The 67108-nt window shown below is 62.1% G+C and overlaps 2 protein-coding genes across 2 annotated transcripts in view; both read right to left on the bottom strand.

Moving 5' to 3' along the window:
• MUC5B (mucin 5B, oligomeric mucus/gel-forming) overlaps positions 1–12761 on the bottom strand; it is a 37685-nt gene extending 24924 nt beyond the window's left edge. The window contains exons 1-21 of the mRNA XM_070488526.1: positions 11276–12761; positions 8735–8806; positions 7936–7986; positions 7319–7580; positions 7091–7205; positions 6855–6945; positions 6497–6603; positions 5192–5393; positions 4553–4678; positions 4308–4425; positions 4070–4208; positions 3652–3765; positions 3363–3432; positions 2760–2897; positions 2183–2347; positions 1722–1816; positions 1396–1522; positions 875–1130; positions 428–483; positions 190–290; positions 1–34 (exon numbers count right to left, since the gene is read on the bottom strand). The exon at positions 1–34 is cut by the window's left edge and continues 118 nt beyond it. Coding sequence (XP_070344627.1) covers positions 1–34; positions 190–290; positions 428–483; positions 875–1130; positions 1396–1522; positions 1722–1816; positions 2183–2347; positions 2760–2897; positions 3363–3432; positions 3652–3765; positions 4070–4208; positions 4308–4425; positions 4553–4678; positions 5192–5393; positions 6497–6603; positions 6855–6945; positions 7091–7205; positions 7319–7580; positions 7936–7986; positions 8735–8806; positions 11276–11726 — 2890 coding nt within the window. The 5' untranslated portion in view covers positions 11727–12761. The remainder of the gene's footprint in view (positions 35–189; positions 291–427; positions 484–874; positions 1131–1395; positions 1523–1721; positions 1817–2182; positions 2348–2759; positions 2898–3362; positions 3433–3651; positions 3766–4069; positions 4209–4307; positions 4426–4552; positions 4679–5191; positions 5394–6496; positions 6604–6854; positions 6946–7090; positions 7206–7318; positions 7581–7935; positions 7987–8734; positions 8807–11275) is intronic.
• Positions 12762–29557: 16796 nt separating this feature from the next.
• Positions 29558–65494, bottom strand: MUC5AC (mucin 5AC, oligomeric mucus/gel-forming). The gene is made up of 49 exons (XM_070488527.1): positions 65394–65494; positions 63571–63645; positions 62653–62712; positions 62158–62419; positions 61687–61801; positions 61185–61275; positions 60173–60282; positions 59822–60035; positions 59603–59728; positions 59223–59340; positions 58757–58895; positions 58400–58510; positions 57840–57909; positions 57625–57762; positions 57376–57540; positions 56902–56996; positions 56246–56372; positions 55803–56058; positions 55655–55707; positions 55207–55307; positions 54766–54917; positions 54412–54550; positions 54158–54271; positions 53805–53984; positions 52717–52956; positions 52308–52464; positions 51676–51804; positions 51106–51256; positions 50551–50594; positions 50268–50456; positions 38397–49574; positions 37900–38108; positions 37179–37353; positions 36569–36819; positions 36269–36452; positions 35568–35778; positions 34966–35144; positions 34491–34578; positions 34275–34378; positions 34065–34096; positions 33484–33652; positions 32955–33056; positions 32577–32614; positions 32043–32165; positions 31865–31963; positions 31355–31474; positions 31061–31124; positions 30840–30954; positions 29558–30249 (listed from the first exon to the last, which is right to left on the bottom strand). The coding sequence occupies exons 1-49, from the start codon at positions 65464–65466 to the stop codon at positions 29973–29975; spliced, it is 17712 nt and encodes a 5903-aa protein (XP_070344628.1). The 5' UTR covers positions 65467–65494; the 3' UTR covers positions 29558–29972.
• Between the last annotated feature and the right edge of the window lie 1614 nt (positions 65495–67108).

Raw genomic sequence — 67108 nt, 5'->3', positions numbered from 1 at the left:
GGCAGACGCAGCCGGACACGCAGTGGGTGCTGAACTGTGGGCAGGTGGGCACCGGTCAGCAGCCCGTCCCCTGCTGGGGCCCAGGGACACTGAGGGGAGGGGCGACTGCCCAACTTGGGGGTGCCCAGGCTTAGGGGAGGGTATGCCCTCAGGGCAGCGCCATGGCTGTGCCCTCCCCGGCCGACTCACGCAGTCCACGTCGAGCACATGGCAGCTCCTGAGGCACTCGGCCCCCGGCGTGCCCGCCGAGGCATTTGTGCAGTCCAGGTACAGCATGGGGGCCACGCACCCTGCAGAGGGACAGCACCTGGGAGGGGCCCTGGGGGTACAGCCGGGACCCCCACCCTGAGGCCAGCAGAAGCCCTTCCCCCGCCACCACGAGTGGGGCCCCAGGGTCCCAGGCAGAGCTCTGTTGGAGGGACGGTACCTGTACTCCTCTGTTCCTCTGCTCCCAGGCAGCTCAGCTTCCCACTCACACACGAGCTACGAGAGACGGATGACCCGGCCTGGGTCACTGCCCACTGCCCATGGACCCCACCCAGCTCTCGGCCAGCTTGGGCCCCCAGGACTCGTCTGAGGAGAGGACGGCGCCTGCTGCGGTGAGGCCACCAAGCCCATGGAGGCGCTCGAGTAAATGTACAGCACGCCAGCATGGCAGGGCAGCTTGGACACGAGGACGAGGATGCGGCCTCGGCTGGTGAAGGAGCCACAGGGAGGCGGTGGGGGGCACCCCAGGCTGGCCCCAGAGTGCAAGCCACCTGCCGTGCACACGCTGTGCCTTCCGTGGGCCCCGGGACCTCAGGACACCCTCCCAGGCCAGGGGAGGGAGTCCCTCTTTACAGAAGGGCAAAGGGCTGGCCCCACCTCCCCTTACCACACCACGCCGTCGTCATGCACAACCTCTCCTGGAGCCACCATGGAGCCACGGAAGTAGCAGGGACAGGCCTCAGCGGGCACACAGGTGCTGGTGTCATCCAGGAAGGTGCCTGAGGGGCAGGTGCAGCCATCCACGGGCACGAAAGCGATGCCGCAAGTGACGTCAGCCTGGCTCAGGCTGCGGCAGGTGGGCTGGCAGCTGTCCACCACATAGGTGTAGTTCTGGGACTTTGGGCAGCTGCTCATATACTTGGCTGCAAGGAGGGGGCGACACTGGGGTCAGTGGCTGAGTGGCCCTGTCTGGCCTCGATTTACCACATCCCAGCTGGGTTTGAAGCGGCCCAAGGCTCAGTTTCCCCCTCTGGACCCCGGGGATTGTAAGAGCACAAGGTTCTTGGCTGGACCGGAAGAGGAAGCACCAAGCTCTCCCTGAGAATGTGTCAGGGTTGCTGCCCCACTGGGGTTGCCAGCATCCCTCGCCCCTGCCTGGTGGAGCCGGGACAGCATGGGGGCACTCACTGCAGACGCCGTCCCTCCAGCCATGGAGCAGCACGCCCTTGGCGGCACAGGCCCACACATAGGAGGACAGAGCTGCACACATGCAGGCCTCGCTCTTCTCACAGTTGCATGTGTCGAACAGGCAGTTCTGGGGACGGGGACATGAGGGGGCCATCAGGGACCCCAGCCCACCAGGGTCCCGTCTCTCCCCATCCATCCTTCCCAGGACCCCCACCTGGGCTGAGAGCACCACCCCCGAGGAAAGCCCTCAGCACAGATGGACGGCGGTGGGTCCCCCTGAAGGGGCAGCCCCCCCGGCTCCAGCACCCGGCCCACCCGACTCTCACTGAGTGGAAGGGAGCAGGGTTGACGATGGAGTGGCAAGGCGAGAAGGCACCAGTAGGGTCAGTCAGCAGCGAGCACCAGTGCTGGGCGAAGTTCTCTGGGAGAGGGGAGGCAGGCGGGCTGACCATCACTGGCACAGCTCAGCAGCTGCTGGCCCACCTCGCTCCCCCTGCACCTGCCCACCCTCAACAGCCTCCGCTCCATACACATAGGCCTGTGGGGGCCCCTTGGCCCCGGGAAACTGAATTGGAATTTGAGGTTCACCCACTGTGCTGCGTGGGCGCTGCTTACGGGGCAGGAGGGCGCTCTTCTGGGAATTGGGCCTCACCCACGGTCCTTCTCACTGCATACACGCTTGGATATGGGGGTTCCCCCAGACCCACCCATCTCGGAGCCCTGCTCAGACTGGGAGCCCCCAGACTCAGACCCGGGGTAACCCGAGGGCACCCAGGGGTGGGGGTACCATTCTCCACGCTGAGGGAGCAGGGATCCTCGAAGCTGTTCTTGACATTGGGGCAGGCGGCCTGGGTCTTCCAGGTGTTGGCGAAGGCGGCGGCTGTGCCCTCCACCACGCCTCCAAGGATCCGGAAATCGTCGGCCTGGTTCTGGTTGAAGTTCCCACACAGGCCTGGGGGCCGGGGCCCCAGGTTGGGAGTGTGAGCTGGCTGTCCAGCTCGGCCGTGCTCCTCTCTACCCTGCAGTTCCCCCAGGCACCACTACAAGTCTGACTGACAGGAGCCCCAGCCTGGGGTTTTGGTTCCAGAACCATCTGCAGATAAGCCCTGGTGGGCATCAGCCCCTGGGTACACCCACCTGAGTGAGGGCTGCGTGGCTCCCTCTGTGTCCTCCTGGGCCACCTCCCTCTGGCCATGGGCCAGATATCGGGTGCCCTGGGTTGGTGCAGGGGTGTCTGGGAGCAGCTGCTTCCCCCATCCCCATCTCCTGCCAGACTGTGCCCATCCCCCTGCTCGCAGCCTGGAGTGGAATCTGGCTCCACCCTACTGCCCCCGGCCCTGTAAGCCCTGCCGGCTGAGACTCACCGCACATCTGGCCTCGGTAGGAGGGGTCCAGCCTGAGGTACACCTGCATGAGGGGCACCAGCTGCACCTGCAGCTGCAGCCCGAGGCCCGTCTGCACCAGGATGAAGAAGGATGAGGGCCTGAAGATGGTGATGTTGGCTGCAGGGCAGAGGGGTGGTCAGAGGCTGCATGGAGGCCAGGCCTGGCCAGACTGACCACTGACGTCTGAGCCCCTGTGCGCCCAGGACAGCCCGGCAGGCAGGGATAGGCCCATACAGGATGGACTGGGACGAGATAGGTGACTAGTGGACCTCGGTCACCCCCTGGGGACCTGGAGCCGGGCAAGAACTTGCGCGTGTGTGTGGGTCCTGAGTGACTGCTGACAGTCTCCAGGAGGCTGGCCACCACATGTGTTCAGCATGGGGTCCCTGAAGCAGCCTCGGTAGGACCACTGACATCCCCACTTTGCAGATGAGAAACCAACCATGGGTGTTCCGGAACTGCCCAAGGCCGCAAAGAGCTATCAAGGGCCCAGCCTGGCTCTGTGAAGGCTCTGGGAGGGGACTGTCACTCTGCAGGCACCCGCCTGGCTGCGCAGGCCCAGGTGTCCCAGGGGCCGTGTACCTGCTGACACGGGCAGCTGGGTGTAGATGGAGTTCATGAACACCCCGCCATTGGCCTGGATCTGGATGACCTGGAGAGGGGAGGCGGGGCCACAGTCAGTGTGTGGGGAGGTGGCCGGCTCACGGACTAGGGAATGCTGACCGCAGCCACCCCATCTAGAACCTTGAGCCTCCGCGTGGCTGGGAGGGGGGTGGTCCCTGGGCCCATGGGGTTTATGGAGGGAGCTGGAGCCCACCCTCCCCATCTCTGTCCCGTCGTCCCCACCCATCACCACATCCCTGCCTCTCACCGTGTCCCCACCACTGGTCATCTTGAGCGTCACCGTCTTGAGGCAGTTCTCGTTGTCTGTCAGGCCGCATTGCCGCAGCTCGGCCAGCACGGTGAAGCCGCTGTCTGCACATGTCTGATGAGGCAAAGCCCACCAGTGTGTTGGGGGACAGCTGGCCCCCAACACGGCAGAGAGGGTCTGCATGTGTGCATGTGTGTGTGTGTGTGTGTGGTGGAGGTAGACGGTGGCTCGTGGTGGCCTCTGGCACCTGCGGTGAACTCCAGGCAGCTTCCTTAGGGCCTGGGGCCCCTAAGCCCCCGTGAGTGTGAGCCCGGGGTTCCCTCTCAGGAAGGGAGGGGGCCACAGGGGCTTCACCCATTCTGGCGGCCATCATAGGGCCCTCTCCCGGGGCCTGCCGTCCACTGCCCGCGGGGCCCACCTTGGACAGGATGTAGCTGCAGTCTCCGTGCACGTTGTAGAGTTTCTCATCGTAGGTGGAAATGTGAGAGCCGCCCTGGACGTAGCAGGTGCCCGGGCACGGGAGGTCCTGGCACTGCCACACCCCACTGGAGCAGGTGCTGGTGGGGGGGACACCATGAGCAGAAGGGGCACCGTGAGGGGGAGGCGGACCCCACCCCATGCACCCCCACCCCATGCAGGGCCGGCCAGGGGCCTACCAGGAGCTGCAGCTTGTGGTGAAGGAGGCCCCCGGGGCGTAGGTGCGGCCGCTGTGGGTGCAGGAGCACTGCTCCAGGGGCAGGCAGCCCGCGTGGCTGACGTCGTCCAGCACCGTGCCTGGGAGAGTGTGAGCTGGTCAGCCGAGGCTGGGGCGGGTGTTGGGAACACAGTGACCAGAGGCAGCCATGGGGGTAGGGGCAAAGGCCCCGGGTGGAGACAGTCCCCATGGGCCCGGAGGACCTGCCTGGGGGGCAGAAGCAGCCGTCGACGCAGTGGTCCTCACAGAGCTGGGAGTGGTCGGGGTTGGAGCAGGTGTCCGTGCAGGGTGAGCCGCACTCCTGGTGCTGCAGGTCGAGAGGGCACGTCCGGGCTGCAGGGAATAGGCAGAGCTTGGCCCTCAGGAGGCCACCTAGACACCCGACAGGCGGGCAGACCACCTCTGCTTCCATCTCCCGTTTGCCACCAAGGGTCCCCAACTCCACAGCCGGGCCCAGGGAGCCCCTTGTTTTGGGAGCCAGGGCCCTGCTTGTCCTGGCCTCCAGCCGTCTTGGCGAGGCAGGAGGCGAGGGGAGCACACGGTCCTGTATCTCCTGGGACGGCCCTCTCATGCCCACCCGGGGTCTGGGGTGATCTCAGCTCACTGTGCCCAGGCCGGGTCCTCCCTCTGGGCCCCCAGACACCCCCAGGCCTTGCATATCGCCCTCTTCTCTCCAGCCCATCCTCTTGCTATGGGGCCCCCTGAGTAGCTCTGCCTGCCCTGTGTCCTCAGCCAGACCCAAGGGTCACCTCCCTCACCCCCTCCCCAGGGACCCAGCATGGGTGCGGGGCACAGGGCTCGCCCCCAGTATGGCTCCTGGCCCAGGCCCTGGTGGGGGACACTCACGGCAGAGGTCAGGGCCCCTCCAGTTCTGTGGCTGGCCCCCTGCGTGGGTACACTGGCGGGAGTACTCAGCGAAGGTGGCACATGGGCAGGTAGGGCAGCGGCACAGGTCCTGGGTGCACGCAGCCACATACACGTCGGCGTCCACCAGCCCATGGCACTGGGCAAAGGCCAGGCCCAGCAGGGTGCGGCGGCAGATGCCCTCCTGGGGAGCACAGAAGCTGAGTACCCTCTGCCCTCCATGCGAGATCCTGCAGGGACCCTGGCCCTGCAGCCCTCACCCCGGCCAGGGAGCCTCTTCTTCCTCTTGAGGTTCCTTCCATTCACCCATCCGTCCATCATCTACCCATTCACCCATCCATCTGTCCATCCCTCCATCTCTCCATTCATCCCTCCCTGCCTCCATCTATCCATCCATTCCTCCATCTATCCATCCCTCCATCCATCTATCCATTCCTCCATCTGTTCATCTACCCATCCATCCATCTATCCCTCCATCCATCTGTCCAGCCAGCCAGCCAGCCAGCGCTCCATCCATCTGTCCATCCCTCCCTCCCATCCATCCATCCATCCATCCATCCAGTCAACCACTATGGACTTGCCATGCTGGGTGCAGAACTCTGCTTGGCTCTGGGCAGTGACCTATGACCCTGGAGTGCCCCCCCACCCCAGGGTTCCAGGACACTCCTGCCCACGGTGTCAACACCCAGGAAAGGTACAGACTCCGCCCCTGGAGGCAGCTCAGAGCAGGGGGAGGCGGAGGCACTGGTCCACTCTCAGGCAGCCCCAGCAGGGTCAGTGCCAGCTGTTGGTGAACGTCCTCCCTCCCAACCCCCTGGCCAGCTGTGGGTGGGCCACAGCTCCACCTCCTGATTTCAGGCTCAAGGATTCTGCCGGTTTGGGGGGATCCTGGAGCCTCCAGGCCACTTCCAAAGGTGGGGTCCTCTCAGCTCATTGGAAGGGCTTTCCTGCCCTGGGCCCCCTGAGTGCCCACTCTTGGCGAGACTGTGTGTGTGGGCATGGATTTGCACATGCAGATGGGCACACATGCAGCACAAGGCACACACGTTCTTACAAGTGCATCGCCCACATGCTGAGAACATGTGGCAGTGGCACACACGTGGAGGTTGGTGGGCACAGGGAGCGCCTGGAGAGTGGAGGCTGGATCCTCCGCCGCCTGGGACTAGGAGGCCCTCTCTCACCTGGACAACCGAGGCTACGCCCCCAGCAGGGTGAGTCCCCCCCCTGCTGTCCCCACACCTGGGGGAGAGGGGCTGAGGGGGAGCTGGATCCCTGAGAGGCGCTCACCTCGTCTGTGCAGTTGTCGGCTGGGGAGGGCAGGGGGTCCTGGCACTGCTCCATGGGCCCGTCCAGCTTCTGCAGGTTCCCGAACTGTAGAGGGGTCAGCCTGGTGTCTGTGGAGAAGAGGCGCTCTGTGTGGGTGCTGAGGGGCTCTGGAGGCAGTGCGGGGCGTGGCTGCCAGGGGAACCCCTGCCCATGCCAGGACCCCTGAAACTTCCTGTGGGCATTGCTGGGTTGAGCATTGCATCCACTCTGACTTGCTCTCTGCCCAGGGCCCGGAAGAAGCCACCCCCCATTCTGCCCCTCCCAGCCTCCCAGGGACTGTCCAGCCCTCAGCCACACCCTGACCCCGGGCGGCACTCACTGTGGGCGTAGAACTCATTGATGGCCGGCAGCCCGTTGAAGTCCCCACATAGGCCGCACGTCTGGTTGGCATACTTGGGGTCCAGCTCCAGCTAGGGACAGGGGAGGGGTAGCTCCAGCCTCTGCCAGCCTGGCAGGACCCCGTGTCCACTGACCCCGGGGGCTGCGAGGCTCTCCCCCTGCCTGCCTGTGGGGGCTCCCCAGATAGGTGGGGAGGGGCTTGGGGGGCATCCTCACCAGGGCACTGTCCTCCCCATTCCACATGAAGGTCAGCACCAGCCGGACGTTGACTTTGACGTAGACGCTGCTCTGCTCCACCAGGAGGCCAGCACGGCTGTAGGGCAGCTCCTCCCTGGGACAGAAAGTTCTGGTCCTCCCACAGCGGGGGTGTGGGGTGGGGTCCAGTGCTGGCTGTGAACCCCGTGCCCACCCTAGTGTCCTGGCTCCTGCCAGCCCCCGACTCACTGTTGCCCATTGATGAGGATGGAGCCGTTGGAGATCTCCAGGACCAGCCCCTGGGTCTTGAGGACAAGATGGGTGATGGTGGGCTTGGAGCCGGCCAGGCCACGGCGGAGCTGGATGTTGAAGTCCTCGTAGGCCGCCCCGCAGTGTGCGGAGAAGACGTAGTTGCAGAGGCCGGGGAAGCGGAAGACATCGCCGTCGAAGGTCTTGTAGTGGAAGTCTCCCCAGGTGCTGCACACCCGCCCGTTGTGCGCTGGGTTCACAGCTGTGGGAAGTGCATTGTGGGGTCCCTGCTGGATGCCACCGCCCATGTCCAGCTGCCCATGGGCCACCTTCCTCGGGACGAGGCACCCGATTTGGGAAAGGGGAGCTCACCCATCCTCTATTGGACACACCTGCCTTGCTCCCCCTCAGCTCCTCTGATTCTCTCTGAGACCCCTGACAGCCTGCCCAGCACCCCAGAGTCAGCCAGCAGGAGAACTGTCCACAGGGAAGGCTCCTGCCTGGGCCCAAGGTTGTCCAGCTGCCTGGCTGCCCCACACTGTGCCAGCTTTAATCCAGATGTGTGACCCCACGGGAAACACCCCTGCCCCCGTCGGCAGTGGGTGGTGTCCACTTACGGCTCATGGTGGGAAAGACAGTGATGGGTGGGATGAAGATCATCTGCTGGGCTGCAGAGAAAGCCAGGTCACAGGGGACTCAGCCAGGCAGGGAGAGCCGGGGACACCCCTTCCTCGGACCCTCACCTCCTCACTGGCCACCCTGGGGCAGCAGGGAGCCCCACGCCAGGGCCTGACACAGCCTCTCCCCTGCTGGACGCTCCCTGTCTGTCGGAGACCTGCTCCTACGCTGGGCTTTTCCGTGCCCCGAGGGTGTGTGTGTGCATGTGTGTGAGGGTGAGTATGTTGGTGTGTGCACATGCATGCAAGTGTGAGTATGTGCACACATGTGTGAATGAATGTGAGAGATTTATGTGACTGTGTTCACTGTGTGTGTGTGCACATGTGTGTACCCATGTGTGTGAGTGTGACTGCACACACATTTGTGGGTATGAGAGCGTGTGTACATGCATATGAGTGTGAGCATGAGAGTGCACACACAAGTGTGTGAATGTGTGTGAGCACTTTGTGGGTGTGTGGCACATGCATGTGACCATGAACATGTGCCTACACATGTGAGTGTGAACATATGCGTGCACTCGTGTGAGTGTGGGTGAGCAGGTGAGCCTCACTGCTCTGCACCTTAGTATTTTTGCCCCCCTACCCCCGCCACCTCTGCTGTGCCTTCCCTTGGGCAGATGGGATCAGGATGGTCTGTGTGACACATGGCTGATCTGGAGAGGACTCTGTCCCCGCATCCCGCCTGGGGCCCCTTCCACTTGCTCCAGAAGCCCCGCCGCCCAGATCCTGGGCCGCGTACCAAAGGCCTCCCTCTGACCATCCATGGCAGCCTCTGCACCTGCCCAGCTCAGTTCCTCGCCGCCCTGGGTCTCTGTGGGAAGAGGGGACAGGAGTCGTGAGAAGTGGACACGTGAAGGCTCAGGCCTCCCGTCACCCAGCATGATAGAGAGCAAGGCCCCCGCTGGGATGGAAGGTTCTGGCAGAGGGCTGCAGCTGTTGAGCAGCCTTGCGCTGATGCGCAGACCACCAGCCTCCCCATCCACGAATTCAGGGTGGGGCCTCATTGCACTGTGATGGGGAAGTCGTGCAGTTGGCTCAGGGCAGGAGAGTGGAATGAGGAAAAGGTGTTGGCCCCTGACCACCACAGGGAGAGGGCTCAGCCCCATCCCATGTGTCCCTCGGAGGACAAAGACCCGCTTTGTTGGGGAGAGGGACAAACGCACCCGGGGAGGGTTCTGGGCGTGACTTAGCAGAAAACCAAGACCAGAGCCAGCTCTGCATTAGAACCATCAATCATGGCAGGTGGGAGGCCTGGGGCCCTGGTGCTGGGACAGCCGACCCAGATCACCTGTGTGTCCACCGCCTCCAGGCAGGGCCTTATCCGCCAGCCTGACCGTGGCCCGAGCCAGGCACTCCCCTCCAGTGGCCAAGCTCCCATGACCTCTCACTGCCTCGGTGGACAGGACTGAGCCCCCAGGTCCCTCTCTGCTGAGTTCGGGCTGGGGCATCCCCCGTTACGTCGCCCTGGAATTCCTTCCTCATATCTGCCAGGCGTCTCCATGCTCAACCCAAGCCTACACTTTGTGGGGAGTGGGATATGGGGCCCCCAATGTCCCGATGTCCCTGGTGGGGCCGGCGCTCGACGAGGGGTGCTGGGCCTGCTCTGCAGCCGCCAAGGCAGGCTCTGCTTCCTGTTTGACTTTCCCAGCTGGGACCCGTAACACTTGGAAACCGCAGGGACTGGCCCGGCATTTCTCTCTCCTCTCCAGCCCCGGTTGACTGCATTTTCCAGAAGCACGGCCATTCCCTCTTACCACTCCTGCCCCTGGACCCGCAACCCCTCCCGCCTGTGCCTGGCCAGGGCTGTCCGCTGCCAGCTGCTGGCCCCACACCACCATCAAGAAACCAGAGGGTTTCACATGGATGCAGGGCGCACGGCACCCACTCCTCTCCATCCCGGGCCCAGTCTCCATGAGAACTGACTCAATACAGGGCCCTCCTTGGGCCAGGCGACCGGCCCAGTGAACCTGGGTCTCCATCAGTCGCCCAGAGAAATGCCCGGCGCCGACCATGTCATCACACTGCGGTCTGGTGCACAACCTCCCCTGAAATGAAATCCCTCGTCTCGGGGCCCACTCTCACCCATCCCTGAGCGGGGCTCCGGGCCTGGGGACACCCGCCTGCCATGGTGCACATGTCTTGTTGTGACAAGATGCACCTTCACAGAAGGATTTGTCCCCAACAAGAGGGAAGGGAGTGCAGGATGAGGTGGGCTCACAGGCAGACCCACCGCTCAAATGCATGGAGCCGAGGACAGCCCGGCCCAGAAGTGCCCAGAGGAGCCCGGCTGAGCGGGCACACGGCTGTGCAAACCGGCAAACCAGCATTCCAAACTGCTCAGCAGGTGGGGAGGTCACTGCGCCAGGTGGCGTCCCACGATGTGCCCACCCCCCCCGCCCCAGCCCCGGGAAGTGCTGTAGGAAAGCCCCCCTCACCTTCCAGCCCACTCGGCCCCCAAGCAAGGGGACTGGGCGGAGGGTCTGGGAGACAATCTCTCCCCTCCACTGCCTCCTGTTCACAGATGGAGAGAGCCTCTGGGGCGCCTGCCCACCCAGACCCCCAATCCCCGGTGAGGCCCCAGTGGGGGCGCCTTGCGGGAGCAGAGCGTGGGCCAGGGAAGGGTGGGGCAGGCTCTCGTGGCCAGGTCCCCTGGCCGGCTCTGCCAAATGCCACCAAGGCAGCCCCTGGGGCCGCATCTTTCATGTTGACAGTAAGTATTAGGGCTCCTGGCGCTTCCCTGCGATGCTAACTGCCTCGGGGCCTGAGGGATGACAGACAAGATGGACAGGTGGAGGCTGCGGAGAAAGGCCGGGCCGCAAGCATGGCATGATGAGCACTGGTGGGCTCAATGTGGCTCCCTGCTGCCAGGCAGGGTGCACACCTGTTCGCCCCGTGCAGCCCTATTTCCAGGAGGTATTTCCGAGCCGCCGACGGGGCTTTCCTGTCACTCCAGGCCAGCCATGGAGGACAGGATGGAGAAGGCTCAGCCCCCATCTGGGCAGGGACCTGTGCTGGGGGCTGTCCCTGCCTCTGATATGGGGACCTCATGGCCACCTCACCCAGCGCCCACCCCATCCCATCTCCGAGGCCAAGTCCCTCTTGGTGGTTTCCCCAGGGGGTCACGCCTTCTCCAACAAAGGCTGAGAGCCCCGGCACCGGGCGTCCCGGGGTGTGCAGGGCCCATCAGGACACACTGTCCATTCTCAACAGGAGAAACCCCTAGGCGTGTGGCCTGCAGAGACCGTCCCCACCTCGACGATGGAACCGGGGTCGGCCTTACCTGCCTTCTGCACCAAGAGCAGGGCCGCCAGGGCCCACGCCAGCACCCGGCACCCTCTGGGGACACCCATCCCGGGGGCTGGCATGGTGGGCGGGAGGTGAGGAGGGAGTGGGGCGAGGTGCTGGCTCCCCTGGGGGCCCTGGGGCTTAAGTAGCAGGAAGCCTTGGCCCTGTGCCTGGCTCCTGGGCCATGCAGGGCGCTGTCCTCTCCCCGGCGCCAGCCACGTGTGTTTACTCTCGGGGAGGGGCCATGGCAGGAAAGAGCCCTGAGGAGGAAGGATTTGTGGCTCTGGGCCCCAGAGATGCAGGACCCCTTCCCCCCAGCAGCTTCTGAGAATCAGAAGGGAGGAGGTACAGGCCCTTCTGCCTGAGCCAGGAGGGTGGTGCTGGCGGCCCATTCTAGATGGCAAAGCCCCTACAAAGCAGGGCAGCCTCGGACCACCTGGGGTCATGCCTCGCTGCAGCCCTCTCGCTGAAGAGGGAGGGTGGTCAGCAAACCGCCTCACTCTTGGCCCCTGTGTCCAGCTCCTCCTGGGAGCCCGATTGAGGCTGAGAGGTGGGATCGAAGAGGGGAGCCGACCGTGGCTCTGGGGGAGCTGGCCAGAGGTGCTCAGCACCCGTCCCGAGGAGTGGGGAGGGGGCCATGAGGCTGCGAGGTCATTGCTGGGCCTGGCAAGCAGGGGCCCGTATGGCCATGTGTAGTGCGGGGTGCTGGTCTACAGGGCATGTGAGGGTCTGGCGAGGAGGTTCCGTGCCCGGAGACCCCAGCTGTGCAGAGAAGTGCCCCTGCAGGTCTCTGGGCTCCTCTCTGTCACCAAGTTCAAGGGGAAACCAAGGCCCTGAGGCTGCCGTCAGCCTATCTTCTTTTCCCTCCATCACTCGCTGGGTTGCTGGCGTCCTTACTCAAAACCGGAGCATGACTGAGAACAACCTGCAGGACGCCCGGGGGGATGTGCGGGGTCGCATGGCTGTAACCAGCTCCCGTGGGCACGGGCAGTTTCCGGGGATAAACAGCAGGGAGCCCCTGGGACTCTTCTGCCTCTGTGTTTCGGAGGATGAATTTGTAGATGCAGAATTTCTGAGGCAAAAGGAAAACCCGTCTTAAAAGCTTTGGCACATTTTGCTGACTGTCACCCCTCAGCGTGGCCAGTGGCCCCACAGGCCACATGTGTCCAGAGACCCGCAGGGGCCCGGACCTGCTTTCTATCTTGGATCCTGGTGTCTTAGGAGCAGGATGGCCCTGCATGGTGCTGGTGCATGTTCCCCGGCATGGAGATTCCTGCTGCGTCTGCGGCCCTGCAAACCTTGGCCCTGGGCTGGGGGCAGGAGACATGGAGGTCTCAGCCGGCGGAACCACTCCCTGTGCACTTCCGGGACCCCAGGGGTGGGTGCTAAGGCCACCTGCCAGCTCCCCCCTGTCCTCGCTGTCATTTCCAAGGTTGAAGGTTCCTGAGGTTGGGTCATCGGGGTCCCCAAAGTTCTCTTTCATATCCAGCCTCCTCATCCGCAGTGCAGAAGGGGGCAGCTGGAGGGCCTCTGAAGGGGGGCTGGGCTGGGGGACCGCAAAGGATGGGCCTGGAGGGTGGGCTGGAGCCCCTGAATGGCCCTCCTGTGCTCTTGAGCTGTGACTGTGCCTGGGCCCGACAGCCCCTGCCCTTCTTGGCCTTCCTGCCATTGCTCCAGGCACAGGCTGGGCAGACAGCTGGAGCTCAAGAATGCCTTGGCACCTCGTCCTCCTGTGGGTGGGGAGTGCACGCTGCCTGGACCAGCAGCTCCTCCACCAGGAGGAAGGAAGTGGGGGCATCTTTGGATCCTCCACCTGAGGCCTCTGGGGTGGCCAGACATGGGCAGCACCCTGAAGCCCTCAGAGGGCCCTGCCAGCCCCATTCGGGGCAGCCCTCACCCCTTGCACACACGAGCAGTCCTGGGCACTGAGGTCTCAGGGCTCAAATGTACATTATCTCTTCAGGGCATCATCCACCCCTGCCCCCCATCCCCACCTTGAAGGAGACTCCCTGTGTGCAGGGGCTTTGCCCATCTGTGCACAGCTGCACGCGGCAGGCACTCAGTCAATGCAGAGTGAGTGAGGCGTGAACCCACAGCACCATGGCTCAGAGGCTGCCCGAGTCCTTCCCCTGAGCACATCCTCGGGCAGTGACGGCAGTGGGGCCGTCAGGGTCCCAGCGATTGGGACATCCCGGATGTGGCCTGGGCCCAGCCTGTTTGCTCAGCACGTTTACCTCTTCACAGATGAGGGAGCCGAGGGAAGCACTGCCGGGAAGGAGGGCTGGGCCAGCGGCCTCCTGGGGCTCGGGGAGGGCTCCACCAAGGATGGTGCCAGGAGCCTGCCCCGCAGGGACACGCCCTGTCCCTCATTCAGCCCATGGAGCCCAGAGGGCAGCCGGGACAGGGACAGCACTGGCCCACTGAAAGCCCAGAGTGGGATGTGATCCCACCTGTGGACAGAGACCCCTGACTACACGGAGCCCAGAAGCCGACTGCCCCAGCTCTTCCCCTCATCCTGGTGGACACCACTCACAGGCTTGGAGAGTGCCGGGGGTCATCTAGCAAGACCAGGGAGCCCTTCTCAGCTCACGCCCCTTGTCTCCCACCACAGCAGTGGAGATTTGAGGATGAGGGTCCCGGGATGCATCAAACCCCAGGCGTTTACTGGGCGCTGGCTGTTTGCCCCGCTCCACCTCGGGCACCAGGGAGGGTCCAGGAGGATCAGGGCATGGCCCTGGGCTGGCCGGATGGTGGGACCTTCTACCCTGCTGCCTCCTGCCCCAGAGGGCTGTGTCGCCCTGGCAGGTGGGAAACCATGGGGGTCCTGGCAGCCCAGGTCTGTGTCCCGAGGGGCTCAGACTCTCTGTGAGCTGAGGGGCCCAGTGGTGTGCCAAGTGGGCTGTGAGCCGGACAGGCCCAGGCCTGGGTGGTCCAGGTTGGGATGGTTGTCCAGGCAGGGAAGCACTCAGGCCCCACGTGTGGGTGACAAGCCCTCTGTCCTGGGCTTTGAGATGGCTGGGCCTCATTCCTGCCCCACACACTCAGGGCTTTTCCAGTGAGACTCAGGGGACCAGCCTGGTCCAAAAGAAGCAAGTGGAGGACACATAGGGTCATCATGGTCCCCCAGTCCCCCAGCTTGTCTGACAAACATGACCAAGCTCTCCACCCCATGTTGGACATGTGGGGTGCAGAGAGGTGGCTGTGGCAGCCCCTCTGGGGAGGAGCGAAGCTGTGGGGGGACAGGCAGGCCATGCTCCACTTGGGCACCCGGTCCCCGGAGCTGTGCCCACTGTGAGGAGGGCGGTGCCCATTCCCCCAACCCTGCTCCCAGGTTCAAAAATGTGGAAACCCTCCCCCAGGATGCCTGGCCCCATGTGAGGACCCCTGCAATGTCTCCTACTTTTTCCTCGTCTTCACACAGGTCCCTTGCCTTCCCTGTTTCCTCTCCCTCCCTCCTTCTCTCCCTCCATCCTCCTTCCCTCCTTCCTTTCTTCCTTCTAGCAAATTCTGATGAGCCCTGAGTAGTACTTCCCTGGGCAGTGGGGGTCACCATGGACAAGGAGGACAAAGTTCCTCCTCCTCCAGAGCTTACAATGCACATGCCCAGTTGGGGCAGCATCGAGAGCCGTGAAGGAGCCAAAGAGAGGATGGCTCTGTGTGGGGCGGGGGCGACAGCTGAGAGGAAGGAAGGGCCAGCCACAGCCTTCTGCAAACTAGGGGAACAGCTTCATCAGAGAGGGGACAGCACGTGCAAAGACCCTGGGGCAGGGATGGACATGGCCCGTTGGAGGGTCCCTGATGTGACTGGGACTGGGGCACAGGGAGAAGGGGCTGGGGGGACAAGGTGAGATTAGGGGAGGGGCTTGGGTTTACTCTCAATTTGGGGGCATGGGGGGTGTTGGAGCATTTAAAGCAGAGAAACCATAGGGGATGACTTTTTTTTTTAAATAGTGAAATGTACATAACATAAAATTTACCATTTTAATCATTTTTTAGTGTACGTCAAGTGGCATTAAGTACGTTCATGGTGTTGTGCAACCGTCGCCACCATGCATCTCTGTGACTTTTTTATCATTTCAGAGACTCTGTCCCCATTAAACCCTAACTCCCCACACCCCTCCCCCAGCTCCCGTCTATGAATTGGACTATTCTAGGGATCTCATATGAATGGGATCTTATGTGTTTATCCATCTGTGTGTGGCTTTTTCACTGAGCACTGTCCTCATGAAAATCCATGTGGTAGCATGTGTCAGGATTTCCTTCCTTTTCAAGGCTGAATAACACTCCATTGTGTGGATGAACCACAACTTGTTTATCCAGTCATCCGTTGACAGACATTTGGGCTGTTTTCACCTCCTGGCTGTCGTGAATAGTTCTGCTGTGGACACGGGTGGACAAATACCTGTTTGAGTCCCCGCTTTCACTTCCTTTGGGTGTATACCTAGGAGCCGAATGACTGGATCATATCGTAGTTCTATGTTCAACTTTTTGAGGAGCCACCAAACCATTTCCCACAATTACTGCAGCATTTTACCTTCCCACCAACAGTGCACGAAGGTGGGCTTCCGGGGAAGACCCTCGTCTGGGTTGCAGTCTGCGACTTCCTGCAAAGTTGGCAGTGCGCGGGATCTCTCAGGAGCCTTTTCTGTAAGGGGCTCATCCCATTCTCGAGGGATCCACTCTCATCACATAAGCACCTCCCAAAGGCCCCACCTCCTAATACCGTCACCTGTGGGGGTTAGGGTTTTAACATATGGATTTGGAGGGACATATTCAGATCATATCAAGCCTAAACAGTTTTTTGGTGGAATTTTTAGAGTTTTCTACATACACGATCACGTCATTTGTGACCAGGGACAGTTTTCCTTCTTTTCCAATCTGAATGCTTTTTATATCTTTTTCCTTTCTAACTGCCCTGGCTAGAACTTCCAGGACTGTGTGGAAGACAAGTGGTGAACGAGGGCATCGTTGCCTTGTTCCCGATCATAGAGGAAAAGCTTTCATCTCCCACCGGTGAGTATGATGTTAGCTGTGGGCTTGTCGAATATGGCCTCTATTAGGTTGAGATAGTTTCCTTCTACTCCTAGTTTGTTGAGTGTTTTTTTTTTTTTTTTATCACGAAAGGGTGTCGAATTTTGGCAAGTTCTTTTTCTGCATCAACTGAGATCATCATGTAGGTATTCCTCCCTTCCTGGGGTGAGTGGTTGATTTTTCTATGTTGAGCCATCCTTGCATTCCAGGAATAAATCCCACTCGGTCATGGTGTATGATCCTTTTACTATGCTTCTGAATTGGTTTGTTAGTATTTTGTTGAGGACTTTTGCATCAATATTCATAATGGATACTGGTCTGTAGTCTTCTTGTAGAGACTTTGTCTGGCTTTGGTGTCAGGTAATGATGGCCTCGTGGAATGAGTTAGTAAGTGTTCCCTTCTCTACAGTTTTTTGGGAGAGTTTGAGAAATACTGGTATTATTTCTTCTTTAAATGTTTGGTAGAACTCACCAGTGATGCCCTCTGGTCCTGGGCTTTTCTTTGTTGAGAGGGTTTTGATTACTGTTTCAATCTCCTTACTAGTTATCAGTCTATTCAGTTTGTCTATTTCTTCCTGAGTCAGTTTTGTTCGATTGTGTATTTGCAGGAATTTGTCCATTTCTTGTAGGTTATCAAATTTGATGGCATAAAATTGCTCTTAGTACTCTCTTATAATCATATTTATTTCTATAAAATCGATAGTAATATTCCTTTCATTTCTGGTTTTAGTAATTTGAGTCTTCTCTCTTTTTTTCTTAGTTCTTCTAGCTAAATGTTTGTCAATTTTGTTGATTTTTATAGTAACAGCTTTATTATGAACTTGACTTCCCATACAAAGTTAGAATGTCAATTATACTTAAAATTAATCCATTTAAAGGTTTAAGTATCATATCATAGATATGCACTATCTGAAATTCCAGAAGGTATTTAAAAAGGTAACAGATCTTTGGACAGATGGAAGAACCAACTTTTGGTTTGCTTGGTTTTCTCTATTGTTTTTCATTCTCTATTTTATTTATCTCTGCTCTATACTTTATTATTTCCTTCCTTTTGCTAGCTTTGGGTTTAGTTTTCTCTTCTTTTTCTAGTTCCTTAAAATGTATAGTTAGGTTAGTGACTTGACGTCTTTCTTCTTTTTAAATGTAGGTATTTACAGTTATAAATTTTCCTCTTAGCACTCCCTTTGCTGAATCTCATAAATGTTGGTACTTTATGTTTGTGTTTTCATTTATCTCTAAGTATTTCTTAATTTTTTCTTTGACCTATTGGTTGTGTAAAAGCATGTTATTTAATTTCCACATATTTGTGAATTTTATTGTTTTCCTTCTATTATTGATTTGAAGCTTCATTCCTTTGCAGTTGAAAAAGACACTTCGTATGAATTTAACCTTTTAAAATTTATGAAACTTGTTTGGGAGCATAGAATAGCCTGGAGACTATTCCATCTGCCCTTGAGAAAAATGTACATTCTGCTGTTGTTATGTGGAGGGTTCTGTCTCTGTGTGTTAGGTCTAGTTGGTTTATAGTGTTGCTCAAGTCTTCGATTTCCTTATTGATCTTCTGACTGGTTGGTCTATCCATTATTGAAAGTGGGGCATCGAAGTCTCCAACTATTATTGGAGAACTCTCTCACTCTTCAATTCTGTCAACGTTTGCTTTACATATTTTGGGCTATGTTGTTTGGTGCATATATGTTTACAATTGCTATATTTTCTTGTTGAATTGACTCTTTTATCAATAAATAATATCCTTCTTTAATAATCAATAAATAATATCCTATCTTCTAAAATCCATTTTGTCTGGTATTAGTGTAGCCACTTTAGTTCTCTTTTGGTTGCTATTTGCTTGGACTATCTTTTTCCAGCCTTTCACTTTCAACCCATATATGTCTTTAGTTCTAAAGTGAGTCTCTTGTAGACAGCATATAGTTGGATTTTTTTATCCATTCTGCCCATCTCTGTCTTTTGAATAAAGAGTTTAAATCCATTTACATTTAAAGTAATTACTGACAGGGATGGACTTACCTCTGCCATTTTGCTATTTGCTTTCTGTGTGTCTTCTAGATTTTTTGCTCCTCATTTCTCCCATTACTGCCTTCTTTTGTGTTTAGTCGATTGCTTGTAGTGACAAATTTTGATTCCCTTCTCATTTCCTTTTGTGTATATTCTATAGATACTTTCTTTGTGCTTACCATGGGATAGCATATAATACCCCAATGTTATAACAGTCTAATTAAATTGATACCAACTTAACTTCAGTTGCAAGCAAATAGTCTACTCTGTATTTATATATTTATAACATATATAAATATTAGATCTTTATACCTTTTGTGCCCAGTAACATAGAATGTGGTTATTTTATGCATTTTTCTTTTAAATCCTGTAGAAAATAAAAAGTGGAGTTACAACCAAAAATTACAATAATACTGGCTTTTATATTTGCCCATGTATTTAGGTTTACAGGAGATCTTTATTTCTTCATACAGCTTTGATTTACTGTCTTGTGTTCTTTCATTTCTGCCTGAAGGACTTCTTTTGGCATTTGCTGTAGAGCAGGTCTAGTGGTAACAAACTCCCTCAGCTTTTGTTTATCTGGAAATGTCTTAATTTCTCCATTTTTGAGGGACAGTTTTGACAGATATAGAATTCTTCGTTGACTTTTTTTTCTTTCAGCACTTCAAATATATCACCCACTGGCTTTCTGTCTTCCAAGATCTCTGATGATAAATCAGCTATGATCTTGTTAACGATGGCTTGCATGTGATGAGTCGATTCTCTCTTGGTGCTTTCAAGATTCTTTGTCTTTGTCTTTCAACAGTGTGATTACAATGTATATCAGAGTCAATATCTTTGAGTTTATCCTACTTGGAATTTGTTGAGCTTCTTGGAAATTTTCAACCACTATTTCTTCAAATAACATTTCTGCCCCTTTCTCTTCTCTCCTGGGACTCTCATCATGCATATGTTTGCCTGGTTGATGGTGTCCCACAAGTCCCTTAGGCTCTATTCACTTTTCTTCATTATTTTTTTTTAGTGCTCCTAAAACTTGATCATTTCAATGGTCCTGTCTTCAAGTTCACTGAATCTTTCTTCTGCTTGGTCAAATATGCTGTTGAACCCCTCTGGTGAATTTTTCATTTCAATTATTTTACTTTTCTGCTCCAGAATTTCTGTTTTTTAAAAATAATTTCCATCTCTTTATTAAAATCCTCATTTTGTGCATGCATCACTTTCCTGATTTCCTTTGGTTCTTTGTCCATGTTTTTGCTTTAGCTCTTTGAGCATACTTAAGACAGTTGTTTTAAGGTCTTTGTTTAGTTAGCTTGATATCTGGACCTCCTCAGGTATGATTTCTGTCAATTTATGTTGTTCTTTTCAATGGGCCGTGTTTTCTTGTAAGTCTTGTAATTTTTTGCTGGAAATTGGGGATTTTACTATTGTAATGTGGTAGCCCTTGAAATCAGATTCTCCTCTTCTCCAGTGTTTGAGGTTCTTTTCCTTCCTTCCTTCCATCCTTCCTTCCTTCCTTTTTCTTTCTTCCATCCTTCCTTTCTTTCTTGCTTGCTTCCTTCATTTCTTCCTTCCTTCCTTCCTTTGTTCCTTCCTTTCTTCCTTCCTCCTTCCTTCCTTCCTTCTTCTCTTTCTTCCTTCCTCCTTCCTTGCTTGCTTTCTTTCTTTCTGTCTTTCTTTCTTCCTTCCTTCCTTCCTTCCTTCTTTTCTTCCTTCCTTCCTTTCTTCTTTCCTTCCTTGCTTCCTTCCTTTCTTCCTTCCTTCCTTGCTTCCTTCTTTTCTTTCTTTCTTTCTTTCTTTCTCTCTTTCTCTCTTTATTTCTTTCTGTTGTTGAAGGCTGTAGTGGTTCTTTCATTCTGAGACTTTGCCAAACAATTTTTACAGATTATTCCCTGTCTTCTGTGATCACTGAATTCTCTGTTCCTTTGGCTTGCGTTCAGCTAATGTTTGGGCAGAGTTTCCCTGAATATCAGGAACTTTCCCAGTCTTTACATCCTGGCTCTGTGCTGAGGCTGTTCTTTAACACTTAGGTAGACTTTCTTTGAGCCTTGGGATCAGCCCAGGCTGAAATTTTGCCTGGGCATGAGTGTAGCTTTCTAAATTCCGCATATACATGGCTGCTTTTGAAAGTCCTAATTTCCCAGAGTCCTACTTCAACTTCTCCAGGCCTTAGACAGACTGTGGTGTGTCTCCACCTGTAGTCTCTTGCCCCAGGAGTCTGTGGGTCTGTAGTCACCTAGCAGCATTTATGAGGAATGCCTGCTGCTTTTGCCACCTGAGCTCCAAGTTAAGCAAAACAGAGACGAGTACCTTGCATCAGTGCTTCAGATATTCCCAAGACAGGTTAGAACAGATGCACACACCAATTTGAAAAATACAATATTCTCTGCTCCTTCTGAGGTGGTCGTTTTTTTTTTTTTTTTTTTTTTTTTGAGCAGGGGATAGGAACTGGGCTGACAATTCAAGACCCAACTGCCACCGCACTGGGGGTGGTGCAACAGTGATAAAATTACTGCAAAACTTTCCCACCATTTTGAAGATGACTTTTTCTTGATGGGACGTTAGCTTGGTTGCTGTAAACCTTTGACTGTCTTCTAGAGCTCTGACCATGTTGGTTCTGTTTCTCTTGTTTTCTCAATGTTTCTGTGGGGAATGAGAACTCAGAGCTTCCCAGTCCACCATTTTCCTGGTTGATTTTATTTTTTAAAAGATTCATTCTGAAAACAAAAGTTCATAGACTATACTGATGTAAATGAATAAGTAAAAAATAAATAAATGAAAGAGAAGAGGAAGCTCTTCTTACAGCAGAATGCCAACTAAGAAGAGTGGAAATGATTAGAAAAGTGTTGCCAGATGCTGACACTGCTGGTGACAGGCTGAGGAAGAGTGGGACACTCACACAGTCCCCAAACACCTCCCACAAGACCCTTATTACTTCCAAGGGGGAAATGGTTACTTTCCAGTGGAGAAACCTGGCAGACACACCTGAGCCAAGTGATAGAGGTGGCCATCCCAGTGATGGGTCCAATTCACATCATGTGCCTCCAGATATGATGCACCGAGAAGGACACAGCTTCACTCTGTGTTGTTCATCCTAAAGTGCATACTCCGACCTGAGCATGAGGAACTGCAGATGGACCCAGGTTTGGAGGTGCTGTGCACCATAACTAGGCTGCACCCCTCATAAAGGTCACGGTCAAGAAATGCAGAGAAAGGCTGAAGACAGATTCCAGATTAAAAGAAACTAAAGAGACAGCGCTCCTGTGACATGTGGTCCTGGATCAAGGTCTGGATGGGGAAAATGAGGAGCCGTGATGGACACGATCAGAACAGCTGAGGGGTTTGGATGGCTGAGGGCTGTGGTTTAGAGGGTGATGTTGCATCACTTTTAACTCAGCTGAGTGTGACCCCTGCCCTGTTTCTAGGAGACACGCGCCCACTATTTAGGGGTGAAGAGTCGCGCTTCTTAAACCCAAGTCATTCAGAAAAATCACGTAGCTAAGAGAGAAGGCAGGGACGATGTACACACACGTGTGAGAGCAAAGGGCAAAGCAAATGGAGCAAAATGCGGACGCTCCCGAGTCCGTGTGACAGGCAGATGGGCTCTTTCACGATTTCTAACTTATCCGTGAACTTGAACTCACATCAAGATTAAAAGTCCTCTGAAAGCTCCATGCTGCCTGTGATTGGAGAATGGACCAGAGGGAGGCCAGTGAGGGCCTGCTGCAGGAGCCCCAGCTGGACGTGGATGTGGACACGGCAGTGAGTAGTGAGGGAGGACAAAGGGGAAAGAGACAGGGTAGGGGGAATGGGGGAGGGACAGCGGCTCTGTCCTCTGGGCAGGGCCAGCCTGAGTGGTAGCAGATGTGCGAGAGACCCAGGGGCTCCATGACATGGCAGGTCCTAAGGCAGGTGCAAGCAGTGCCCCCTCCCCTCCCACTCCTCCTCCTCCTCCCTCCCAACTCTGGTGAGTCTCCTGCAGAAGCAGCACCCCCATACAGGGCCAAGGTTTGGGGTTCCCAGAGGGTCCCCCCATGGGTGACAGGGTCAGGCATGGCCTAGCATGGCCCCAGTGTGAGCAGGGCAGGTGTGGACAGAGGAAAAAGTCAGAGGCAGGCCCCAGGCCCACGTTTGCTCAGGATTAAGACGGCATGAGGGAGAACAAACAGAGGGGGGTAGTGATGTCCTGGTCACCGGCAGAGATTACTAACTGTCAGCGGGCAAACAGGCCCTCCCTTCCCTCCAGGAACCCCGGTGTTGACTCAGCACCCACAGGGTTGGCAGAGGGGCCAGTGAGGAGAGAAGTGTCTAGTACTGCACCCTCCCCTCCAGCCCACCCCACCAGCCTTGTCGCCCAGGGACCAGGGTGACCAGTGACCGGGAGAGGGAGGCCAGGGGACACACCACCGTCCTGGGCCATGCCACCCTTGTCCTGGTTCAGGCCCCGGGGTGGGGGGAGGCTGAGCGGAAGGGTACTGCCACCCCACCACAGGCTATCCCCCATGGGGGACCTGGGCCCAGGCGTGACCTCTGGCAGCCCCTGACCTTACTCTGTTGCGTTTTTGGGGTTCCCTCACATCTGGTTGCCTTCTTGTTTGTGTTCTGTCGGGCCCTGCTGCACCCCCACGTCTGGGGTGTGGCCGATGCTCAGTAAGTGGGTGTGTGGTGAACGAACCGGGGGGGACACAAGCTTACACTCCACTACCTGGGCCATGAAACCGTAGCCCGGGGTTACAGTGGCCTGAGGTCAACAGTTGGTGAACTTGAACTCCGAACTATAACCTGGCTCGCAGGAGGGGGCGGCACACGGCAGGGTCTGGGTGGTCGGGAAAGGCTCTGAGGGGCCTGTGCAGAGAGCCAGATGTGCGTGTGTGTGTGTCAGTGGTGGTGGTGGGGATCAGAGCCAGGCCCTCTGCCCAGGGGAGGTTGACGGAGTCTCTGGAGGAGGGAGGGGCTTCTGTTGCGTTGAGCAGCCCCTGACTCATTCCCAGGGCTCTGAGATCCCCACCCCCGGGTCCACGTCTGCACATCAGGCCTGGGACCGGGGTAAGTGATGTGCACACCAGGAGCAAACAAGTGAGCCACTGCCCTTGTCTTTCCAGGAATAGTTTGCAAACGTGGCCCAGCTGTCGCTGGAGAGACTCAGTTTCCCCAACGCCCAGAGTCACAGGCAAGGACCACCAGGGACCACTGTTTGGCCTCCCTGGGAGCTGCAGATGGCCTCACGGCCCGCTGTGGGGGTCCAGGTGCCAGGAGAGTGGCTCATCTCTGGGTCCAGGGCAGGTCCTGCCACCTGTGCGCTCAGGGGCTGGTGGTCCCACCTCACTGCGCTGGGTCTTCTTCCCCGACCGCCCGCAGGGGGCACTGCCAGATCTGCTCTCGGCTGGACGTGGATTTTTGGTTTTCACAAAACACTGAACCGTCCTTTAGTGGACCTGTGGGAGCTCGGAGCCACCAGCTGAGGACAGGAAGCTGAGGACAGCTGAGGACAGCAAGATGAGGAAATTTGTCCAACGTGGGGCCAGCGGGAAATACAAACCCCATCCCAGAGATGGAGACCCCGGCCTTGGCTTCCTGCTGAGACCAGGCGCTGCCCTCCTGGGGCTGGGGGCCAAGGGCTGGGGGTGCAGGAAGGGGCCGGGTCTGGAGACAGGGCAGGAAGTCCCTCCTCCTGTGGGTTCAACTTGGGGCCTGAGGGACTGAGTCTAACGGATGCAAGGCTCTCGCCTGGTGGCACTGTGCTCAGCTGCAGTACAACCAGGGCTGCAGAGGGCAGGAGGGGGTGGGGAGGGATGAGGGGCTGCCTGTGCCCTGGGGATTTCTGACCCGTCATGGCCTGCGAATGGGCTGGGTCCCCTGTTCAGACGGGATCCCTGAAGGTGGGCTGGACTCGGTGACAGGCTGGGGGCCCTGAGGACCTGCCCCACCTGCTCCTTCATTGCATGGGAGTGGGGGACTGTAGTGTTCACGGAAGGATGGGGGGCCTAGAGCTTGGTATGGTCGCAGGTGGTCCCCTCAGGGCCTGTTGACTGGGGAGTGGGCTTGGCCACTGGCTCTCTGCCTGAGATGCCGAGCTCCTTGAGCCCCTTGGGGGCCGCTGGGGCTGTTTGCCTTGGAGATGGGGGAGGTTGGCGTCTGGCTGTGTCAGCTCTGACCTGTTCCAGGGACCCTCCCTGAACCCTTCCTGCCAGCCCCACCCAGGCAGTCCCCTGCTGGCCCTGAGGCCCCCAGGGGTGGGTGTTGGGCAAGGCTGGTGTCCTGAGCCCCAGGGGCTGGTCCCCAGCCACACAGAGTTTCTCACAGTCTGGTGAGCCCCCCTCCCTGGGCTCCTGCATCAGAAATGAGCCTCATGGCACCCCTGTCTGTGTCTTGGGTCAGTTTTGGTTTGCAGCTCTGTGTGTCTTCCAGGTCATGCTGTCCATACTCTGTGGAACTTCAGTCATAAATACGTTTTTCCCGGGACCCAGGATGCACAGGCTTTACAATGCAGACACTGATGTTTTATTCTTATTCTGTCTGTAGAGAAGTGGAAACCTGGCTGTGAGTCTCCAGGCGGACCTTTTGAGCTTTGAGAAAGCCACCATCGCAGAGAGCATCCCTAGAGACGCCTTCTCCTGGCCTCTCCTCTCTGGGTCACCCTGTGCACGGGGACCATGACCACAAATCCGTAGTCTGTGTCACTGAAGCCCGCGGTTGTTGCGTACAGCACGTATTTTAAATCTCATTGAAGGGATCGCTCCCCACTTCCAGGTCACAGAAACGGCCTCCTCGGTCTTCCCCGTGGCTTCGTGTCCTCACCTCCGAGGTCCTGAGTCACCTGGAGTCCAGAGCAGGAGGAGGCCCACCTGCCCTCTGGCTGCTCCACCCACCACCCTCCTCTCCCGCCGGCTCTGCCTCCAGTCTGCAGCTCCTACGCTGACCACTGGACTCTCCTCCCCTCTCCTGTCTTCTCTCCTGCCATCTCCCCTCCCTCTCTTTTCCACCTGCGCTCATTCCCCTGATGAGCCCCTGGTTGAAGAGCTGTAAACTGCCTATGTCTCCAATATCCTCCATCTTTACAGCCCAGCAAGGCCTGCTTCCTGCCCTGATGTCTGACCCACATGTCCAGCTGCCCACCAGACACTTCCACTGGGGCGTCCAGAGGTCAAACGCAGTGTAACCCGTGGAGCTCCCACCTTCCTCTGAGTCCCTCCCCCAGCCACCCCATCTCAGGGAAGGCGGCCCCTTCCTCCCCTACATGGGGTCAAAGCCCTGGGAGCTGCCTGTCCATTCTGCCTGCACCCCACACCCTGTCACCTCTACCTCTGACCCCTCCTCACTGTCACCCCTCAGCCCAGCCCCTAGCCAGTCTGCTGCTCCTTTGTCCTCACCCAGCAGTGGAGGTGGCGTCTTAAGGACAAAGTAGAGCTCAACCACATCTGTCTTGACCCCAGGCCTTCCTCAGAGCTAAGGCTGCGTCCTCGTTGACCCCGACCTCCCACCCCAGGTGTGCGCGGGCTCCGTCCCGTGGAATCCAGACTTCTACCCCAGCTTCTCCGGTTCTCCTTTTCTGCTTTACTCCCGTGGTGCTAGCATGTGGTCTACTGCGTGATCTGTCCACCCCTGCTCGCCCTTGCCTGGCTCTCGCTGTGACCCCAGCACCGTGCACCCCAGGGACTGCGAGCTGGGGTGCGGGAGCCAGAGGCTGCCCAGTGAGCAGGGCTCTCCCTCGGAGCAGTGGCTCCTTTGGTTCCCGGAGCTGGCATGCTACACAACTCCAGAGCCCCTGGCCCCGTCCTCGGTTGTCGGGAAGCCCTGGCTAGCGGGCAGCGCCCTCTTTGCTCTCCTCTGTCACAGTTAACCCGGATATTTGAGGATCTTTGACATCCGTGCAGAATCTACAATGAGTTTGCCAGCTTCCTCTGAAGATCATGCCCGCGCTGCAACACCGTGCCGTCTGGGAGCGCATTGAGTCACTGGTGACTCTTGGGGACCCAGCTGTGCGGGGCGCCTGCCCTGCTGTGTTCGCATCCTGTCTGGGCAACTCTGACACCGCTGGAGAGCTCAGGCGGTTCAATTACATTTCTGCAGCATCAGAGGCTGTGGAGAAACGGCACTGACTTCTAGGCGGCCCTAGGGTCTGGCCACCAGGCTGAACTGTCGCTGGTTCCGGTGGCTTCTCGGGCAGTGGCTTCTTCTGCAGTTTCTTGCACACAAGGTGTGTCATTGGGCTGAGATGTGCCCAGTCTCACACAGGGACTGGCTTGCTGCCAGCACAGTGTCCCTCACTGTCTTGCCCATCTGGAAGGGCAACCTGGCCACCGGGTGTACCCCAAGGGCAGGTGCTATGTGTCAGGTGTCCAGCTGCGTGCAGGGTGAGTGGCCAGCACCTCCCACCTGCCCTCCTACCCATGCCCCAAGCCAAGAAGTCCTCACCTTGTCCCCAAATCATCCTCCTCGGGTCTCTGCTCCCAGGATTTAGCTGGCTGCCCCTGACATCACTGTGCCCATTGCTCTGCCCCGGGGCCAGGCAGGTGCCTGAGACCCATGGTCTCTCTGAGAGTCAGCTCGCTGCCCAGGGCCCAGGTCCACAGCTGAAGAGGTCAGAGCTGTGCCCTAGGTGTGCCAGGACTGGGCTGGCTGCTGGGACTCTGGTGTGAGGTGGGCATGCTGGGGGCAGAGGTCAGGAGGTGGCTGCTGCCTAACCTGCCTGCCACGGTCACAGGCTTCCCAACATCCTGTGCCCCTGTCCACTGCGTCCTCATCTCTGGGAGCGCCCAGCATCCCTTTATCTGGGCAGAAGCTGGCCTCCAACCTGGGCCCCCAAAGCCAGAGGGTGGGGCACCCTTGCCCCTCAGACTGGGGGACTCAGAACCATGAGCATCTCATCCGCCCCCCGAAGGGATGCCCTCCCAAGGGGGCAGTGGGAGGTGGGGTTGTGAGCTGTCCAGTCCAGCCTTGGCCCTCTGGGGCCTCTTCCAGCCAAATGTCCCCACCCTGGCAGCGACAAGATGTCCCCCACCTCCTCCCAGTGTCCAAGAGGGGTAGCATGCCAAGGCCGAAGCTGGGAAGAGCCGCACCCTTGGGCAGAGACCCATGGTGGCCTTAGTGGGACGTGCCCAGCTCTGTAGCTCTTTCTGGACACAATAGCTTGCGTAACTGGGCCAGGGGCTGCGGTGGCGGGGGAGGGGGTGGGAGTAACTCTCCAGTTACTTCCTGCTGCCCAGCTTCGGTCCTGGCTGGGTGCTCCCCGGGGGGTGAGGGATTAGTCACCGCAGGTCCATCCCACCCAGAGAGGAAGAGGTGGCTGGCCAGACATCCAATCCGCTCAGGGGGGTAGTGGTAATTAGGGTGCGGCCCACGGCTGTGGGGTCAGCCGGTCACTGGAGCAGCGGCTCCTGGAGCTCGAGGACCCAGAACTTCCTGCTTCCGTGGAGGGCGTCCCGTGGGGGCAGTGGCAAGTGACCTGTAGCTACGTTTGTCCACCTCACTCTCGGACCGTCTCCTGGGCCCAAGGGGCTGGCCTGGCCCTGAGGGGTCAGAGGCTCAGGGCTGCAAGAGCCCCTCAGCCTGTCCCTGGTCGCTCACAGGGAGGGTCGGCTCCACTGCCCACACGGCCAGAGCAAATGGCCAGGTCAGGCGGCGGGTGGGCGACTGGACCAGGGCACCCGGGCACTCTGTGCTCAGGCCTGGATGGCAGGATGGGGTGGACAGGGTGGAGGGGGCAACACCGTCCAGGTGGGTGTGCCATGTATACTGTAAAGGGCTGTCCTCACCCTCGCCCAGGGGCCTCGGGGTCCTGAGACCCCAGGCAGCCCCTTCCCCTTCCTGGGCCTCAGCCCCACTGTGCCAAGGGGCAGGGCTGGACTCGAGGGATGGCCCAGCCACTGAGTACGTAAGCCCAGATCCGGGACCCAGAACCCGGGCCTGAGCCGGTGGTGCAGGTGCCTGTATGCTGCCACCTTGTGGCGGCCACATCCCGGAGCTGGAAGGTTGCTGCCGCCGGCTCCACCCCAGCCCAGACATGGTTGTTGCGACTGAGACAGCTTGAGGTGGAAGCAGGGGGGCATCTAACTCCAGGAGCTGGGGCAGAGCAGATTGCCCACTCAGAGTTGGGGACATGAGGCCAGCTTCCTGTGTCCTTGCCACTGATCTCCAGCACGCCACCCGCCCCGGGCCTCATTTCCCTTTGTGGTACAGGCAGGAGGACAGTGAGCCCATCCTACCTTGCTGTCACAGAGGACACCTGCTGGGGCATCCACCCCCTGCCCAGTGTCCATCCACAGATGTCCCCCTGTGGCCAGCACTGTCCAGCCTGCCAGCGCCCCTCCTTGCCAGTGTCTAGCCCAGGCCGACGTCCCAGCAATGACCAAGGTCAGCTGGCTGGCGCCTGGCCCTGTTGGCTTGTCTGCTCTGGGTGCCCCCTACCCACACCGGGTTTGGGGAGCTTAGGACCCCCTGGACATTCCTGTTCGGGACACAGCCTGGCCCTGGGACTGACCACGGGCTTCCCTGTCCCCGCCCCTCTCTGCTCCCTGCACTGTCCTGTCCAAGCAGTGAGCCCCCACCACATCCCACCCTGCCCTGGACTGCCTCCAGACCCCTGGCCACCTCCTCAGAGTGAGGGGCCAGCCCTGCCCACCCTCCTGGTGCTCCCAGGGGGCCGGGGATCAGCCTGAGGCCAGCGTGTTGCTGGGAGCGTCTGGGGGCTCTTCTGGGGCCTTCAAGGAAGATGAGATGGGCTTTAGGAAGGTGGATGTTCTCAGGGCGGTGGTGGGGGTGGCAGGGCAGGAGAGGGGAGTGACAGACTCCTAGGGCCACGTCCACCACTCTGCAGGGGGATTGGTCTCCTGTGAGCCTGCCTGTGCACACACACAAGCACACACGCACACATGCACACAGCAAGCTTGGCGTCAGTGTGATGGCCAAGTCTGGGAGCTCCGTGGAGGGAGATGGAGCTAACCCAAGAAAGTGCAGCCCTCTCGTGACTGACGTGGTCAGCTGGGTGGTAAATGCATCCTGAAGCTCTGGGCTGGTCCACTGTCCCTCGTCCACTCATTCACTCCCTCCCACTGTCCGCCCCAATGGGTGGATGCTCTCCCACCAGCAGACAGAGGCAGCAGGTGGCCCTCCCTGGGCTGCCAAGTGTGCAGTGGCCAGCCTACAGCGTGAGCCTTCGGTGCCTGGGTCTGCCCCGGGCCTGTTCCTTGTTTTACGGACAAGGTTAAAAATCACACAGGGTCCACAAGTTGCAAAATGCTCCAAGTGTATTTGTGAAACTGGCCCAGGACCCAGGTAGCAGAGGCTCCTCCTCCTGGCGGCCGGCCGAGCAGCCAATCACCACATCCGAGTGACCATCATTGATAAGACCCTCATGTGATGCTTATGTCTGGGAAGAGCAGCCTGGATCCACGGCCGGAGGAGCCCTGCCTGCCCGGATAGTCCCAAGCAGGTGGCTTCAGGCCGGTCAGGGCCACCACACGTCCAAGGCCAGCTGAACCCTGGAGAGGGTAGAGGTGGGTGGACAGTGCATCCTAGACTCGGGTCACTCGGGCCAGGGCTCAGGTTCCGCTGGCCTTGGAAGCTGAGACCACAGGGAGTAAAGGACACTCTTGTCGGTCAGTCCAGGAGGGAGGCCACCCTGGGACCCCAAGGACAGGGCTCTGGGCAGGCTACTGGTGAGGCCCAGACCCCTGGGCCTCTCTTTTCCGGCGCCTGTGCTCTGTCTCCCGGCTCTGCTCGTCACCGATCTGCACAGGCCCCAGCTCCTCCGGGCCGCCACTGTGGGAGTTGCACCGCAGGCCCACGCAGCCGCACTCCTCCACCTGGGTGTAGCTGAAGGCCCGGCTGGAGCCGTCGGCGCAGTGCAGGGTCACGTTCCTCAGCGAAACCCGCAGCTCCTGGCAGCACCTGCATGTGCGCTCCACCCTGTTGGCTTCCAGGGAGTACCTGTGGGCAGGACCCGCTCAGCCGGGTGCCACGCCGGCCCCACACCCCGAGCAAACCCCACCGGGCCAGCTGCAGCCGCTAAGCTCTGGACGCCCGTGTCACAAAAACCTGTTCTCCAGGTACACTGACCAGCGTTTAACAACGGGCCCTCGTGTGCTAATGGCTGTGGTGTAAATGCTCCCACGGCCGATTCCAAGCCACCAGTGTGCCCCGACAGGCCACAGGGCCAGGGAGGGACGCACAGTGGGCTCTTGCTAGCCCGTGGGAGTCAGCTCCAGCAGGTCACCATGGGAGACACTGAGTCCGGGGTCTCAGTAAACAGAAGAGCCTGATTCTAAACAGTCTGCGGACTCTGGCCCCAGCCCTGCAGCCCAGCCTCCTAATCCGGCTGCAGGCCCCTCGCAGTCATAATTACTGCTCCCTTCCTGTCCCTACCGGGTCCTGCCTCTCGTCTGCCCAGCACCCTGAGCCCCCGGTGGCCGACTGAGCCACATTCCAACCACATCTTCTCTGAACCCTGCCCTGTGAGGGCCCTCTGGGGGTGAGGGGAGACAAGGGGCTGTGCCGGGCTGAGTGAGGGGCTCACGTACATGGAGGTGGTGTCCCCACAGTTGCCCTGGCAATAGGTGAGGCGCACGGGCCCCGAGGAGCTGCAGCCCTGCTGCCGGATGAGCTGGTGCTTGTCGTAGACTGCGCAGGTCGATCCTGGGGAGGACACGGGAGGCAGCACAGGAGGTCAGGACCGGCTGGGCCTCCCCAGGCCTCCCGGGCCGGAATTGGTCACCCACCCCCGGCAGACACGCCCACTCACTGTTCTGGGGCTGGAGTTGGGGACAGGAGAGACAGCAGCCGTCCTCGCTCAGCCGAGCCTGGTCCTGTGCCGACAAAGGGGTGCCGTTAGTGCTGGGGAGGCCTCTCAGCAGACCACCCAGAAATGGGCGGACGGGGAGGCTGGGCCAGGCTCAGGCAGGAGCGGACAGCACCCCATGCAGGAGGGCGGTGCCCCTGCCAGTACTGCATGGGGGGCTCCCCACTCCTGCCTTGGGGCTCAGGCGCCTGTCGGCCCATGCTGGGCAAGGTGGGGCAGGGGGTTCCCGGAACTCACCAAGGGACAGCTGAGTTGAGGGCATGCCTTCCTCGTGGTCACCACCACGAGCCCATCCCGGTGCTTCTCACACTCGTATGTCACACAGCGGTTCCCAGGGTCTGACCAGGACTTGCCAGGCTGCAAAGAGGCCCGACCAGCATGGTGAGTGTCTCTCCCCAAGGCACCTCCCTCCAGTAGGGTGGGCACCGCCTCTGTCTGTCTGTCCTCCCAGCCTGTGGGCTTCCAGAAAGTCCCCCTGGCCTCAGCCAGGCACATGCCCTGCAATGACAGCTGCCCAGGGGCCCGAATGCCAGGACCCTGCCTACTCAGCATCCCGCTGTCGCTGTGCACCTCACAGGCTCTCCATTCGTATGGGGCTCGGCCCTGAGCCCTGGCCTCCCTGGAACTCCTGGGAGGGGGGTCTAGGGGCCTCGCCTCCAGCCTGAATGGATCCCATGGGCCGCCCCACCCAGGACTCACTCCAAGGCCCTGAGGCCCCCCAGGCCGCCCCTGGCAGCCACGACTCACGTAGAAGAGGTGGGCTGAGCTGTCGCTCGTGTTCATGACGCAGGCCATCTGCACGCACTCGCCGCAGCATTGCCCGCTTCGCGCCTGGTACTCGAAGCCCTGGAGGGGAGGGGTGGACATGCGGCCTGAGCCCCGGCTGGTGCTGCTGAGGGGGTGCGGGGTCATGGGGGGCACTCACCACGGGGCAGTAGGTGTTGCAGATCTGGGTCTCACAGCTGATCACGAACGTGTCCGACTCGGGGCCGCCGGGCACCTCGCACCTGCATGTTTCGCACAGGGTCGAGGAGACCACCGCACCGGGCTGTGGAGAATCAGCACGGTCAGCCTTAGTGAACTGGGGCGGGCCCGGGGCCCCTGCCTTCCTGGACATCCCCTCTAGGCCTGGGCCCCACCGGGCCAACCCGTCCCCCCGGGGTGACCCTCGGTGGCACCTCCTGGCAGAAGTCCCCGTCTCGAGGGCAGAGCCTCAAGGCTGGGCCTCCGTGGAGGTCACATGCTCTAGAGGGCCCGGCTGGGAGAAACCGAGGCTGGGAGGCCTCATCACATCAGCACCTGAGTTTGGTCCCAGAGAGCCCACGGCTGCTCCAGAGTTCCCCCCAGCCCGCAGGGCCCCGTCGCTGCCGGCAGACCCAGTCTGGGGAACAGCTGCAGGAGTGGGGGATGCTCAGTTTCCTATGTGCCCCGGGGGTCCTAGCCTCCGGCTGGTTCCTACCTGATACAAGGTGCCGTTGACACTGCAGACAGTCCAGCCTGTTCAGGAGACATGTAGGCCTGTCTTGTCACGAGACTCGCCCTCGACGTGCCGCACCCCCACCCCACCCTCACCTCCTCCAGCCCCCCCAACCCTGCCCAGCCCCACTCCTGCCACCGCCAGCCTCCTGAGCACACAGGTGCCCACGCGTGTCACCAGAATGTCCCAGCCCAGGGCCACAGGCCAGCGGTGGGTGAGCCACGGCTCCTTTTGGTGTCATCCCCTAGCCACAGCGAACCCCGAGTGAGGCTGGGTGCCCAGCCTGTGGCGCGCACATGCGGCCTGGAGATGGTGGGGACCGGCCTGGTGCCATCCGGGCAGTGGGGTTGGGACACTCACTGCAGTTTTGCTTTGGGCAGCAGGACCCCTCCTCGTACGCCAGGGTCAGGCGGGAGCCTTTGGGACAGTCCAAGGGCGCGGGGCAGGAGCTGGTGTTGCAGGCTGTGGTGGGCAGGAAGGGGACACTCAGGAGACCTGCATCCCACTCTGTGCACGTTCTTCTCCCCCCAACCCCCTGGCATGAGTGTCACCCCCAGGGGGTCTCCAGGAATGCTGACTGCCCAGGGGGCCATTGGTGGGCTCTCCATGGGGGCGTGAGCCACCCTGGGGGCAAGACTTCCGGTCAGCCTAGGTGAGGAGCCCCCTGCCCTCCCTGGCACACATACTCCCAGAGCATGCCTGCTGGGGTCAGCAGATGAAGCCACAGTGGAGAGGTGCTGCCCCATCCTCCTTGGTTGCGCCCCCCCCCCCCCCCAGGTGCCACCACACGGGACCCTCCGGGGCAAAGCCGGCCAGCCGTGGGTCAGTGCGTGTGTGAACCCTGCAGGCATGGGGGCAGCAGCTGTCCCCCACCAAGCCCGAGGCTCACCACAGCTGTATTGGGGACAGCACTGGCCGGCCTGTGGGGCCGCAGCCACAGGCACGAAGCCAGGTTCGGGGCAGTGGGGCAGTGGGCAAGACTGTCTGCGGCAGCTCATCTTCCACGTGCTCCCATCACAGGTGCACTCCTGGCAGTCGATGCTGACATTGTGGCCGGGCTGCAAGGGGAGGCACACGTGAGCCCCTGCCGTGGGCCACCTGCCTGCCTCAGGGGCAACTGCAGCTGGCAGGGGGAGTGGGAAGCCACGGCCGAGGGCCCAGGGGAGCCCGAGGGAGGGGGCTTCAAGGTGACAGGTAGTGGCCGAGGCCCATGGGGGCCGGGAGACGGGGTGAGAGGGGCTGTGCAGGTGACCGGCCTCTCCCTGCAGCCTTCACCTTCATAATGTCCGAACAGAGGAAGGGGGCAGCACAGTGGAGGACAGCCTGTGCCCACACATTCCTCCAGGGCCGAAGGCACATGCCCATGGAAGCCTCCGGAGTCTTGCTGGGGAGGCCTTGTCCCCTCCCAGCCTACCCTGAGCCTCTGGCACTGAACTGAAGCCCCCGGCCCCCTGAGCAGGCCACACTCACCTCCACAGGCTCCCCATGGGGCCCCTGGCATCCTGCAGGGAGAGAGACGGAGGTCACTGCTGGGCAGCCACAGCTCCCAGCCCCTCGGGGGCCTGACCTGTGTCGGGGGCTGGGGTGGATCCCGAGTCTGACGCCCCAAGGGGGGCCGTGCGTCCTGGCACACGGGTGGAAGGTGCACCCTCCAGCCCCAAGCCCACCCGTGGCACATACTCGGGCAGCCTGTGGGTACGCAGACGTCAACGCTTGTGCTGAAAAGCATCATGTCCTCTGGGCAGAAGCAGCCTTCTGTGATGGGTCCAGCTTCCTGGAGGGCCCTGTGGGAAGCAAAGGGTTGGCCTGGCCCCTGTGCCCTACAGGGTGGGGAGGGGCCAGCTGGGGGGCCCCTGAGGGCTCTAGGGGGTACAGGAGGGTGGGGCAGGTGCATACATGAGGCTGATGTGGTCGTCCCCGTGGCAGTGGGGGGGATTGGACGGGCCGCAGGGCCGGTACACTTTGTGGGGAGGGCAGGTGAAGGCTGTGTGAGAGAGAAGCCATGTGTGAGGCCAGGGCCACCAGCTCCACGCCCCCTCCAAGCCCCAGGCACCTGCCAATTGCTGGGGGCTCGGGCCTGGGAGCTGGGCCCCTCAAGGTCCATTCTTCCATGTGCCCCTGCAGAGCTCCGCCTGTTGGAGCCATGAACGCCACCCCTGCACCCAGGCCTGGAAGCCCCTCCTTTCTCTCCAGGAACCAAATGCACTCTGCCCTGGGGTCAGCCCACCTCCTCCCTCAGGAAGCCCACCCTGACCGCCTGAGCCCACCCTCTCAACGTCTGCCCGGCACGTCTGTGCCCTCGCCACATGCCCACTGCCCCTGCCCGGTGGGGTGGGGGTGTCCTGAGGCCAAGGCTGGGGCAGACACTCACAGCACGTGTGGTTGGTCCGGCCCCTCCAGTCAATGCACACGCCCTGCGAGGCACAGAGCGCAGCATACAGCTCCAGGCCGGAGCACACCACTTCCAAGTCGGTCACGTGGCACTGGTCAAACACACAGCCTTGGTAGAATGGCCCTGGGGAGATCACGGAGTGGCACGGCTCGAAGACCCTGTGGGACAGGGATGCACAGGTCATGGGACAGCTTCGGGCCAGGGCTGCTGGGCACTGAACGTTCCCCCACTTTCCCGAGGAGTGAAGTCACTGAGCCCCCCAGGGTGCTGAGTGACCCCAGCCTTGGGACCATCTGTGTGTGCCAGGGAGGGTGTCCAGCTGCAGCATGGCTGTTTCTTTCTCAAACTCTCCACTGGGCCACCCCTCTGGCCTGCAAACGCGGGTGCTGCCCGGTAATGACTGATGGCCAGACTCACAGTGTGCTGGGTGGCAGAGCCTCAGAGGCTGACCCGCCCGGTCAGCCCAGCCTGCGCCCTGCACCTGGCCTTCCACCAGTGATGACGCTGCAGGCCCACTTCTTCCCACCAGCCCCCAAAGGGTAGGGTTGTCCCCGCCACCACCAGGCCCTCCAGAATCTTACTCGCTCAGAATCAGCTGGCAGATTGGCGAAGGTGGGCAAGAGGCAGGCGAGGGCGTGGGCGTGGGCCCGGCAGTGGGCGTCGGGGGAGGCCCATGGCAGGACGGCTGGTTGGGGTTTGTCACCTTCCAGTGGCCTGCCATCTCGGAGCAAGAGGCCACCACCGCCCCCCCAGGCAGGCGGCACTCCTCCTTCGGGTCATTGGTGCAGGTGCCTGGGGCAGGGAGGCAGGAGTCAGGCCAGCTGGGGACAACTGGAGCCACCCCCACCCTCTTGCAGGGCACAGTGTCCCCTGAGCTGGCTGTCAGGCCAATGCCTCGGGCAACACCCGATGGATTGGCTGAGGGACCTGCCCAGGCCCCTGACCTATTTGTGCTTTCCTTTCTCCCCAAGAAGCCAGACCCTGGGGCCGTCCCATGGAGGACAGACAGGTGCAGGCCTCAGGCCTGGAGCAGGTGGCCAGCCCCCTGTGCCGTGCTGCCCGGCAGGCTCTTGGTGCAGGAGGAAAGCAGAGACACCCGCAGGCTCCATTCCATGCAGGTGGCCTCACCCCCCCACCGAGAATGCGTTCCCCCCGGGCCTTGCTCAAGGCCGACCCTTCTCACACTGGACACTCTCAGCAACATTTAATGATCAGGGAAAGGGCAGGGTGTCAAGAGAGCTGGGGCAGGGGCCGGAGCGGGGGGCCGGGACAGGGGGCTCACCACACTGCCCCTCCGTGTTGTTTGCGAACTTGCTGAAGGGCACCTCCACCGAGAAGATGAGGCCGGAGAACATGACCTGGACGCCGATCTCGGGGATGCTCACGTACATCTTGATACCAATCTGAGAGACGTCGATGCCATCTTTCTGGAAGCCGGGGCTGACCACTTTACCATTGAAGATGATCTGGACACCAGGACACAGCCGAGGGGAAGACAGAGTGAGGGCAGGAGGTCAGCCCCGCTCGCCCCCCACCGCTGCCCACCCCGCACACGTAGGAGCTGCTGGGCGGGCGTCCCCACCTCATTGGTCATCACTCCCCGGACTGGCTTGCGGGTCATCATGACACGGTCCTGCCGGTACTCGACGATGATGGACTGCGGGCAGGACAGCCCGTCCTCGGCGTCGCAGAAGTAGTTGTCGATGAGCACGCGCAAGTGGCCGTACACAGGCACAATCTGCTGCACCAGCACGTACGTGCAGTTGTCCAGAAAGGTGTAGTAGGTCCCGTCGAAGGTGATGTAGTGTGGGTCGCCCCAGCCGCTGCACACACCTGCAGGTGCCAGCAGCTGCTTTACACGCGGCCTCCCCCCCACCCCCAGCCCGGGTGATCTGTGCCGGTCACCTCGGGCAGCAGTGGAGGCTGCAGGGGACCCACATTCCCAGCACTGGCCAGAGCTCTACCCATTAGGTGCTTGGTGAGGCCTGAGTGGCGGGGCTGGACCCCTCCACTTCTCCTGCCTGGCACAGCTGGGCCTCAGGGGCTGGCTCGGGATCCCACTCCACACCCTGCTGGGCACCACCCGTCCCCTGCCTAGCTGTTGGGAAGTCTTTCCTGGTGTCCAACTCAGTTCTGTCCCGCCTGAGCACAGCCCCTCCCGGCCCCACCGCCTGGCCTGGCTCGTGGCTCACATTGGCACTCGTAGTGTGGGCAGCAGCTGTCCTGGTCAACCACCTGCACGGCGGGGTAGCCATTGGCACAGGTGGGTTCCTGCACCGTCGGGCACTGGCGCGGCTGCAGAGTGATGATGTTGTGGCCCTCGCAGGTGGCCTGAGAGCAGTTGGGCATGTTCCAGGTCTCGCCTTTCTGTGGAAGCAGAAGCAGCTGCAGGGCCCCCCCGCCAGGCACTGACCCCCAGACCCCCCTGCAGCTCATGGGCCTGGTGATGCCTGTGGTCTCCCCGGAGCGAGGTGGGCAAGGGACCCAGACTGGGGCTGTTCCCTGGGGCCCGGCATTCACGCCAGGCCTCCTCCGCCCCCACGCCCACCCAGGGCTGGCTGGCCAGGGGATGTCTCTGAGTGTGAAGACGGTGCCCCCTCTTGGCACATTCCCACCCTGTCCCCCACACCCTCCCTGGCTGTCTGGCCCCATCCAGAGCACCGACCCCTGCTCTGGCCCCGGGTCATACATAACCAGTAGAGTGTCAACCTCAGGCCCCACACTCCTGGCTCCCCGGTGGGTCCCCCATCCAGAAGTCCTGGATGACCAGACTCGCTACTTCCCAATGGTCAGCCTGCATGGGCCAGGGGTCACCGACTTTCGTGCCACTTGAAGTCACATAACTGGAAAACCTCTGGGGGTCTCTGCCCTACTCCCGGAGAGGCCCGAGAAGGGCGAGAAGGGGGAGGTTACCATTCTTGGGGGGGATATGTTTGAGCATCCATGGTGAGTGACAGGCACAGGGCCCGAAGGGGAGGACGCAGGCGAGGAGGTGGCCGGGGCGGGAGGTGGCGTGCTGGTGGGGCAGGTTTCGTCACTCCGCCTGACCACGTGGCAGTCCAGGCTGCACACCGCGTAATAGCAGTGGCCGGCGAGGTCGATCTGTTGGTAAATGATGGATCCTAGAAGACGAAAGGACAGGCAGGCGTCAGTGGAGTCATGCTGGACGAGGCATCACGGGAAGCAGCTCTGGCCAGGCGGGCAGTCCACCCAGGGGCTGATATGAAAGGTGGGATTCCTGCCCAGATGCAAATGGAACAAATGCTCAAAGAGAGCTTAATGTCACTCCCTAGAAAACCTCCAGCCCTGTCACAGAGACGACCCACTCCTTCACACTGTGGCTTTTTCTGGATGGGAGACCAGGGAACAGACTGAGCACACAGCACACACTACAAAGAAGACGAACATACCTGCTGGGTAGAGCTTGTGGGACACACTGCAATAGCAGGTCGAGGGGGAGGGTAGTGGGGAGCTGAGTGACTTCACGGTAGATACAACAGAGGTGGGTTCTGAAGGAGGCGAGTGACGAATAGATGAAGTGACATGGGGGCTCACGGGGGATCCACTGATTTCCTGCTCAGTTCTTGGGATGGGACCAAGCACAGAGGTGGTGCTGGGTCTCGGCACAGGGGTTCTGCTGGTTTTCGGCACGGAGGTTGTCCTGCTGGTGGCCACGTGGGAGGTCGCCTCGGGGCTGGAGCTGCTCAGTCTGGAGGTGCTGGGCAGGGGGACAGGTGTCGGGGGCGGGCAGCCTTCGCGGGGCTCACAGCACAGCACGCGGATCTCGTAGTTGAGGCACGTGCTGCCGTGGCCCTCCTGGTCCTGGTTCCGGCACACCAGGCCCACGTCGGGGTCGCACTGCACCACCTGGCCCAGCTGCTCGATGCTGACCTCGGGGTGGCTCTCGGCCCGGCACTCCAGGTGCGTGATGTACTCAGGCCGGGTGCAGATCTTCTCCCCGCTGCGGAGGATGTTGCTGTAGGTCTCAGAGTCGCCGCCGTGGGGCCCGGGGGACGGGAATTCCACGTCGAACCACTTGGTCCACTTGCACCGTGGCTGGCATCTGCTGGTCGCAGGTGGGCTGTGGGTCGTCTCCGGGGCACGAACCGAGGTGGTGCTGCTGGCAGGAGCTGGGCTTGTGCCGGCTCTGTGCACAGAGGTCGGGCTGGCTCCCGGCACGGAGGTTGTGCTGGTTCTCAGCTCCGTGCTTGGGCTGCTTCCCGGTGCCGTGGCCTTGCTGGGTCTTGGCACAGAGGTTCTGCTGGTTTTCTGCACAGGGGTCGGGCTGGTCCCCGGCACGGAGGTTGTGCTGGTTCTCACCTCCCTCTTTGTGCTGGTTTCCGGCACGGACGTCGGTCCGGGTCCTGGCACAGAGGTGGTGCTGGGTCTCGGCACAGGGGTTCTGCTGGTTTTCGGCACGGAGGTTGTCCTGCTGGTGGCCACGTGGGAGGTCGCCTCGGGGCTGGAGCTGCTCAGTCTGGAGGTGCTGGGCAGGGGGACAGGTGTCGGGGGCGGGCAGCCTTCGCGGGGCTCACAGCACAGCACGCGGATCTCGTAGTTGAGGCACGTGCTGCCGTGGCCCTCCTGGTCCTGGTTCCGGCACACCAGGCCCACGTCGGGGTCGCACTGCACCACCTGGCCCAGCTGCTCGATGCTGACCTCGGGGTGGCTCTCGGCCCGGCACTCCAGGTGCGTGATGTACTCAGGCCGGGTGCAGATCTTCTCCCCGCTGCGGAGGATGTTGCTGTAGGTCTCAGAGTCGCCGCCGTGGGGCCCGGGGGACGGGAATTCCACGTCGAACCACTTGGTCCACTTGCACCGTGGCTGGCATCTGCTGGTCGCAGGTGGGCTGTGGGTCGTCTCCGGGGCACGAACCGAGGTGGTGCTGCTGGCAGGAGCTGGGCTTGTGCCGGCTCTGTGCACAGAGGTCGGGCTGGCTCCCGGCACGGAGGTTGTGCTGGTTCTCAGCTCCGTGCTTGGGCTGCTTCCCGGTGCCGTGGCCTTGCTGGGTCTTGGCACAGAGGTTCTGCTGGTTTTCTGCACAGGGGTCGGGCTGGTCCCCGGCACGGAGGTTGTGCTGGTTCTCACCTCCCTCTTTGTGCTGGTTTCCGGCACGGACGTCGGTCCGGGTCCTGGCACAGAGGTGGTGCTGGGTCTCGGCACAGGGGTTCTGCTGGTTTTCGGCACGGAGGTTGTCCTGCTGGTGGCCACGTGGGAGGTCGCCTCGGGGCTGGAGCTGCTCACCCTGGAGGTGCTGGGCAGGGGGACAGGTGTCGGGGGCGGGCAGCCTTCGCGGGGCTCACAGCACAGCACGCGGATCTCGTAGTTGAGGCACGTGCTGCCGTGGCCCTCCTGGTCCTGGTTCCGGCACACCAGGCCCACGTCGGGGTCGCACTGCACCACCTGGCCCAGCTGCTCGATGCTGACCTCGGGGTGGCTCTCGGCCCGGCACTCCAGGTGCGTGATGTACTCAGGCCGGGTGCAGATCTTCTCCCCGCTGCGGAGGATGTTGCTGTAGGTCTCAGAGTCGCCGCCGTGGGGCCCGGGGGACGGGAATTCCACGTCGAACCACTTGGTCCACTTGCACCGTGGCTGGCATCTGCTGGTCGCAGGTGGGCTGTGGGTCGTCTCCGGGGCACGAACCGAGGTGGTGCTGCTGGCAGGAGCTGGGCTTGTGCCGGCTCTGTGCACAGAGGTCGGGCTGGCTCCCGGCACGGAGGTTGTGCTGGTTCTCAGCTCCGTGCTTGGGCTGCTTCCCGGTGCCGTGGCCTTGCTGGGTCTTGGCACAGAGGTTCTGCTGGTTTTCTGCACAGGGGTCGGGCTGGTCCCCGGCACGGAGGTTGTGCTGGTTCTCACCTCCCTCTTTGTGCTGGTTTCCGGCACGGACGTCGGTCCGGGTCCTGGCACAGAGGTGGTGCTGGGTCTCGGCACAGGGGTTCTGCTGGTTTTCGGCACGGAGGTTGTCCTGCTGGTGGCCACGTGGGAGGTCGCCTCGGGGCTGGAGCTGCTCACCCTGGAGGTGCTGGGCAGGGGGACAGGTGTCGGGGGCGGGCAGCCTTCGCGGGGCTCACAGCACAGCACGCGGATCTCGTAGTTGAGGCACGTGCTGCCGTGGCCCTCCTGGTCCTGGTTCCGGCACACCAGGCCCACGTCGGGGTCGCACTGCACCACCTGGCCCAGCTGCTCGATGCTGACCTCGGGGTGGCTCTCGGCCCGGCACTCCAGGTGCGTGGTGTACTCAGGCCGGGTGCAGATCTTCTCCCCGCTGCGGAGGATGTTGCTGTAGGTCTCAGAGTCGCCGCCGTGGGGCCCGGGGGACGGGAATTCCACGTCGAACCACTTGGTCCACTTGCACCGTGGCTGGCATCTGCTGGTCGCAGGTGGGCTGTGGGTCGTCTCCGGGGCACGAACCGAGGTGGTGCTGCTGGCAGGAGCTGGGCTTGTGCCGGCTCTGTGCACAGAGGTCGGGCTGGCTCCCGGCACGGAGGTTGTGCTGGTTCTCAGCTCCGTGCTTGGGCTGCTTCCCGGTGCCGTGGCCTTGCTGGGTCTTGGCACAGAGGTTCTGCTGGTTTTCTGCACAGGGGTCGGGCTGGTCCCCGGCACGGAGGTTGTGCTGGTTCTCACCTCCCTCTTTGTGCTGGTTTCCGGCGCGGACGTCGGTCCGGGTCCTGGCACAGAGGTGGTGCTGGGTCTCGGCACAGGGGTTCTGCTGGTTTTCGGCACGGAGGTTGTCCTGCTGGTGGCCACGTGGGAGGTCGCCTCGGGGCTGGAGCTGCTCACCCTGGAGGTGCTGGGCAGGGGGACAGGTGTCGGGGGCGGGCAGCCTTCGCGGGGCTCACAGCACAGCACGCGGATCTCGTAGTTGAGGCACGTGCTGCCGTGGCCCTCCTGGTCCTGGTTCCGGCACACCAGGCCCACGTCGGGGTCGCACTGCACCACCTGGCCCAGCTGCTCGATGCTGACCTCGGGGTGGCTCTCGGCCCGGCACTCCAGGTGCGTGATGTACTCAGGCCGGGTGCAGATCTTCTCCCCGCTGCGGAGGATGTTGCTGTAGGTCTCAGAGTCGCCGCCGTGGGGCCCGGGGGACGGGAATTCCACGTCGAACCACTTGGTCCACTTGCACCGTGGCTGGCATCTGCTGGTCGCAGGTGGGCTGTGGGTCGTCTCCGGGGCACGAACCGAGGTGGTGCTGCTGGCAGGAGCTGGGCTTGTGCCGGCTCTGTGCACAGAGGTCGGGCTGGCTCCCGGCACGGAGGTTGTGCTGGTTCTCAGCTCCGTGCTTGGGCTGCTTCCCGGTGCCGTGGCCTTGCTGGGTCTTGGCACAGAGGTTCTGCTGGTTTTCTGCACAGGGGTCGGGCTGGTCCCCGGCACGGAGGTTGTGCTGGTTCTCACCTCCCTCTTTGTGCTGGTTTCCGGCGCGGACGTCGGTCCGGGTCCTGGCACAGAGGTGGTGCTGGGTCTCGGCACAGGGGTTCTGCTGGTTTTCGGCACGGAGGTTGTCCTGCTGGTGGCCACGTGGGAGGTCGCCTCGGGGCTGGAGCTGCTCACCCTGGAGGTGCTGGGCAGGGGGACAGGTGTCGGGGGCAGGCAGCCTTCGCGGGGCTCACAGCACAGCACGCGGATCTCGTAGTTGAGGCACGTGCTGCCGTGGCCCTCCTGGTCCTGGTTCCGGCACACCAGGCCCACGTCGGGGTCGCACTGCACCACCTGGCCCAGCTGCTCGATGCTGACCTCGGGGTGGCTCTCGGCCCGGCACTCCAGGTGCGTGATGTACTCAGGCCGGGTGCAGATCTTCTCCCCGCTGCGGAGGATGTTGCTGTAGGTCTCAGAGTCGCCGCCGTGGGGCCCGGGGGACGGGAATTCCACGTCGAACCACTTGGTCCACTTGCACCGTGGCTGGCATCTGCTGGTCGCAGGTGGGCTGTGGGTCGTCTCCGGGGCACGAACCGAGGTGGTGCTGCTGGCAGGAGCTGGGCTTGTGCCGGCTCTGTGCACAGAGGTCGGGCTGGCTCCCGGCACGGAGGTTGTGCTGGTTCTCAGCTCCGTGCTTGGGCTGCTTCCCGGTGCCGTGGCCTTGCTGGGTCTTGGCACAGAGGTTCTGCTGGTTTTCTGCACAGGGGTCGGGCTGGTCCCCGGCACGGAGGTTGTGCTGGTTCTCACCTCCCTCTTTGTGCTGGTTTCCGGCACGGACGTCGGTCCGGGTCCTGGCACAGAGGTGGTGCTGGGTCTCGGCACAGGGGTTCTGCTGGTTTTCGGCACGGAGGTTGTCCTGCTGGTGGCCACGTGGGAGGTCGCCTCGGGGCTGGAGCTGCTCACCCTGGAGGTGCTGGGCAGGGGGACAGGTGTCGGGGGCGGGCAGCCTTCGCGGGGCTCACAGCACAGCACGCGGATCTCGTAGTTGAGGCACGTGCTGCCGTGGCCCTCCTGGTCCTGGTTCCGGCACACCAGGCCCACGTCGGGGTCGCACTGCACCACCTGGCCCAGCTGCTCGATGCTGACCTCGGGGTGGCTCTCGGCCCGGCACTCCAGGTGCGTGATGTACTCAGGCCGGGTGCAGATCTTCTCCCCGCTGCGGAGGATGTTGCTGTAGGTCTCAGAGTCGCCGCCGTGGGGCCCGGGGGACGGGAATTCCACGTCGAACCACTTGGTCCACTTGCACCGTGGCTGGCATCTGCTGGTCGCAGGTGGGCTGTGGGTCGTCTCCGGGGCACGAACCGAGGTGGTGCTGCTGGCAGGAGCTGGGCTTGTGCCGGCTCTGTGCACAGAGGTCGGGCTGGCTCCCGGCACGGAGGTTGTGCTGGTTCTCAGCTCCGTGCTTGGGCTGCTTCCCGGTGCCGTGGCCTTGCTGGGTCTTGGCACAGAGGTTCTGCTGGTTTTCTGCACAGGGGTCGGGCTGGTCCCCGGCACGGAGGTTGTGCTGGTTCTCACCTCCCTCTTTGTGCTGGTTTCCGGCACGGACGTCGGTCCGGGTCCTGGCACAGAGGTGGTGCTGGGTCTCGGCACAGGGGTTCTGCTGGTTTTCGGCACGGAGGTTGTCCTGCTGGTGGCCACGTGGGAGGTCGCCTCGGGGCTGGAGCTGCTCACCCTGGAGGTGCTGGGCAGGGGGACAGGTGTCGGGGGCGGGCAGCCTTCGCGGGGCTCACAGCACAGCACGCGGATCTCGTAGTTGAGGCACGTGCTGCCGTGGCCCTCCTGGTCCTGGTTCCGGCACACCAGGCCCACGTCGGGGTCGCACTGCACCACCTGGCCCAGCTGCTCGATGCTGACCTCGGGGTGGCTCTCGGCCCGGCACTCCAGGTGCGTGATGTACTCAGGCCGGGTGCAGATCTTCTCCCCGCTGCGGAGGATGTTGCTGTAGGTCTCAGAGTCGCCGCCGTGGGGCCCGGGGGACGGGAATTCCACGTCGAACCACTTGGTCCACTTGCACCGTGGCTGGCATCTGCTGGTCGCAGGTGGGCTGTGGGTCGTCTCCGGGGCACGAACCGAGGTGGTGCTGCTGGCAGGAGCTGGGCTTGTGCCGGCTCTGTGCACAGAGGTCGGGCTGGCTCCCGGCACGGAGGTTGTGCTGGTTCTCAGCTCCGTGCTTGGGCTGCTTCCCGGTGCCGTGGCCTTGCTGGGTCTTGGCACAGAGGTTCTGCTGGTTTTCTGCACAGGGGTCGGGCTGGTCCCCGGCACGGAGGTTGTGCTGGTTCTCACCTCCCTCTTTGTGCTGGTTTCCGGCGCGGACGTCGGTCCGGGTCCTGGCACAGAGGTGGTGCTGGGTCTCGGCACAGGGGTTCTGCTGGTTTTCGGCACGGAGGTTGTCCTGCTGGTGGCCACGTGGGAGGTCGCCTCGGGGCTGGAGCTGCTCACCCTGGAGGTGCTGGGCAGGGGGACAGGTGTCGGGGGCGGGCAGCCTTCGCGGGGCTCACAGCACAGCACGCGGATCTCGTAGTTGAGGCACGTGCTGCCGTGGCCCTCCTGGTCCTGGTTCCGGCACACCAGGCCCACGTCGGGGTCGCACTGCACCACCTGGCCCAGCTGCTCGATGCTGACCTCGGGGTGGCTCTCGGCCCGGCACTCCAGGTGCGTGATGTACTCAGGCCGGGTGCAGATCTTCTCCCCGCTGCGGAGGATGTTGCTGTAGGTCTCAGAGTCGCCGCCGTGGGGCCCGGGGGACGGGAATTCCACGTCGAACCACTTGGTCCACTTGCACCGTGGCTGGCATCTGCTGGTCGCAGGTGGGCTGTGGGTCGTCTCCGGGGCACGAACCGAGGTGGTGCTGCTGGCAGGAGCTGGGCTTGTGCCGGCTCTGTGCACAGAGGTCGGGCTGGCTCCCGGCACGGAGGTTGTGCTGGTTCTCAGCTCCGTGCTTGGGCTGCTTCCCGGTGCCGTGGCCTTGCTGGGTCTTGGCACAGAGGTTCTGCTGGTTTTCTGCACAGGGGTCGGGCTGGTCCCCGGCACGGAGGTTGTGCTGGTTCTCACCTCCCTCTTTGTGCTGGTTTCCGGCACGGACGTCGGTCCGGGTCCTGGCACAGAGGTGGTGCTGGGTCTCGGCACAGGGGTTCTGCTGGTTTTCGGCACGGAGGTTGTCCTGCTGGTGGCCACGTGGGAGGTCGCCTCGGGGCTGGAGCTGCTCACCCTGGAGGTGCTGGGCAGGGGGACAGGTGTCGGGGGCGGGCAGCCTTCGCGGGGCTCACAGCACAGCACGCGGATCTCGTAGTTGAGGCACGTGCTGCCGTGGCCCTCCTGGTCCTGGTTCCGGCACACCAGGCCCACGTCGGGGTCGCACTGCACCACCTGGCCCAGCTGCTCGATGCTGACCTCGGGGTGGCTCTCGGCCCGGCACTCCAGGTGCGTGATGTACTCAGGCCGGGTGCAGATCTTCTCCCCGCTGCGGAGGATGTTGCTGTAGGTCTCAGAGTCGCCGCCGTGGGGCCCGGGGGACGGGAATTCCACGTCGAACCACTTGGTCCACTTGCACCGTGGCTGGCATCTGCTGGTCGCAGGTGGGCTGTGGGTCGTCTCCGGGGCACGAACCGAGGTGGTGCTGCTGGCAGGAGCTGGGCTTGTGCCGGCTCTGTGCACAGAGGTCGGGCTGGCTCCCGGCACGGAGGTTGTGCTGGTTCTCAGCTCCGTGCTTGGGCTGCTTCCCGGTGCCGTGGCCTTGCTGGGTCTTGGCACAGAGGTTCTGCTGGTTTTCTGCACAGGGGTCGGGCTGGTCCCCGGCACGGAGGTTGTGCTGGTTCTCACCTCCCTCTTTGTGCTGGTTTCCGGCACGGACGTCGGTCCGGGTCCTGGCACAGAGGTGGTGCTGGGTCTCGGCACAGGGGTTCTGCTGGTTTTCGGCACGGAGGTTGTCCTGCTGGTGGCCACGTGGGAGGTCGCCTCGGGGCTGGAGCTGCTCACCCTGGAGGTGCTGGGCAGGGGGACAGGTGTCGGGGGCGGGCAGCCTTCGCGGGGCTCACAGCACAGCACGCGGATCTCGTAGTTGAGGCACGTGCTGCCGTGGCCCTCCTGGTCCTGGTTCCGGCACACCAGGCCCACGTCGGGGTCGCACTGCACCACCTGGCCCAGCTGCTCGATGCTGACCTCGGGGTGGCTCTCGGCCCGGCACTCCAGGTGCGTGATGTACTCAGGCCGGGTGCAGATCTTCTCCCCGCTGCGGAGGATGTTGCTGTAGGTCTCAGAGTCGCCGCCGTGGGGCCCGGGGGACGGGAATTCCACGTCGAACCACTTGGTCCACTTGCACCGTGGCTGGCATCTGCTGGTCGCAGGTGGGCTGTGGGTCGTCTCCGGGGCACGAACCGAGGTGGTGCTGCTGGCAGGAGCTGGGCTTGTGCCGGCTCTGTGCACAGAGGTCGGGCTGGCTCCCGGCACGGAGGTTGTGCTGGTTCTCAGCTCCGTGCTTGGGCTGCTTCCCGGTGCCGTGGCCTTGCTGGGTCTTGGCACAGAGGTTCTGCTGGTTTTCTGCACAGGGGTCGGGCTGGTCCCCGGCACGGAGGTTGTGCTGGTTCTCACCTCCCTCTTTGTGCTGGTTTCCGGCACGGACGTCGGTCCGGGTCCTGGCACAGAGGTGGTGCTGGGTCTCGGCACAGGGGTTCTGCTGGTTTTCGGCACGGAGGTTGTCCTGCTGGTGGCCACGTGGGAGGTCGCCTCGGGGCTGGAGCTGCTCACCCTGGAGGTGCTGGGCAGGGGGACAGGTGTCGGGGGCGGGCAGCCTTCGCGGGGCTCACAGCACAGCACGCGGATCTCGTAGTTGAGGCACGTGCTGCCGTGGCCCTCCTGGTCCTGGTTCCGGCACACCAGGCCCACGTCGGGGTCGCACTGCACCACCTGGCCCAGCTGCTCGATGCTGACCTCGGGGTGGCTCTCGGCCCGGCACTCCAGGTGCGTGATGTACTCAGGCCGGGTGCAGATCTTCTCCCCGCTGCGGAGGATGTTGCTGTAGGTCTCAGAGTCGCCGCCGTGGGGCCCGGGGGACGGGAATTCCACGTCGAACCACTTGGTCCACTTGCACCGTGGCTGGCATCTGCTGGTCGCAGGTGGGCTGTGGGTCGTCTCCGGGGCACGAACCGAGGTGGTGCTGCTGGCAGGAGCTGGGCTTGTGCCGGCTCTGTGCACAGAGGTCGGGCTGGCTCCCGGCACGGAGGTTGTGCTGGTTCTCAGCTCCGTGCTTGGGCTGCTTCCCGGTGCCGTGGCCTTGCTGGGTCTTGGCACAGAGGTTCTGCTGGTTTTCTGCACAGGGGTCGGGCTGGTCCCCGGCACGGAGGTTGTGCTGGTTCTCACCTCCCTCTTTGTGCTGGTTTCCGGCGCGGACGTCGGTCCGGGTCCTGGCACAGAGGTGGTGCTGGGTCTCGGCACAGGGGTTCTGCTGGTTTTCGGCACGGAGGTTGTCCTGCTGGTGGCCACGTGGGAGGTCGCCTCGGGGCTGGAGCTGCTCACCCTGGAGGTGCTGGGCAGGGGGACAGGTGTCGGGGGCGGGCAGCCTTCGCGGGGCTCACAGCACAGCACGCGGATCTCGTAGTTGAGGCACGTGCTGCCGTGGCCCTCCTGGTCCTGGTTCCGGCACACCAGGCCCACGTCGGGGTCGCACTGCACCACCTGGCCCAGCTGCTCGATGCTGACCTCGGGGTGGCTCTCGGCCCGGCACTCCAGGTGCGTGATGTACTCAGGCCGGGTGCAGATCTTCTCCCCGCTGCGGAGGATGTTGCTGTAGGTCTCAGAGTCGCCGCCGTGGGGCCCGGGGGACGGGAATTCCACGTCGAACCACTTGGTCCACTTGCACTGTGGCTGGCAGTTTGTGGTTCCGAGAGTGGTCACCGTGGGTGTGCTGGCTATGACCCCACTTGTCCCCAGCCCTGTTCCTGAGCTTGTCCCTGTCTGTCTTGTGGAGACAAAGTGGGTTGCTGTGGTCCAGGGGCTTTCTGCTTTGACCCTGGTTTCTTGTGGGGTTGAGTGTGGGCTCTCGCCTGTTGCTTGGGCAGTTGTGCTCTGTCTGCACATATCCACCAGCTCGCAGCACTGGATCCGGATTTCGTAGTTGTAGCAGATTGGCGGCAGCTGGTTCTTATTCAGGCACAGCAGCCCCAACTTGTTGTCACAGATCACGTCCTGCCCCAGCTCCTCCAGCGGGGTGTCTGGGAACGCCTGTGCCCTGCACTCCACTTTGCTGGGCTTTTCACAGAATTTGTATCCTTTGGATCTCAAATTTTGAAAAGTGTCAAAATCTCCACTGTTCCTGCCAGGCCCAGGGTAACTGCCGTCGATCCACCGAGTCCAGCTGCAGAACTCTTGTAAACAGGAGATGTGGGTGGGCTCCGGTGGGGTTAGCTTCCCTGGGACCTCCGAGGACCCCGGGGCTTTGGTAGACTCGGAGCTTGTGGCTGAAGCTGTTGTGGAAACTGACATTGGACTGGAGGTTGAGATGGTTGTTTTCACCGTTATAGAGGTACCTGGGGCAGCTGTAGGGGTACCTGGGGCTGTTGTAGTGATACCTGGGGCAGGTGTTTTACCAGTGGTAGAGAGGGTGGTTGGGCCAGTTGTGGTGACAAGGGCTGGAGAAGCCGTGCTCCCTGTCGGCACAGAAGTGACCCTGCTCGTCCCTGGCGTGGGCCCAGTTTCAGTTGTCCTGGAGGTTGCAGGAGGGGTGGTCTGTGCTGCACCACCAGAGGTGGTGCAGGGCAGGGGGGAGCAGCACAAGATTTTGATCTGGTAGTTGTCACAGAGCCCTGAAGCTTGGTCTTTGTTGTAACAGGTCAGCCCCATTGCTGGGCTGCACTCCACACGCTGCCCCAGGATTTGGAGTGGCACCTCAGGGGCAGCCTCGGCTCGGCACTCCACCGCCCTCGGCACCTGGCAAACCCGGTACCCATGGGCACGGAGGTTCTCCAGCGTGTCAAAGTCACCACTGTCGATGCCCTGTCCCGGACGGCTGATGTCCAGCCACGCCGACCACTGGCACTCCTCCCCACAGTCCGGGTGAGGCGAGGTGGAAGCTGTCGAGGGCATGGGCCTGGGGGACGTGCCCTTGGGGCTGGCCGGGGCACTGCTCGGAGTGCTCTCGGTGGGACTGGGGTATGTAATCGGCAGGCGTGTCGAGCTCACCACTGAGGGCAGAAGAGAAGACAGGAGGGCCCAATGTCAGAGGCCTGCACTCGCTCGGGATCCTCGAGGACCCCCCCCCCCACCCCCGTCGTCTCCTGTGCTTCCTCCTGTCCATCAGCAGCCTTGTGGGTCTCACCATGTCAGTCTGTCTGTCTGTCTCCACCCAAGAGGGGAGTGTGGGGAGAGCGGGCACCAAGCCAGCAGGACAGCCCAGCACGCAGCAGGTGCAGAGCACACAGCCACTGAGCAAGTAGGTGAACTGCTCTCGTTCAAAGGAAGCCTGCTCCCCAGGCAGGCTCTGAGCTGAACCATGGGGTCCCCAAAAGCCAGAGTTATGGGGCTCTTCCTTCTTGGGGGAAGCTCTGGAAAGGCCCTAAGATGCTTCCCTAAAAGAGGGAGAGGTCTTGGGGGTGCCTGGTGCTCAGTGCAATGGGGTGGGGGACGGTGCAGTGAATGGGGTGGGGACCCCCAGGTGTGCTTTCGGTGGTCCTCCTCCCAGCCCACCTCGCAGCCACCACCCCGGCTGGGAGCCCCAGCCCTGAAGTCACCCTGGGGACATCTGGCCTGCCAAGGAGATTTGGAGAGGCTGACCCTTTCCAGCTGTAGGGAGGCTGCCAGAAGGAAAGGCCCTCTGCCCGCTCCTGATTTTCAGGGCGAAGGACAGCCCGGCACAGTACCCAATGTGTCCGCCTTACCGAGTGGGGCCGTGGAGAAGGAGAAGGTGGTTTGGGGGGCGGGGGTGGTGGAGCTGCAGGCGTAGACCCTCCGGTCGATAGTGCCATTGGTGCCGCAGTGGGCAGAGATGCAACCCCCTGTGCCGTCCATCGTGTGGTAGATGACGTGCCCCGGGCGGAAGCGCTGCCCATCGTAGGTGCAGACACAGGCTGTGGGGAGCAGAGTGGCCGAGTGCTATAGGGGGCTGGGGCGCGGGTGGCGACCCCAAGACCCCAGACCTGAGGAAGGCTGCCCGCTGCTCACCCTCGGCGTCGTAGGTGCACTGCACGCCACTCTCTGTGCAAACGCTGGCGACAGAAGGAAGAAGGTGAGTCTAGGGGTGCAGGTGTCCCCCTGCGCCAGGGTGGACAAGTGGGACCAGCCCCCACGGGGGTGCCCTGGGGCTGCATCTCAGCCCTGCCAGTAGACAGGGAGCCTGAGGTCAGACCCTCTCGGGGGGCCTCCTTCCAATCAATGACCAGTGGAGGTGGGGGTCCGGCACGGCCGAGGAGCCCCACTGGTGTTCTGATGGCCTTTCCTCTCTGGGGCGTCTGTCCCAGGGATCCTCAGGGTGGCGTCATGGCTCAGCTTCCCCTCTGCCCACCCTGCATTTCCCTCTTCCCTTCACCCCGAGGCCCCCACCCGCCTCTTGCAACAGGGGGCACCTGGTCAGACCCCACAGGAAAACCAGGCTGTGGAGACCCCTCCTGGCCCTGAAGGGATGAGGCCCCGAGGGAGGGGGCGCTTGCTCTGAGGGTGGTGGGCCAGGCAAATGACCTCATGTTCCAGGCTCCTGACACCTCTGGCCCAGCGACTCACCAGGAATGGCAGTTCTCATCTGAGGGGACCGGCATTCCTGGCTGGTATGACTTGCCCTGGATGCGGCAGGGTGACTGTGGGCATGTGGCCACACACTGCATCTGGTCCTCGTCAAAGAGGGGGGCCTCGGCTGGGCACTTGGGGTAACAGCCTGCGGGCCAGAGAAGCCTGAGTCTCAGCCAGATGACTGCCTGGCCGCCTCACCCCCACGGCCTCTGCTCACTTTCCAGTCCTGGGCCTGGCCCACAATACCGGGGGGATCTTCAGGCTGCGCCCACAAAGTCACCTCAGAGGGTCAAGAGGAGTCCAGCCTAGCCGAGGGTCCTAGGATCCCCAGGACAGACTCCAGCCCTACCCATGGGGACCCCAGGACAGACACTAACTCCGAACACAGAGACCCCAGGAAAGACCCCAACACCAACCATGAGAACCCTAGAAAAGACCTCAACGCTGACCTCGGGGACCCCAGGAAAGACCCCATCTGAGATCACAGGGTCTCCAGTACAGACCCCAGCCCCGCCCACAGGGTCCCCAGGACAGCCCCTCTCAGGCCAGCAGGGCACAGCACACCTTCTAGGCCACGCACGTCATGCAGGCACTGGCCGCTGGGGTTCTGGCAGGTCTTCATGCAGGGCGCCCCGCAGGGCTGGTAGTGCCACTCGCACTGGCCCTCGGGGTTGTAGTAGTCGCAGAAGAGAGCTGCAGGAGAGAGGGCCCCTCAGTGGCCGGGCTCTCAGCACCTGGGGGGAGTGCCGCCTGGAAGGACAGCCTCGGACCCATGCAGGCTCCCCTGCACCCTGACCTTTGACCACGTCCTGTGGGCTCCCCTGTGCCTCCCAGACGTGGCCATGGAGGGCGTGGGCCTAGGATGCCCGTGAGTAAAACAGGGCCATGGCGAGGGTGGCTAGCTGGGGGTCTCGCCCTGGCTTCTTGGGGGTGCCACCCTCCAGGGTGGAGACTCCAGCCAGAGCAGCTCCCGCACTAATTCCCCTCCAGCTAGGCTCCAGCTGGGCTGGGCCCTCTGCTGACATTTTGGCTCCAGAATGTTCTACCATGCCTGCCACACCTCCATCAGCAACAAGTCCCCCATTTTATTTCCTTCCCAAGCCTTCTCTCCTCTCCCGTCGGTGGGTGGACACTGCTTTGCCGCCCACATATGCTGCCCCCCCCACCCCCCGATGGGCACATCCCTGTGCACTCACGGCAGACGTCTGGGGACCGCCAGGACACGCACACGCCCACCTCGTGGCAGGCCTGGGCGTAGGCGGCCACGGCCGTGCAGAAGCACTCGCAGTCGCCCCCAGAATCGCAGGCACATGCGTCACTCACGCAGGCCTCGTAATACTTGGCCGGCTCCACCTGTCGGGGGGGAGGCTTCAGACTCAGGACACCCCCCCCAAGTCTCCTTGGGGATCAGGCCCATGGCCCCGTGTTGGCCTCGGCAGTTTTCCCCGGAGCTCAGGAGAGCAGATGTGTGGTCCCCCACGGCTGGTCAGACCCATCCTACTAGCCACAGGCCTGTCCTGAAGGGAAGCCCCCACCCCAGCAAGGGTCCCTTCCTCCCCAGGTGCCCAGAGGAGCCCCCAACACCCCCAGCCCCTGGCTTCATACGTGGGCATGACAGGTGGCGAAGGTGGCGCTGTTGATGATGCTGCACTGCTTCTGGGCCCAGGACTTTCGGTACGGGTTGGCGGTGCAGGGGTCCTTGGGGGCTGGGGCATCCGGGCAGGACGGGGAGAACTTCCAGCTGTTGCCGAACTCCAGCGCGTTGCCCACCACGGACTGGCTCCTCGTGGTGAAGTCGTTGACGGCATTGTCATCGAAGTTCCCACACAGCCCGCAGACCCTCCCCTGCAGACGCAGAGACGGACGGGGCCCAGGTGCTCAGGGCATGCACAGGAGGGCCCAGGCCCCTCCGAACCCTCTTCCTCCCACTGGGGCCCACACTTTCCTCAGGAGACCCTAGGAGGAGGAGTAGGGAGGGCGAATCCCGTGCAGCCCCACTTGGCACAGAGGCCATGGGGCTGTGCCTCAGTTTCTCCCGGAGGAAAGGCATGGGAGAAACAGCATAGTGGGCTAAATGGTGTCCCCCAGAGGCAGGCTCAGGCCCTGATTCTGGGACCCCTGAGCACAGCCTCATGTGGAAATAGGGTCTCTGTGGATGGGATTCAGTTACGATGAGGGCGTCCTGGGTCAGGATGGGCTGATCCAGTGGACTGGTGTCCTTATAAGATGAGGGAAATTTGGACAAAGTCACACACAGAGCGATGACAGGAACGTGAGGACAGAGGCAGAAGTTGGGGTGATGAGACCACAAGCTCAAGAAGGCCTGGGGCCACCAGAAGGTGGGTGGGGCAGGAAGGGTCCTCCCCTAGAGCCTCTGGAGGGAGCACAGCCCTGGGACACCTGGACTGGACTTCCAGTGTCCCGAAGCCCGAGAGAAGGAGCCAGCAGCTTGTGACAATTCGTTCGGCAGCCACAGGACACTAACACACCCAGCAAAGGGTCTTGGCCTTCCCACCTCCCTGGAGGCGAGACTGGGCTCAGGCCTTCCTCTCTGTCTCACCTCGTCTCTGTCGCCATCTCTCTCTCTCTGTCTCTCTGTCTTTCTCTGTCTCTCTGCCCCTACCCCATGCCCCCTGTTTCCAGCTGGCCCTCGGTCTGGGGGTGAGGGCGGCTGTTCTGGACCGGGGCCTCACCTTGAACTCGGGGCTGAGCCTGATGAAGATGCTGGTCTTCTTGTCCCACAGCAGCAGCAGGCCCACCTCGGTGTCCACCACCAGGTAGATGCCCATATGGCGGATGGAGTAGGGCACCTCCCGCCCTGCGCCCTTCTCAATCACCTCCACTTTCCCATCACTCAGCTTCAGCTCGTAACTCTGCATAAGGAAGGGTCCCTCAGGGCCTGGGTGAGGACCCTGGGCCACCACCTGGGTGGGTCCATCGGCCCTGCGGCGCCTGTCTTGGCTTGGCCATGGGAGTGCAGCCTTCCTAGGGTCTCCCTGGAGCCTCCCAAGGGGGTGCCCCTGGCCCGCACCCACCCCCCACTCACCCCCAGGAAGATCTTGATGGCCTTGGAGCAGGTGGTCCCCGTGGTGCCACAGGGGACGTTCTCGGTGACGACACGGAAGGCTTCCTGGGCGCTGCTGTTCTGGCCACAGTGGTCCTAGTGGGAGGAGGAGGGTGTCCCAGGGGTGAGGCCAGCCCTGCCCACCTTCCCGCCAGGAAGTAGAGAGGCTGGGTCGGGGCTGTCCGGGGGACACACTGCAGGAGCGCCAGGCTACTTGAGAGCAGGGGGCCGCATACCTGGACCAGCGTGTACTCGCAGTCCCCACTGAAGCTGTAGCGCTGCCCGTCGAAGGTGAGGTAGTGGCCGTCCCCGTAAACGGCGCAGGTGGCCAGGCAGGGCTCATCCGTGCACTGCCACACTCTGCTCTTGCAGGTGCTGGGGTGGGGGGGAGCTGCCCGTCAGGCCAAAGCCGGGGGGCGGGGACGGGTGCCCCTCCTAGAGGCCCCCAAGGGGCCTTTCGGGTGCCTGATGGGGGTCAGCCTTCAGGCCCTGAACAGGGGACACAGGCGGGCTGGGTGGCTGCACCACCAGCCACAGGACCCCTCTGCATTCCCGCCTCCTAGGATGGGGCTCCAAGCCCCCCCACATACCAGGTGTTGCAGCCCACCCGGATGGTCTGGCCGGCCTGGTAGCTGGCCTCGTTGTGCACACAGGGACAGTCAGCCGCAGCGATGCAGCCACCTTGGCCGTCAGCCACCAGCCCTTGGGGACACACGCAGCCGGACACGCACTGGGAGCTATACTGTGGGGCAGGGCAGACACAGATGAGTGGTCTTGGGGACAGATAGAGAGCAAAACGCCCTCTCCAGGCCCTTTAGCAGGGCCTGCATCCTGCCGGCTGGCCTGCTCAGGGACAACAGGGCAGAGGGCCCAGGAAGCCTGAGGGCAGCGGTCCTCTTGGGACTGGCCTGGGTGGGCATCTCTGCAGGTGCTCTCGAGGGCAGAGCAGGTGTGGGGTCATCGGGATTCATCAGGGTCATCAGGGTTCTCAGAGGTCACTGGGGGGTCACAGGGGCACTGGGGACACTTACACAGTCCATGTCCAGGGTGTGGCAGCTCTTCTGACAGCCAGCCCCGGCGGCCCCGGGCGTGGCGTTGCGGCAGTCGAAGTAGACCATGGGTGAGGCACAGACTGGGGAGGGGAGAGGGTCGTTCAGGGGACCCCGAGCTCCACCCGCCAGGCTCGTGCTGAGGGACACAGGCTGCTGCACGCTCAACGTATGTGTTTCCCAACAGCCGAGTCTGTGGCTGCCCTGGGGTGTGGCCGGCACGTGTGTGTCTGTCCATGCGTGTGCATGTGTGTGGTGTGTATGTGAGGCCCATACACCCTTGCCGCCCCCTCACTGAGCCCAGAGGGCATAGACCAGCCTGACAGAGATGCTGATCAACACCCACCAGCCATGCTGACGTGGGGAGCGTCAACACGAATCTTGGGGGGTAGATAACCACAGCCCCTCCCGCCCTCCCTGGTGAGCTCACCTGGGGCAGGGGTATGGCCTCCGATGCAGGTCAGCCTGCCCTGGGTGCAGGTGCTGTGAGGAGAGGGTGGTCAGAGGGCCGCCCAGCCCCACTGGTCCCGCCGTCCGCGGTCCCGCTGTCCGCCCACCTGCCCGACAGGGGTTCTTACCAGACAGCCCCGCTCTCGTGCAGAGACTCCCCGTTGGGGACCACAGAGCCTCCGAGGTAGCAGGGACAGCTGGTGGCTGGCACACACTTGCCCGTGTCGTCCAGGAAGGTGTCGTTGGGGCAAGTGCAGCCGTCCACGGGGACGAAGCTGATGCCACAGGTGACGTCGTCTTCGCTTCGGGCACGGCAGGTGGGCTGGCAGGTGCTGATGTGGTATTGGTAGGTCATCGACTTGGGGCAGGTGGTCATGGGCTTCGCTGCGGGATGCCAAGAAATGGGCAGTGCTCAGGACAGAGCCAGCAGTTGTCCCTACAGGGCCTCCTGGCTCCCCGGTCCCCACCAATTCCCCCCTCTTTCTGTGGCCTCTGAGCCCAGAGCAGGGGATGGGGGCCCATGGAGCACCTACCCCAGGGCTCGTGGGCCTCAGGCTCCCCGCATACTCACTGCAGACGCCATCTCTCCAGCCGCTGAGCAGCACGCCCCGGGTGGCGCAGGCCCACACGTAAGAGGACAGAGCCGCGCACAGGCACACCTCGCTCTTCTCACAGTTGCACGTGTCGAACATGCAGTTCTGGGGACGGGAACGTTGGGGGCCATCAGGGACCCCAGCCCACACACAGTGAGCACCCCCCACACTGCCGGCCCCTTGCCTCCTCCAGGACCCCTCCCTGAGCCCTCGCCAGTGCCCCCACTCCCTTGCACAGAGCATCTCCAGGCTGAGCTCCCCAACTGGGCGGGGCTGCTGGAAGGACACCGGCCCTTTTTCTTGGTGACCCAGCAGGTCCAGGCCTGCACGTCGGCCTCAGACCCCAGAGCATCTCGGGCACCACCAATCTCTCATCTGGCCCTGAGGCCCAGCAGGCTAGACGCTCGGGGTTTGCCCCCATGCCTGATGTAGGGCTGGGGGCACAGGGCAAACAGCAAGCGTGTGGTGAGGGAGGGAGGGAGGGAAAGAATGAATAAAGCGGGACAAGGCAGATGGAGACCAAGAGCCTGCTGGCCCCAGACCCCGCTGCCACAGCCCTCAGGACCATGCTGGACCATCCCAGACCCCCTGAGGGCGGCTGCGTGGCCGGAGGGCAGAGCCGGTGGGCAGTTACCGAGTAGTAGCTGCTGGGATTGACCGCGCCGTGGCACCCGGCAAAGGGGCCTTGGGGGTCCGTCAGCCGCGAGCACCAGTGCTGAGCGTACTTCTCTGTAGACGGGGGAGATGGGGTCAGTGGCCAGGCGCTTGGCCTCAGACAGAAGCCACACAGAGACATGCAGCCTTCCTTTCACCCTGAATTCCCACTGCTCTGCCTAAAGCAGCGCCAGGCAAGAGCCGGTTCCGGGGGTCCTCCGCCAGCCTGGGTGGGCAGGCATGCGGGCCTCCACGCTCCTCCCTGCACCCGGGCAGCACCCTGTTCCTTTCCTTCCAGAACTTTCCACGAACTGTACACATGTTGGCAGGCTTGCCTGTTGACCCCCTGACCTACCCCCTTCAGGGCCGGAGTGGAAACTGGAGCCCGTGCCTGGACCTCACTGCCGGGGGCACCAGCAGCCAGGTGGCCCGCCGGCCTGAAGGACACACATACCGTTCTCCACGCTGAGGGAGCAGGGGTCCTCGAAGCTGTTCTTGACGTTGGGGCAGGCAGCCTGGGTCTTCCAGGTGTTGGCAAAGGCGGCGGCCGTGCCCTCCACCACGCCACTGAGTGTCCGGAAGTCGTCCGCCTGGACGCTGTTGAAGTTCCCGCAGAGACCTGCAGATGGGAGGGTGGAGTGATGCCCTGAGTGCCCTGGCCACAAGGGTAGCTCGGGCCCCCAGGGCAGGTGGCGCCTCTCACCGCAGGTCAGCCCCCGGAGTGTGGGCGCCAGCCTCACGAACACCTGCATGGCGGGCACCAGCTGCACCTCCAGCTGCAGGCCCAGGTTGGTCTGGACGATGATAAAGAAGGTCGAGGGTCTGAAGAGCGTGACATTGGCTGCGGACACAGGGGACAAGGATGTCAGAGGGGTGTGAGGGGCAGGACCTTTGGGGGGCCGGGGCCGGCGCCCTCACCTGCTGAGACTGGCAGCTGGGTGTAGATCTGGTTTACGAATACCTCCCCGCTGGCCTTGACCACGATGACCTGGGCGCAGCACAGAGCAGGGTGAACGAGGGGCCGACCAGGGACGGCTGCACCCCCAGCGGCCCCCAGAGGCTGTGAAATGTGCCTGCAACACCTCTGCCTGCAGGGGCGCGGGCTCCCGTGAGGAGGGGCTGATGACGCGCGTCCCCCCCCCGCCCCCCCCCGCCCATCCTAGGTTTCCTAAGAGGGTCCTGCACTTTTCAGTCACAGGAAAAACAAATCGATTTTATAAAATAGAGAAACCGACTTCGGCAAAGAAGCCGTGCTGCCGGGAGGCCCCCGAGTCCCCCCATCCTGGGCCGGTTGGGGTGGGTGCGGAGGCCCCGGGCAGGTCTTGGGTGTTCTGTCTGGGGATGAAACTCAGAAGACCCCCAAGAGGTGGACACAGTGAATGGGGTGGGAGCCTCCTCTGGCCATGCAATGGCTTAGGCAGGGGTCACTTGCCTCAGGAGACGGGCACCCTCCCCCAGCACCCAGGGTCCCCGCTCACCGTCTGGCCCCCGTCCAGGCTCAGCGTCAGGCTCTTGAGGCAAGTCTCGCTGTCCGTCAGCCCGCACTTGCGCAGCTCAGCCAGCACGGTGAAGGCGCTGCTGTTGCAGGGCTGCAGACACGGTCCTCATGCTCCACCCCACAGCCCCAGCCTGCCTCACCTTCCCCTCCTCCCTGCCCACCCTGGAACCCCTGTGGGGCTGGGGCCGGGAGCAGGGGCAGTTCCTGGAGGACTCAGCATCTGGGTGGCCCCAGGTGCAGCAGCCACATTCAGCCTGGGTAGGGGAGGGCTGGGTATGGACCCACGGCTGGATGGGTCCCAAGGCTGCTCTTTGGGGCGGGGCCCCAGGGCCTGTACCTTGGTCAGCACGTAGGTGCAGTCACCATGCATGGTGTACAGCCGCTCGTCGAACGTGGAGAAGTGGGCACCGCCCAGCACGGAGCAGGTGCCTAGGCACGGCACCTCCTGGCAGCTCCACCGGCCTCCGGAACAGGTGCTGAGAGCGGTGAGAGATCATGTGTGTGCCGGCCCGGGGAGCATCCAAACCCGGGCCTCTGCATCGGCGGGTGGGCAGGGGTCTCGCGCAGGCCTGCCTGCGTCCCCACAGACACTGGGCCCGTCAGCATCTGCCTGGGGGCCTACTGGCCTGTGCCCAGGGCCCCAAGTGGGAGAGGACGACCCCTAGAGGGGATGACCCAGGGCAGATCCAGAAGGGGCAGGAGGGTAGTAGCCATCCCACAGCAGGTCCAGAAAGGATGGGAGGGCAGTGGCCATCCCACGGCAGGTTCTGGGGGAACAGGAGGGCAGGGGCCCAGGGTCTTACCAGTTGGTGCAGTCTGTGGAGTATACGGCCCCCGAAGCATAGGTGGCCCCGTTGTACACACAGGAGCACTGGGACACAGGGACACAGCCGGTCTGGCCAATGTCATCGAGCACCATCCCTGCAGAGGAAGGCAGGTAGGCCATGTGGCAGGTGCCGGGCTTTGTCCATCAGGTGACCACGTGGAGGGGACTAGCCCTCTGCCTGTGGTGGCCCTGGCCCCCGGCAGGTCCTCAGACTGAGAACAAGAGGGCCCGGGGAGGCCACGAGTTGGGTCAGAGGGGCCTTCCTTCTAAGTATCTGGCGTGGGAGCGCCAGCCCTCTGGGGACCCAGGATGCATCTGTGTGATTTCGGGGGGGCATTGGGGTAGGGCCCCTCTCACCCTCGGGGCAGAAGCAGCCGGCGATGCAGTGGTCCTCGCAGAGCTGGGAGTGTTCCCGGTTGGAGCAGGTGTCCGAGCAGGGCGAGCCGCACTCGCGGTACTGCAGGTTGAGGGGGCACTTCACGGCTGCAGGGGGGAGGACGGGCCATGTCACGTCCAGCCCCTGCCCCAGGGCCCGAGGCAGGACAGAGTGACAGCTCAGGCCGGTGGGGCACTCACGGCAGAGGTCGGGGCTCCTCCAGTCCCGGGGCAGCCCCCCGGCGTGGGCGCATTGGCGGGAATACTCGGCGAGGGTGTGGCAGAGGCAGCTGGTCAGGTTGCTATGCTCGCAGAGGCAGAGGTCCTGCTGGCAGGCCTCCACGTAGCTGCCCACGTCCACCAGGGTGTTGCAGCTCGAGAACATCTGGCTGCTCAGGATCTCCTTGCAGACTCCCTGGGGCAAAGGCCGGGGCCACGCTCAATCCAGGCTCCAGGCATCCCCTGGGTTCACAGACCCCCACTGCCTCTGCCAGTGGCTTGTGGGAGCATGACCCCCACCCCCTGCTGAGCCCCCTTCACTTCTGGGCTTACAACGTCGGTCGAGCAGTTCTCCGGGGATGCCGGGATGGGGTCCTGACACTGCTCCATGGGGCCATCCATCTTCTGCAGGTTCCCAAACTCGAAGGGGGTCAGCTTGACGTCTGCAGGAAGCACAACGCTGGGCTCTGTACAGGCTCGGGTGGCCCTTGCCGCCCCACAACACCTGAGGTGTCCCACCTATGCCCACCCCCTCCGTCCACACTGCCAGGTTAAGCAGCAGCTATGCAGGACATCTGGGGGGTCGGGAGAGGAGCTGAGGAACCACCGGGGTGTTGGGGGCTGTGGGTGGTGGGCTGAGGTACGTCTGACGCTCCATGGCCCACACACAGCCCAGAAGGCTGGAGAGTGACTGTGGGCTCCTGCCAGCCCTCAGAGCCAAGCCAAGCCTGCACTGGGCCTACCTGGCCAGGGACACTGGACACCTGGGCAGGCTCAGTCCCCCACCATGAAGCCCCTTATGGGTGGGCTTCATGCGCCTGGTGGAGGGGAGCCGGGAATGGAGGGCTCTGGCTAGTGCTGGTCACACGAAGGGCCACGGCCTGGTGGCAGAGACTCCAGGAGCAGTTCTAGGGTCTCACTGGAGGCAGGTCTGTAATTTCAGGTGAGGGCGTGTGGTCGGGGCACCCACTGCCCAGAGCAACTGCTCTGAGGACAAGAGGGCCCAGCGAAAGTTTTGCTTCCGGCTGCACTGCTGAGAGTGTACTGGCATGCCAGGACTGTGTGCACGTGTGTGCATGCATGCATGCTGGGATTGCGTGGTGTGTGCATGTGTGCATATGTGCATGCTGGGATCATGTGGGTGTGTGCAGGTGTGTGCGTGCATGCATGTACATGACTCTGTGGGAATTGTGCGTGTGTATAGGTCTGCGTGTGTGTGTGCACACGCAAGTTGAAGACATCTGACTTGGGATCCCAGAAGGCAGTCTTCAGGGAGCACTGGGAAGGAGCCGGGAGCAGACGGGGCAGGGGCTGGCCGTGCCCATAGGGATGGGGGGAGGCTTACTGTGGGAGAAGAACTCGTTGAAGATGGGGACACCGTTGAAGTCTCCGCAGAGCCCACAGGTCTGGTTGGCGTATTTGTTATCCAACTCCAGCTGGAAGGAGAGGACGTGTCGGACGCCTGGCCCCACCGGGGACGCCCCAGGACGAGAAGGACAGACCAGAGTGGAGGCTGACATTCCCAAGGATGGACTGGGGCTTCTCACAGAGGAGACACGGGCCCTGTACCCTCCCCATGCTCCACCTAGCTGTGACCCTGAGCAGGGCTCTGTCCTGAAGGAGATGCCCCACACACGCAGGCTCTCAGTCTCGGGGGTGGAGACCCTGGGGCTCCATTAGTGGCTGGGCCCCCATCCTCACTGGCCATGTGGGGTGGGCTCTGACCTTCCCACCCACCTCCACCCAGAGCACTTTCTTCCCTCCTTGGGGAGGCTGCCAGGCTGGAGGTTTGTGCCCAGCCCCTGGCCCCCGGCCCCTGGCCCCCTGGTCCCCGCCCCTGGCCTCACCAGGAGGCTGTCATCCTGGTTCCACATGAAGACCAGGCCCAGCCTGGCCACCACCTTCAGGTAGCTGCTGCTGTGCTCAATGAGGACCCCGGACTGGCTGAAGGGCAGCCGAACTCTGCAGAGAGAGGGCCCAGGTGAGGCGCTGAGGGCACGCCAGTTCGGGACAACACAGGTCTGGAGCTCAGACAGAGAGGGTCCCTAAGAGCATGTTAGTGATCAGTTCACGGTGCCCGAGGATGGTGCCAGTGGGTGTGAGAAGGACAGGGGACCCTGGAGCTCTGGTGTCACGAAGAACAAGGAAGGGGCCCGCTTCCAGGGGCAGATTAAGAGCCTGGGGCTCCCAGGAGAAGCAGGTGGGCACAGCGCAGGGTCTGGGGAGGCCAGCACCCCACTCCTCTCTCAGCGACTTGCCCATATCCCTCCCACGACCACCCGGAAATGCCCCTGGCTGTCCCAGGGGCCCAAGCTCACAGGAGGCCGTTGACCAGGACGGAGCTCTGGGTCAGCTCGACGACCATGCCATCAAGCTTCATGACGACCCTGCTCAGTGTGGTGGTGTTGGAGTCCCGGCCGCGGCGGAGCTGGACGTTGAAGTCCTCGTAGGCGGCCCCGCAGTGCGCGGAGAAGACGTAGTTGCAGAGGCCGGGGAAGCGGAAGACATCGCCGTCGAAGGTCTTGTAGTGGAAGTTGCCCCAGGTGCTGCACACCCGCCCGTTGTGCGCTGGGTTCAGGGCTGTGGGCAAAGCAGCCGCCGTTCTGAAGGTGCCGCCCCCGCCCCGCGCCCCATGCTCCCGAGTCCGGGACACCTGAGGGCAGGGCATCCTGGGACTTGGACTCTTTTCCAATACTTGTTCACTGTCCACCTGGAAAGCTGGCACCCCTTGCCAGCCGGCCCCTCCCGGCCTGAGGGATGGAGAGCTCGGTCAACGCGGCACCCCCAGCCCAGCCTCTTGAGGTCTCACTCACCTCGCACCACGGGGGTGGTCCTCAGAGGCGGGAGGATGGTCACCACACGAAGTGGGTCACCTGTGGGAATGGGGTCACGGTAACGCACAGCCCCGGCCCCCATCGCCCGCAGGCGTGGCTTCGTGTCTGAGGACATGTTTTAGAGTTAGCCATTGGAGGCTGCTGACTCCCAAGCCATCTTTGGTTCTGCCGTGTGTGCAGCCCCCCTGCCCCTTGAATACAGGGCAGCAAAGACTTCTGCAGGCCAAGTGGCCGTTCCTTTCCACTGGATTCTCGCCGGGAGAGGACCCCAGGGGTCGTGAGCGCTCACGCCCATGTGGCCCAGACACTGTTTGCACATGGGGGTTCCTTGCGCCTGGAATCTCAAAAATGCCTGAATCAACATCAGCAGCTCACCACCTCCCCTGGGTTCTGAGACCAGGCACAGCCTCGCCCAGTCTGGGGAAATGTAAACTGAGACCGGCTGGGTTTGCCCCTGGAGCCTCCCCTTCTGTTGGGGCGTCTGGCCGTGCTGGGTCCGCCCCTCACCCACCCAGGGCTGCCAAGGACTGCACCGACTACATCCCCTGACCTGCATGCCCAGCAAGGGCAGGCATAGAAACACCCAGAGAGGCTGCTCGCCAGCCCTGCTCAAGGCGAGAGAATGCACGTGCAGCTGAAATATCAGGAGTTAGCAGGGAAAAGAGAAGACCTGGCAGGGAGCTCAGCTGGCCTGCACTCCCTTCTGCAGTGTGATGGGGGGACGGCAAGTAGCCTGCAGGAGGTGGCCAGGTGACACTCCAGGGCCATGTATGTGGGGGTGTCCTCCAGTACCCCAAGATCGGACCCCTTGGTGGTGGCCCAACATGAGTGGTCCCCGGGGGGCTGTGCCACACTGGGACAGGGCAAGGCAGCTCTGACAGCTGGGGGTTCACTCACCGCTGGGCCCCTGGGCGACGGGAGAGATGTCCGGGTGCTCATAGCTGGGTTCCGCGGAGCTGTCCTGGGCCTGGCCTGTGGGAAGAGGAGAGGGCACAGGGCCTGAGCTGGGCAGGCAGGGCAGGTGCCTCGCTGTCAGATGGGGCACATGGAGGGAAGGACCTGGAACGGGTCGGGGTTCTCTGTGTGTGGGGTTGGGGAGGGGGTCTCTGTCTACGTGGCTGAGCATCTGAGATCACCCCAGGCCCACAGCTGAGCACAACCCTCCTTGAATATCCCCTCGTCTTGGCCCCACGAGCATTTGTTGGGGGAAGCCCCAAGCTGGTGTCTCCAGGGATCATTGGCTCCTTCACTGTTGTTCATTCGCACCGAGTGTCTACCATGGCCAGGCGCTGGTCTCCCAGCTCGGGACGCGGGGACGACACCCTGCCCTGTGCCGTGGCCCATTGAGGGACCAGACAGTAAAAAGCACGGACCTGTGATGGCTGGTCAGGGGGTGACAGGGCTCCGGAGGAAACTTTGGAGCAGGTTGGGGGCCCCAGGGGCCAAGAGTGGGGACAGGGCTGCACCCTACACAGGGTGCTCAGGACCGCCAAGCAGGTGAGGGCTCCGCACAGGGGAGGCCAGGGCAGGGGGCCGAGGCCACCTCAGAAACCTGGCAGACCCTATGAAGCTGATTTCTGGGGTCCTCAGTGGCCGTGCCAGTGTGGCAGGAGGGGTGTCTGGCCCACCACCCAGGACCCTGAGGGGGCAGGCCCAGGCTAGATGGTGTGGATGGGGGCGGGCACAGCTTCACCCCCAGGCATGCCCCCTTTCCTCGGCTCACCCCGGGACGACCTGCCCTCATCCTTGAGGTGTGCTGAGAGAAGGCCCGGGGAGGGGGTGGGGGCCCGCCCGGCAAGAGGGCAGGAGGGAGAGCTTCCTGGTTCTGGGTCTGAATGGCAGCAGCAGAAGGCTGGGGGCGGATGTGTGAGCCCTGTGGGGTAGCGTGGACCTCGGCAAGCTGTGTCGCGGTCCCCACACTGCTGAGTCCTGCCCTACCATTCCAGGAGCCCCAGGAGCATCACCCCCAACCCTGGGTGGCTCCCCCTGGAGCACGCTGTCACCCCACATCTGTCCAGGACCCAGCTGCCCCCTGGGAAACAGAGGGAGGGAGGCGCAGGCCCCAATGGGAGGGGGCCCTCAGAGGGCCACAGGGACCGTGAGCTTCTCCTCAACACCCTCACAGCTGTGGGCCTCACCAGCACCCCCCACTCAAGGCTGAGACCCCCAGGAGCCCCCCATTGAGGCCCAGAGGGGGAAAGTGAGTTGGTGAACTGGGGATGCATGAGGGGGGTTCCCAGGGCAGGCGGGCAGCTCCCCAAGGCTGGCCCAGCAGTCCGAGAGCCTGCAGACTGGGCCTGGCAGGGGCAGAGGGCAGCGAGCAGCAGAGAAACACACACACACCAAACTCTGTGGGCCAAGGTCTGGCCGCGAACAGGGAAGGTGGGCAGAGGACTCAGAGACACTGGGCTCCTGCTTCTCCAGCTCAGGGGAGCAGCCCGACCAGAGAGGCCCCTGCTCCGACTTGGACCCCTACAGGCCCCGAGAGCCCTATCCAACCACATGAGCTGGACACTACAAGATGGTGGGAGCCAGGGGCAGGGGCCCAGCTGCCAGGGGCCACTCGCAGACACACTCAGCTTGCCTGGAGGCTGGGGCAAGGCGTCCGAGCTGCCTGTTGTCCACCCGCGACCAGGGTCACCCCAGGACTCAGGAGAGCAATGGGGGCACTGGGCTGTGGCCAGGGCTGGCCTAGGAGAGCCACCCAGCACGAGCCTTACCTGTGTGCTGGGCACAGGCCAGGGCGAGAGCCAGGGCCCAGAGCGGGGCCAGCCTCCTCCGGCCGACACCCATCGTGTGGAGGAAGGGGAGAAGTCCCCAGGGGTGGCCTCTGAGGAGGCACCCGAGTCGGCAGGAGCCTTTTGTAGCCCCAGAGCTGGCCCCAGCCCAGCCTCTTCACGTGGTGGGCGGGGCAGGGCTGCGTTCCCCTCACCCAGGTAAACAGTGGGTACTCACTCCAAGCTGGCTGGCGGCTGGAGACAAGTGTTATCTGCCAGGTGCGGGCCAGTTTCCTGAGGGGTCCCCAAGTCCTGGCTCACGTGCATCCTCCTGCCGGGCCCCCACCCCAGACTTTCCCTGGGCAGGCTTGCATGCAGCTGACCCCTGAGATCCTGGTGCCTGGAGACGCCGCCAGCATCCTTGCTGCTGAGGGCAGCCAGGGCAGGGCTGGCCCTCGCTGGGAGAGGGGCTCAGGAGGCAGCTCCCCCAGGGACAGGACCCTTCCCCAGGCAGCCCCCGCCCCCCAGCACTACCTGGGCCCCTGGTGTGCTTCAGGCTCCTGGCCCTAGGTGGGCAGTGGGCAGCCACGAGCCAGCTCTACCCACATGTGGGCCTGTGGCCCCGAGGGGCAGGAGTGGCTGTGCCCACCAGGCTGGAGAGAGGCCAACCAGCCCCAGCCCAGAAACCATCTGGCAGGTCTTTACCCTGACGGGCTCCAGCTGAGAAGATGCTGTAGGGTGACGGAGACCTGGCCCTGACCACGGGTGTGCGAGCCCAGGGCCTTGTCTGGGTGCCGAGCATGGGGATGGACTCTCCTCCCTGGTGGCCACACACCTCTACCAGGACTGGCAGCTCTGCTGCTCACAGGTGGCCCTGACCAGGAGGCGCCCTGGGGAGAGGTGGCAGCAAAAGGAGTGGGCACTGGGAGGGTCTGGGGTGGGGGGCAACTCGAAGCTGTTCTGAGCACTGGCTTCCCACTCTCTTGGGGCCAGTCCCAAGCTCCTCTGGTCACCTGTTCCCTGAGCCATCCCCTCCTGTGCTTCCAACTGGCCCTGGAAGCTGGAGAGAACGACTCACACATCACACCAATGTGAGGGAGTCGGGGAGGATGAATGAGGAAATGAATTAGTGAATGAGTGAGGGAGTGAATGAATGCATGAATGAGTGAGGGAGTGAGTGATCACACAGGAGGCCTGGATGCCTGGTGGGGTGAGTGAGTGGAGCCTCCAGCAGACTGCTGCCTCAAAGGTTCTTGACCAGGCCAGCACGGCTGGGGCGTCCCTGCCCAGCCTTAGAGCTGGTCACCAGGTCACCGGGTACTGAACAGGGCAGAGGGGTCCTCAGTCAGTGTGCGGACAGCGCGTCCCCAGGGGCAGGCAGGGTGGCCAGGTCTGGCTCCGAATGGCTATGTGGCTTTGTGGTTAGGATGTGGACGCTGGGAACTGGTGCCAAGGGGAGGCTCATAGATCTCTGGATGGGGGCCAGGACCCAGGCCGACAGGCGTATGGGTGACACGGGCCTGCCCTCCTTACACCCCCGGAAAGGCAGGGAGTGACATGTCAGCCAGTGTCCACACCCCCAGCACGGGACACAGGCCTGAGTCCATGAGGCAACCCCTGACCCTTCTGAGTCACCACCTGGCCCTCAAAAAGGGGCATGCCCTGCGTGTCCGAGGCTGGGCTGAGCCCCCCAGGCAGTGGGCACCCATCGGCCACCC

Source organism: Equus asinus, chromosome 17, assembly GCF_041296235.1.
Source record: "Equus asinus isolate D_3611 breed Donkey chromosome 17, EquAss-T2T_v2, whole genome shotgun sequence".
NCBI lineage: Eukaryota > Metazoa > Chordata > Mammalia > Perissodactyla > Equidae > Equus > Equus asinus.
Note: the sequence above shows the minus strand (reverse complement) of the source record. Positions and strands in the feature narration are given on the sequence as shown.

Excerpts from the sequence above, each read along its gene's own strand:
- MUC5AC (XM_070488527.1), bottom strand. The coding sequence starts at position 65,466 with ATGGGTGTCGGCCGGAGGAGGCTGGCCCCGCTCTGGGCCCTGGCTCTC. Across the intron at positions 58,896-59,222 it reads TCCACAGACTGCACCAACTG|CACCTGTTCCGGAGGCCGGT; the intron begins GTAAGACCCTGG and ends CACCGCTCTCAG. Across the intron at positions 35,779-36,268 it reads CAACACGGAGGGGCAGTGTG|GCACCTGCACCAATGACCCG; the intron begins GTGAGCCCCCTG and ends TCCCTGCCCCAG.